The sequence below is a fragment of the Lactuca virosa genome, chromosome 3 (assembly GCF_052849685.1).
Source record: "Lactuca virosa cultivar CGN04683 chromosome 3, Lactuca_virosa_CGN04683_v6, whole genome shotgun sequence".
Taxonomy (NCBI): Eukaryota; Viridiplantae; Streptophyta; class Magnoliopsida; order Asterales; family Asteraceae; genus Lactuca; species Lactuca virosa.
In genome coordinates this window covers 376,635,498-376,707,586 of record NC_136428.1, presented here as the reverse complement: position 1 = coordinate 376,707,586, position 72,089 = coordinate 376,635,498, and positions in this window count along the sequence as shown.

Sequence of the window (72,089 nt, the reverse complement as noted above, 5' to 3'; positions counted from 1 at the left end):
GGGTTCCATATCATGGAGGTGTGCACCAGGTCTTGATGGAGGAGGCGCACAAATCTAGATTTTCTATTCATCCCGAGGCGATGAAGATGTACAGAGATCTTCGTCCTGATTACTGGTGGCCCTGCATGAAGCGGGATGTAGCATGGTTCATCGAGAGATGCTTGACCTACATGAAGGTCAAGGCCGACCACCAGAGGCCTCAAGGCAAGACGCAGCCGTTGGATATCCCTATGTGGAAATGGGAAGATATTACTATGGATTTCATCACAAAGCTTCCCAGGACCGCATGAGGGGTGGATTCGATTTGGGTCATCGTGGATCGATTGACCAAGAGTGCTTATTTCATACCGATATAGGAGCGCATCTCAGCCGAGAAGCTGGCCGATATCTAAATCCAAGAGGTGGTAGCTCAACACGGAGTGCCAGTTTCCGTGATTTATGATCGAGACGTGCGATTCACTTCCAGATTCTGGAAGAAATTCCATGACGAGTTGGGTACTCGTCTACATTTTAGCATAACTTTCCACCCTCAGACGGATGGTCAGAGTGAGCGAACTATCCATACCTTGGAGGATATGTTGTGAGCCTGCGTATTAAACTTCGGTGGTAGCTGGGATACCTACCTTCCCTTGGCAGAGTTTTCCTACAATAATAGCTATCACACGAGTATCGACTGTCCTCCCTTCGAGATGTTATATGGGAGGAAGTGTAGGACCCTGATATGCTGGGGAGAGGTTGGACAGAGGGTCATGGTGAGTACCGAAATGGTATTCAAGACGACGAAGAGGATCCAACAGGTTCGGAGCAGGCTTCAGACTGCTCAGAGTCGGCAGAAAAGTTATGCCGACAAGCGCCGTTCGGACCTGGAGTTCCAGGTCGGGGATATCGTTCTCCTGAAGGTTTCACCTTGGAAAGGTGTCATCTGGTTCAGGAAGCGGGATAAGTTGGGCCCCAGGTACATTGGAACTTTCAGGGTTGCAGCCCGGGTGGGCAAGGTGGCGTATAGGCAGGATCTGCCAGCCGAGCTTAGCCAGATTCACAGTACCTTTCACGTCTCCCAGTTACGGACTTGTCAGGTAGACGAATCTGCAGTGGTGCCTCTAGAGGATATTCAGGTGGATGACAACCTGAACTACATCGAGCGACCAGTAGCTATCCTCGACAGGAAGTCGAAGGATCTGAGGAACAAGAGGGCCGAGCTGGTGAAGGTGCAATGGCAGCACCACAAGGGCTCAGAATCGAATTGGGAGCCAGAGGACGAGATGAGGGAGCACTACCCCGACCCTTTTCCAGATGCAGCTGTAGACTTCAAGGGCGAAGTCTAAAATAAGTGGGGGAGATTTGTAACGCCCGGTTCCCGGTACGTATTTTAAATATGAATTTTTTTCATTTTTATATTGGGACTCAACGAGTTGAGGCCCTAAACTCGTCTAGTAGGGGCAAATCTTGGACGCGGGTGGAAGAGTCTACTTGATCAGTCAGAAGCCCCGACTCGACAGGTAGATCTGTCTGAATGAAACCCTAAATTTTAGGGTTTGCACCATATTTAAACACCTTATATGGCCTACACTCTAGCCTCCATCACCCTTAGAACCTATTCTCGAAACCCTAATCAATTTGTGAGTGTTCTTGAGCTATTTTGTGCCATTCTAGTGATTTGAAGCTTGGATATGGAAGGAAAGGCTTGGACGTCCAAGAAGAAGGTAGTAGATTCAGAGTTTTGGTTGCATTTCCAGTTTGTTTGGGGGTAAAAAGCATTAACCTTGGCTTTCCATCACTTAGATCTTCTTTACGGCTTGCATCTTGTCATTTTTGGGACATTTCTAAGTCACTCTCGGGATTTGAGTGTATATTAGAGTGATGACTTTAGATCTGGGAACTTTTGAGCTTAGGAAGCTTAAAGTTGCCACCTTTATTAAGCTATGGCCCTATCCCATGCATTAGAACTCCTTTATGGCTTAGTTTTGGTGTTTTAGCTTCATAACACCCATGCATGCATGTAAAGTTTGTAACTTTACGTGTTATATCGACCCTAGGAGGCCAGATCTATGCTTTGGATGCAATAAGTCCGACTGAAATCGACTTTATGGACTTGGACTTTGGGGGACTCGGCGAGTCGTTCATAGGACTCGGCGAGTCAGGTCATGGTTCCCCAACCTTTTCTGTTTCTGAGCAGTCTGGTTGAGTCTAGGAGAGGACTCAACAAGATAGACATGAATATGGACTTGAAGATCAAAGAACTCGACGAGTTCCAGGATGAACTAGGCGAGTTTAAGACAATGTCCCAACTGATATGAAGTAGGACTCGATGAGTTCAATGATGAACTCGGGGAGGGCGATCTGTATAAAGGAGAACTCGATGAGTCCTAGGAAGGACTCGACAAGTTCAAGTGGAAAGTCCCGATTCTGTTAAAAGGAGAAACTCGACGAGTTAGAGGGTAATTCGATGAGTCTGATCTCAAATTCGAGTTTCTCTAAATTATGGAACTCGACGAGTTGATGGATCAACTCGGAGAGTTGAGTCAACCAGGATATTGACTTCGACCAGGGCGTTAACTTTGACTTTGACTTTGACCTAAGTTGACCCTTGAAATGGTAATTAAGGAAGGTTGTTATGTGTAGGAGTTTGAGGAGAGTTGATCCCAGCACCATAGACAGTTCAGTTACTGCACGACATTGAGGTGAGTTACCTTCCAGTAGAAGTGGGTCTAAGGCCACAATGTCGGCCCACTAGTAGGAGATGTTTGTTAGATGATTGTCTTTGTGATAATTGTCTGGTGTGCCACTATTCTTTATGTGCTAGTATGTTATATCATAGTATAGTAGTAGTAGGGGTGAAATAGTCCCCAGTTACTGGTTGAATGATACCGAAGGGGAGGCCAGCACCCAGATATGCTAGGTAGTCTATGATAAATGTATGTATGCTAGGGTATTATGTAGTAGTATTAAGGGTGAAATAGTCCCCGTATCCAGTTGAAAGAGACCGAAGGGGTAGGCCAGCACCCATATATGCTAGGCAGTTACCGATTGAAAGAGATCGAAGGGGTAGGTCGGGCACCCAGATATGCCTGATAGTATGATGTTGTACGGTATGTGGTATGATGGGGGAACTCACTAAGCTTTTTGCTTACAGTTTTCAGTTTTGTTTTCTGGTACCTCTTCATCGAAGGGGAAGGAGCCGGCACGGTAGCAGTGGATCACACACACACGGGATTTCCGCATTATGAGATTCTTGGGATTGTACTATGACATTGTTACTATTTTATGATATGGTTTTGAGACATGTTACTATGGTTTTATGAAATGATATGACTCGATGATGTTTCCTATAAATGATTTTCTAAATCGTTATATAAAAATGAAATTTTTGGTCTTGAAAATTGGGATGTTACAGATATTGGGATGTCCTCTGTTTGGCTGTGACTTGGAGTGTTGCTACACGAGTGTTGCTTTCTTTGTGCTTTGGAGGACTCATGATGATGTGAGTTAACTATTAAGTGAATATGTTAAGTCACATGCGGCATAGGTTAAATAATATCAGAATGATGGATTTGACCCTACTACACAACTTTCGTTTGAGTCTAACCATTGTAGGGATGGGTATTTCAGTCGAAGGATTATCTAAGTTTTGATGCATGTGATTGTAGTCATAAAGTAGTTAACGAACATTATTGGGAATTGCTCAACAGCTATAGGCAGGGTGAGGTCGGGAACCTAGGAGAGCCTAGGATGTGTTGTAGTGGGTTCGCCTACGCTTTTTAGCGAAGGGTATTTATTGAGAACGAGTGTATAAGAATGGATAGGACGGATGCGGACACAAGTGGTTACTTAGAGGACCCGAGATGATTCTTGAGGAAACTATGGATATGTGTGGAAGGTAGTATTGAGTCTGTACTACTGGAAGCACAGGATCCATACTCGACTCGAGGAAAATTTGGGGGATTTTAACGAATTGGTTAAGGAAGATGGCGTGGTCCGGCACCATGATTCGTGGCAATGTATTTTCTGCCTTTATCGGTTTACCGGGTATGATCGTCCAGGTTGAGGATGAGTCAGATGATTGTTGGGACTCAGTGGTCATGCCTGTTGGGTTTCAATGGTGCAAAAACATGAAATGTAGTTGATTTCGAGGTAAGGAGGGCTTTGCTCAAGTAGTAACAGTTGAGTCGCGAGACTTAAGAAGGAAGCGATGGTGATGAATGGCTCGAGGATTGCAGTCAGAGATTAAGTGATTGAGAGATGGATTGTGGCGTCACTATCATCGACAGGGGTTATGTACTTCTACCTTTCCGCGATCGGAGGAAATAGGGAATAGGCATGATATTTTTATAGATGGGATGTAGTCCCGAAACGAGTCTAGAAGATTACGGTTTTCTTTGTCTGGGTATGGCACTGTTAGATGCACAAAAGGGTTTTTTTGGTACGGTCGCCTTGAGATGCGATCAGGGGTCTGCTTTCTTGAAATTAGTTAGGACGTGTGCTAGTTGATTGTTTCAGGAACCAAGGGAAGTGAATCGGTAAGAGTAACTTCTTGTTGTCTCTGATGTATCATGACTAAGAGAATGATGCCACTTATAATTATGAGTAATGCTCACGATGAATTGTTTGATAGGAATTAGGCGAGATGTGTGGTAGTTCGCACTCTAAGTGGGGGAGAACCGACTATGTCGGTTGAAGGACCAATGTTATGTTTGAGTTTATGATATCAAAGTAATGGGTCATAGGGATTGGCGTTTCGGGTATGCGGAACATCGGTTTAGGATTTGGTCAGGACGGTGGTGCAGAGCAAGTTATCATCAAATATATGTGTTCAGTGGTTCACAGGATGTCACTGAATAGATCAAGAGGCGTCTGGGACTCTCATGTTGAGCATCGAGTGCTAAGGGATTCCTCAACTCGTTATACAGATTACCATCCCTGCTCTAGGATGGGAAGTGTTGAGCATCGAGTGCTAAGGGATTCCTCAACTCATTCTCTCTCAACTAACATCCGAATTTTCCCTTAGATCTTCAAGATTGTAAGTGTTTCTTCACTTGATTTGTTGATATCCTTCAATATGAAATGAATACGCATGATTTCATCCATGAAATCTCTTCTTTTGACTAGATCATCAAGTGTTCTTCATTTCACCAAGAACACACACTAGTGTTTTTGGACCTTAATCACCATTTCAAGCTTCTATATCGTGAGTACTCTCTCCTAAGCTTGTTGTATACTTGTAATACTTGAAGAACACTTAGAAAACATTCATTTGTCAAGAACAAAGGGAGTTTACGGTTGAATCTCCTTAGACCGTGAACTTTAAGACCGTAAGGTCATTGGACCGTAAACACTAAGACCGTAAACACCTAGGACCGTGAACTCTATGACCGTAAGGTCATTGGACTGTAAACACTAAGACCGTAAACACCTAGAACCATGAACACTTGGACCGTGAACTCCAATGGTCATACCTCTTTGACCGTAAACTCTATAGGGTGGCCATATACCCTAGTTATGCAATCATATGTGATTGTATTCCTTGAATCTAAGAGTTTCCTAGTCTATTAGGGTGTTATCCCTTATAATTAGTTGTTTATACACTAATCAAATACACATACATGTCATTATATGTTTATTAGGATCTTTGTGTGCTCAAGGTTTCACCTGACACTCTACATACTATTTCCAAACATACTTCCGTATCATTCACTACAGGTGAGTTCATACCCCTGTATTTTAATAGTTTTTACTATTTTAAGGGGGGGGGGGAATACAAGTCTAACACAAATATATTGTGTTATAACAAATGATTTCAAATGGATAACAGTTATCAAAACAAATGGTTTCAAACATCTCATCAAAATGAATTTCAGTATCATCAACTGAAGTGATTTTAAATGATTGTTTCAAAAAGACGTCAAGTCATCAAAATGGATTTCAAAATATGAAACTTCTTTTAAATATTTTATAAACTTATATTTTCCCCAAAAATCATACTAGTATACATATATTTATATAAATAACATTTAAAAGATTTAGGACTAATAACTCGCCTTAATTCCCTTTCCTTGTTTGGATGTGGGATTACAAGTATAAGTTGTTTGTCTGAGTGTCATTTAAATTTTACTTATATATTAATATATGTATACAAGTATAAAAGTTTATTCATTTAGTTTCAATTACCCTTTGTAACATGTTGAGCAAAGGGTTACATTCATGAATACTCCATATCAAATCAGAAAGTACATATATATTATAATAGGTATAATTTATGATTCAAAGAACATTAATTCACGATTCAAGTATACTAGATTATACTATTTTTTAAGACCTAAGATTGATTCAAAACTATTCAAAGATATACATTCTTCAAATATATGTTAAGAGTACTAATTCAAGAACATACTATCAATCATTAACTTGAGAACAATTGGGTTTTCATAACTAATATACATGTAACGTTTATATGCTTTTATGAGACAAGTAGTACAGTTTGTTTAATTCATTTTAAAAAGTATAGTAAAGTCCTGATATTATAATCAGAGTCTCCAGCAGGGGATCGAAACAATGGGTGTATAGATCTATATTGGGATTGACAATCCCGCACTCGGACTGCTGGCTACAGTCAGGCATACACGCCTGTGAGTGACAATTGTTATCATCAACTTTTTGTGCATTCATAGCGTTGGATCAGGCCATCTAGTTAGTATGGTTATAATAACTCATTTAAAAGATATTAACAATACATTAGTGTATAATTAACTAAACTTAAGTACATTTTCAAAGTATTAGTTTACAAGATACAGTTTACAAGATACAGTTTACAAGATACAGTTTACAAGATACAGTTAACAAGATACAAGTTTACATAAATATTACAAATACAGATAAATGGTTTACAAATAGAACAGTTTTATACAAACACAACTACTTTTCATAAACAACAGAGAATATAGGATTTTCTGGAAATAGTTTATATATTCAAAAAACAGAAGATATTCTTACATACATAAATACTTATTCACTCAGTCAACTTTATGTTGATACTCTCTTTCCAAATTACTTGTATTCTTAGGGGACCAGTAGATAGGTACACCCCGAGCTTTTAAGAAGATGGAGCTATTTATGTCTTGTCTTCTTCTTTTGTACAACTTTATAGTTTCAGTATACAATGTGAAACACATGTAAGTATTTATAATTTTTAATACAATGGTTGTTTGTACTCTGATTACTATATTACATGTGTTGTGATACTACAAATGAAGTCCTCCACCCCTGGACGTTTCCGCCGTCTGGTTTGGGGGTGTGACATATTGGTATCAGAGCAATGTTTATAGTGAACTCAGTATATCAATCCATAAAAGATATACAAACTATAAAAACATTTGGGGCTAAGAGCTCTGACTACAATTATACTTTAAAAAAAAATTTAAGTATTTTTACAAGAAGTATACTAACACTTATACCTACAAGTACAGTATCACAGTCATAAGAACTTAAAAGTATTTGGATGTTAAACACTACAGTCAAACCTGGACAGTTGTGTAATCATATCTGGGATTAATATAGCCTGATCAACTATATTGATTTGAGATATTACCAACATGTGTTTGGGAGTGATAGTGGTGTTGTGGCATGTCTAAAACTTACCATACATACTCAGAAAGACTTTAGAACAGAACATAAAGATTAAAATACTATAGGGGTATTTTAGGCACTATATACTAATAACAAACATGTGAAAACAATAGAACAATTAAGGGTAGAACTATAAATATTAAGGGTATATTACAATTATATATAATTAAAGTTATATAGACTTAGAATATGTGATTTAGCTTCATTTCCTGTTCCTTGTTTGGTTGTGGATTTAGAGCCGGGTCATATAATCGAAAGTCGGTTATACCCAAGTTATATATAATTAGTATACACTATATAGTTATAGAAATACCTAAGAACAAGTCATACATAATACATTACTTGATAACTATAGGTCTCTTTTGTAGTCAATCGTTACTAACTATATTCTATATCTCTTATCCCTATTCTCGCTTAGATAACAGTGGCTGAGTTGAGGTTTCATCCAAATGATACCTGTCGCCATTAGGAAATACTCTACTCGTTTCCTATTTCACTCTTTCAGTTATAGTTAAGTCTATGGATAGGTTTTAGTGTTATTATTCAAGTTTTTCAGTAAGACCACGAAAAATTTATTTTCGATAGGTCTGTATGATGTCGATATTTTTCTCAGAATTTGGTGTATTGTAGACCTATCTAGGGTCAGGTTTTCCAGACTTATGTATTCAATATGCCAATGTAATCGACATGCCTTTTCTTAGTAATTGAAAAATAACCATTCACTTTCATATTATTCAGTTACAAGTTGTACTTGTCATAGACTTCTATTTCCAATTCATTCCAAAATTCATATCGAACTATATGTTTTAGTTCAGAGATATCAGAATTCATATTCACTCTTGATATCTTATCATCTTTGTATCTTTTGACTTTTCTAGAAAAAGATGCCTCCTCGTAGAAATCTGAGACGTCAAAATGTTATTGAACCACCGGTACCACCTCCACCACCACCTCCTCAGTTCGACCCCGCTATGTTCCAAGCGGCGGTCACGACGGCTGTAGCTGCTGCTATGGCTCAGATCAATACTTCTGGTGCTAGTGGGTCTGGAGCTAGTACAAATCCCCCTAACCAGGGTGAAGGTTATGGGCATTCGCGAGAATGCCCTTATAAAGATTTTACCAATGCCAAACCCAGGACCTTTAATGGAACTGGAGGAGTTATGGCATTAAGGTAGTGGATAGAGAAGACAGTAGCAATTTTCAAAATTTGCTCCTGTCCTGACAACAGCAAAGTCAAGTTCGCTTCTTGCACTTTTTCGGAAAGAGCTTTGACGTAGTGGAATTGTCACGTTAAGTCACTTACTCTGGTAGTGGCTAATTCGATCAGCTGGGAGAACTTCAAGGGTATGCTTATGCGGGAGTATTATCCGCGAGGAGAAGTTCAGAAACTTGAGGAGGAGCTCTGGGGTCTCTCAATGGTTGGTTCTGATATATCAACCTATACTAGTAGATTTTGTGATCTGGCAATTCTTTGCCCGGATATGGTTGCTCTAGAGAGCAAAAAGATTGAGAGATATATTTGGGGACTGTCTCCCCAAATTCAATCTAGTGTTTTAGCTTCAAGGCCTATTACTTTTGACAGTGTCAAAGAGTTGGCACAATATCTTATTGATCATTGAATCCATCAACACTCAGTGGTTGCTACACCAGAACAAACAAAGGGAAACAACAACAACAACAATAACAACAACAACAAGAAGGGTCGGAAAAAGAGGAAGGGAAAGTTTTCACAGGATTCCTCAAAGAAACAACAACTGGCTACAGTCAACGTTGCGACTGTACCTACTGTTGTTCCTGTTAATCCAACACCAGCTAAGCCATATGCTGGTAATCTCCCTAAGTGCAACAAGTGAAAATTTCACCATAACGGAAATTGCAGGGAAATGCAGTGTCGTAACCGCAACAAAAAAGGGCATACCGCCCGATTTTGTAGACCACCACCCCAACCACTTAACCAAGTACCTGCGGCTGGAGTTGGTCAAGCATGTTATCAGTGTGGTGAAGTGGGGCATTTCAAGAGAGATTGTCCTAAAGCTGGAAATGCAGGTGGAGTGGGGAGAATTTTAGCTTTGGGCCAGGAAGAGGTAGTGGCAAATTCCGTAGTAGTTACAGGTACGTTCCTTCTCTACAACACTTATGCATGCATTCTATTTGATTGTGGTGCTGAGAAGAACTTTGTGAGCCATAATTTCAAGCACTTGCTAAAACAAAACTCTCAACCATTAAAAGAAACATTCACGGTCGAAATGGCTAATGGGAAATCCGAATCCACCAACGAAATATACATAGGATGTACTCTTACCTTGAATAACTTTTCGTTCCCATTTGACCTTATGTCGGTCTCTATCAAGAGTTTCGACGTAATAATAGGTATGGATTGGTTGTGTCCTAACCGTGCTGACATCCTATGTTATGAAAAAGCCATTCGTTTGAACATGCCAACTAATGAATCTCTTGTTATTTATGGCGACAAACCTGAAACGAATCTCCATATCATTTCTTGCATTAAGGCACAGAAGTACCTTCGCAAAGAGTACTGTGCTTTCTTAGCTCACGTGGTAGACAAAAAGAAAGAAGTGAAAGGTATCGCGAAAATTTATGAAGTCTGTAACTTTCTCGACGTTTTTCCCGATGATCTTCCAGGAGTACCTCCCGAACGACAAGTCGAATTCAGAATTGATTTAATTCCAGGGGCTACCCCTGTCGCCAAATCTCCTTATCGTCTTGCACCTTCAGAAATGCAGGAATTGTCCAGCCAGCTTAACGAACTCCTTAACAAAGTTTTCATAAGACCAAGCTTCTCACCCTGGGGAGCACCGGTTTTGTTCGTGAAGAAGAAGGATGGATCGTTTCGTATGTGCATAGACTACCGTGAGCTGAATAAACTTACCATTAAGAATCGATACCCTCTGCCTCGCATAGACGATCTGTTCGACCAACTTCAAGGTGCGAGCTACTTCTTAAAAATAGACTTAAGATCCGGGTATCACCAGTTACGAATTTTAGAGGATGACATTCCCAAAACCGCGTTCAGAACTCGTTATGGTCATAATGAATTCGTAGTGATGCCATTCGGATTGACGATTGCACCTGCTGTGTTCATGGATTTAAGGAACAGAGTGTGTCGTCCATTCTTGGACAAATTTGTCATAGTCTTCATTGACGACATCCTTATCTACTCAAGAAGTGAAGAGGATCATAGCCAACATCTTCGTCAAGTTTTGCAAACTCTTAGAACAGAGAAACTTTATGCGAAGTTTTCAAAGTGTGAATTTTGGATCAGGAAGGTTGATTTCCTAGGTCACGTGCTCAGTTCAGAAGGAATACACATCGACCCTTCCAAAATAAAGGCAATTGAAAACTGGTCAGCACCCAAAACACCTACAAAAATTTGTCAATTCTTAGGTCTTGCTGGCTATTATCGCAGATTCATCCAGAATTTCTCTCGAATAGCTAAACCTCTTACCACTCTGATGCAAAAGGGTGTAACTTTTAGCTGGGGAGAAAAACAAGAAACAGCATTCCAAACGCTAAAACGAGCCTTGTGTAGTGCACCAATCCTGTCTCTCCCTGAAGGAACAGAGGATTTTGTAGTGTACTGTGATGCTTCAAATCAAGGGCTTGGATATGTTCTTATGCAAAGAGGAAAGGTGATATCCTATGCCTCAAGACAGCTAAAGACACATGAAGTCAACTATACAGCACATGATCTTGAGCTAGGAGCAGTGGTATTCGCTCTGAATATCTGGAGACATTACTTATATGGCACGAAATGCACAGTATTCACGGACCATAAAAGTCTCCAGCACATCTTCAATCAAAAAGAGTTGAACATGAGATAACGACGGTGGGTGGAGCTACTGAACGACTACGAATGTGAGATTCTTTATCACCCTGGTAAAGCTAACGTTGTAGCTGACGCCCTTAGCAGAAAAGAATACTCGGGACGCCGAGTAAAGTCGTTGACCATGACAATCCATTCACATCTGTCCACACAGATCAGAGAGGCTCAACTCGAGGCCTTAAAACCTGAAAAAGTGGCAGGTGAAACTTTGAGAGGATTGGATAAAAATTTCAAAGTCAGGGATGATGGAGTCTATTGTTTCATGAACCGGATCTGGACACCTAAGTTTGGTGGTTACAGAGAAGTAGTCATGAATGAAGCCCATAAAACCAGATACTCCATTCATCCAGGTTCATACAAGATGTACCTGGACCTCAAGAAACTATACTGGTGGCCTAACATGAAGGCTGAAATCGCTACCTTCGTAGGCAAGTGTCTTACTTGTGCCAAAGTAAAGGTAGAATACCAGAAACCTTTAGGTTTTTTGCAACAACCTGAAATACCAGAATGGAAGTGGGAGCGGATTAAAATGGATTTCATAACCAAGTTACCTAAGACAACGGGTGGTTATGATACTATTTGGGTAGTCGTCGATAGGTTAACCAAATCCGCGCACTTCTTACCGATCAGAGAAACTGACAAGATGGAGAAGCTAACAAAAACTTACTTCAAAGAAATCGTTAGACTGCATGGTGTTCGAATATCTATTATTTCCGACCGAGATAGTAGATTCACTTCTCGTTTCTAGCAGTCTTTACAAAAATCGTTGGGAACTAGGTTGGACATGAGTACAGCCTACCATCCTCAGACTGAGGGACAAAGTGAGAGGACAATTCAAACTTTAGAAGATATGTTGCGAGCTTGCGTGATAGAATTTGGTAAGGCATGGGATACTCATTTACCCCTTGTCGAATTCTCTTACAACAATAGTTATCACACTAGCATAAAGGTTGCTCCTTTCGAAGCTCTCTATGTCCGTAAGTGCAGATCCCCTCTGTGCTGGGCTGAAGTGGGTGACACACAGCTAGCTAGAAGCCAAGTTCCTGACAGTACCCTCACTGGTCCAGAAATCATTCGTGAAACCACAGAGAAAATCATACAAATCCAGGAGCGACTTAAAGCTTCCAGAGATAGACAGAAAAGCTACGCTGACAAAAGAAGAAAACCTTTGGAGTTCCAGGTTGGTGACCGCGTCATGTTGAAGGTCTCACCCTGGAAGGGCATGATACGCTTTGGAAAACATGACAAGTTAAATCCAAGGTATATAGGACCATTCGAGATTCTTGCTAGAATTGGTCCTGTAGCTTACAAACTTCGACTACCTCAAGAACTAAGTAACATACATCCTTATTCCACTCGACGAAATCGAGATCGATGAGAGCCTCAACTTCGTGGAAGAACCAGTAGAAATAATAGACCGAGAGGTCAAGCAAACGAAGCAAAGTCGTATCCCGATAGTGAAGGTTCGATGAAACGCCAAGCGAGGACCTGAATTCACTTGGGAGCACGAGGATCAAATGTAACTGAAATATCCTCATCTTTTTACTTAGTTATTTGTAATAACTTAGTTGCTTAAACTCTAATTTCAGGATGAAAGTCCGTCTAACGAGGGGGATGATGTGACAACCTGAAATTTCCAAGCTTGTTTAATCAATTAAACCTATCAGTGTTAGACTCATTTTGCTTCCGGTTATCACTGTTTGGAACCTGTTTCGAGTGTTCTAACCCTAGTACATCAAAGGAATAAGGGATTTGAAATAGCAGCTTAAGTTCTTAACTACCTGTAACCGTAAACCTCCTCAAAAAGGGAGTTTACGGTCAAGACCAATGAGTTTACGGTCATGGTGACCGTAAACTCCATGCTATATCTATGGTCCTTAGTCATTTTCAATCACTTTTCACAATTTCAAGCCAAAGAACTCATTCTCTCTCAAGTACCATCCGAATTTTCCCTTAGATCTTCAAGATTGTAAGTGTTTCTTCACTTGATTTGTTGATATCCTTCAATATCATATGAATACACATGATTTCATCCATGAAATCTCTTCTTTTGACTAGATCATCAAGTGTTCTTCATTTCACCAAGAACACACACTAGTGTTTTTGGTCCTTAATCACCCTTTCAAGCTTCTATATCGTGAGTACTCTCTCCTAAGCTTGTTGTATACTTGTAATACTTGAAGAGCACTTAGAAAACATTCATTTGTCAACAACAAAGGGAGTTTATGGTTGAATCTCCTTAGACTGTGAACTCTAAGACCGTAAGGTCATTGGACCGTAAACACTAAGACCGTAAACACCTAGGACCGTGAACACTTGGACCGTGAACTCTATGACCGTAAGGTCATTGGACCGTAAACACTAAGACCGTAAACACCTAGAACCATGAACACTTGGACCGTGAACTCCAATGGTCATACCTCTTTGACCGTAAACTCTATAGGGTGGCCATATACCCTAGTTATGCAATCATATGTGATTGTATTCCTTCAATCTAAGAGTTTCCTAGTCTATTAGGGTGTTATCCCTTATAATTAGTTGTTTATACACTAATCAAATACATATACATGTCATTATATGTTTATTAGGATCTTTGTGTGCTCAAGGTTTCACCTGACACTCTACATCCTATTTCCAAACATACTTCTGTATCACTCACTACAAGTGAGTTCATACCCCCGTATTTTCATAGTTTTTACTGTTTTAAGGGGGGGGGGGGGGAAATACAAGTCTAACACAAAGATTTTGTGTTATAACAAATGATTTCAAATGGATTACAGTTATCAAAACAAATGGTTTCAAACATCTCATCAAAATGAATTTCAGTATCATCAACTGAAGTGATTTTAAGTGATTGTTTCAAAAAGACATCAAGTCATCAAAATGGATTTCAAAATATGAAACTTCTTTTATATATTTTATAAACTTATATTTTCCCCAAAAATCATACTAGTATACATATATTTATATAAATAACATTTAAAAGATTTAGGACTAATAACTCGCCTTAATTCCTTTTCCTTGTTTGGATGTGGGATTACAAGTATAAGTTGTTTGTCCGAGATTCATTTAAATTTTACTTATATATTAATATATGTATACAAGTATAAAAGTTTATTCATTTAGTTTCAATTACCCTTTGTAACATGTTGAGCAAAGGGTTACATTCATGAATACTCCATATCAAATCACAAAGTACATATAAATTACAATAGGTATAATTTATGATTCAAAGAACATTAATTCACGATTCAAGTAACTAGATTATACTATTTTATAAGAACTAAGATTGATTCAAAACTATTCAAAGATATACATTCTTCAAATATATGTTAAGAGTACTAATTCAAGAACATACTATCAATCATTTACTTCAGGACAATTGGGTTTTCATAACTAATATACATGTAACGTTTATATGCTTTTATGAGACAAGTAGTACAGTTTGTTTTATTCATTTTAAAAAATATAGTAAAGTCCTGATATTATAACCAGGGTCTCCAGTCAGGCATACACGGGTGTATAGATCTATATTGGGATTGACAATCCCGCACTCGGACTGCTAGCTACAGTTAGGCATACACGCCTGTGAGTGACAATTGTTATCATCAACTTTCTGTGCATTCATAGCGTTGGATAAGGCCATCTAGTTAGTATTGTTATAATAACTCATTTAAAAGATATTAACAATACGTTAGTGTATAATTAACTAAAATTAAGTACATTTTCAAAGTATTAGTTTACAAGATACAGTTTACAAGATAAAGTTTACAAGATACAGTTTACAAGATACAGTTTACAAGATATAGTTAACAAGATACAAGTTTACATAAATATTACAAATACAGATAAATGGTTTATAAATAGAACAGTTTTATACAAACACAACTACTTTTCATGAACAACAGAGAATATAGGATTTTCTGGAAATAGTTTACATATTCAAGAAACAGAAGATATTCTTACGTACATAAATACTTATGCACTCACTCAACTTTATGTTGATACTCTATTTTCAAATTACTTGTATTCTCAGGGGACCAGCAGACAGGTACACCCCGAGCTTTTGAGAAGATGGAGCTATTTATGTCTTGTCTTCTTCTTTTGTACAACTTTATAGTTTCAGTATACAATGTGAAACACATGTAAATATTTATAATTTTTAATACAATGGTTTTTTGTACTCTGATTACTATATTACATGTGTTGTGATACTACAAATGAAGTCCTCCACCCCCGGACGTTTCCGCCGTCTGGTTTGGGGGTGTGACAGATTGGTATCAAAGCAATGTTTATAGTGAACTCAGTATATCAATCCATAAAAGATATACAAACTATAAATACATTTGGGGCTAAGAGCTCTGACTACAAGTATACTTAAAAAAAATTTAAGTATTTTTACAAGAAGTATACTAACACTTATACCTACAAGTAAAATATAGTAAAGTCCTGATATTATAACCAGAGTCTCCAACAAGGGATCGAAACAATGGGTGTATAGATCTATATTGGGATTGACAATCCCGCACTCGGACTGCTAGCTACAGTCAGGCATACACGCCTGTGAGTGACAATTCTTATCATCAACTTTCAGCGCATTCATAGCGTTAGATCAGGCCATCTAGTTAGTATTGTTATAATTGATGGGTTTTGAGCATTCTAACACTTCCTAAGTGTACATGCAACCCTAATAACCTTGGATCTATGTTTGTCTAATAATCATGCAAAGTGGAATTCCAAGGTTATATTCCTATCTAACATACATGGGGAACATTTTTAACTTGAATGAAAGATAGAATAACTTACCTTGTTGTTGATTATGATCCTTGAAACCTTGTGAGCCTAGCACCCCAAGTGTGATGCCTCAAATGCTTCACACAACACCAAATGCAAAGGAGTAAACTTTGAGAGAATCTTACACTTGCAAAATCGGCTCTAGCCCTCTTGTTTTTTAGTGTCGCCGATTTTGGTGGAGAACATGTTGCTTATATAGTGTGTCACATCTAGGGTTACACCATGTAATCCCTAATGTGGCATGACTCTTCATTTCCATGACCCATGTGTTTGTAACTCCCATGGAGCATCCTATGGGTGGAACCCAACTTGATAATCCATGGAGCCTCTTAGCCCACTATATAAGATATGGAAGATTTACATAATCTACCCATATATTTAATTAGTTATCTTTTGATCACTTAATTAATTCTAAATTAATTCTTGATCAAACTAATTAAATAATATTATTAATATATTAGAACTTATAATATATTAATAAACCATAAATGTTATTTCTCTCATTTTAGTTTATCCAATTGCATGGTGCCATGCAACCCAAATGGACCATGCCGGGTCGGGTCAAGTACATACCAGAAATAGTTATGGACTTAGACACCTTATCCAACAGTCTCCCACTTGGATAAGTCTAATAACTATAACTGCAATACTTCAGGAACCGATCGGTAATCGTAGCTCTTTCAAGGTCTCTCGGAACTGAGAAGATGATGATACACCATTTAAGATAAGTGATCATATAATCCTCTGTTCTAGATATCAGCCGGACAAATACATGGAACAATGTCTTACTTATTGTCCAGCAGTTTGTTTCCCGATTTCCGATTTGTTTGACAAAGAACTTAATTGAACACATAAACTTAGTTCTGACCGGGCCCGGTACATAGGTCAAAACAAAATCATCGAGGGACCCAGATATCAGCTTCTAATCCAAGAAGGAACATATAAACTTCGACTCATATGTTTGTTCTACCACTCATTGAATTATACACAAAAGCACGTTTTATAACATCGAGTTACCAATGCGTTAATGTACAATCAATGCATAACCAACTCATAAGTAACAAATCATATCTCTAGGTTTGAAGACTTATATGATATTACCGTCTCACGATCACTCGAGATAAATTCCATGAAGTGATTCCAGTGAGCGTGGGTTGAGTCCAATGCTCAGAACTTATGAGCAGTCATGAGTGTTGTAGCCATGTCCAACAACTTAGACCTCTACAACCAATCATGACAGTCTTGATTCATACCTACTTCCGACATATGACCGACTGTGGAGGTTCGAATAATATGATATACCAAACATAATTATTCTGGAAGTCAAAACATGCAAAAGAAATATAGTAAACGATAGACAAGAGATAGCAACACTTTACTCATAAATTAAACACCTTTTATTCATCATCTAATGTCAATTACACTTTACAAATTTCAAGGTTATCTAACTACTAAATCTAATATCATCCTTCAGCCCTATGCTCCGAGCATGCTGGAGATGCTTAACCCGAGTCAGTCCCTTCGTGAGGGGATCTGCTGGATTCTCATCCGATGATACCCTCTTTGCCACGAGGAGTCCTTCTTCTATTCGATGTCTGATGAAATGGTATTTTCTGTCGATGTGTCTGGATCTCCCGTGATCCCTTGGTTCCTTGGCTAAGGCAACTGCACTTTCACTATCATAGAAAATTTCCATTGGCTCTTTAATAGCTGGTACAACTCCAAGGTCTCCAATGAAGTTCTTCAGCCATATCACCTCCTTTACTGCCTCGCTAGCTGCTATATACTCTGATTCGCAAGTTGAATCAGCTACTGTCTCTTGCTTGGAACTCTTCCAAGAAATTGCTCCTCCATTTAAGGTAAAGACCCAGCCTGACTGAGAGCGGAAATTATCCCTATCAGTCTGAAAGCTAGCATCACTATACCCTACAACTCTCAAGTCTTCACTCCCACCGAGGGTAAGGACCCAATCCTTAGTCCTCCGTAGGTACTTGAGGATATTCTTTACCGCAGTCCAGTGTGCCTTGCCAGGGTTCCCCTGATACCTGCTAACCATGCTCAAAGCAAAGGCTACATCAGGTCGAGTACACGTCATAGCATACATGATCGATCCTACAGCCGAAGCATAAGGTATTCGACTCATTTCTGCTATCTCAGCCTCAGTACTAGGGCTTTGTGTCTTACTCAATCTGGCATTACTCTGGATGGGTAACTCTCCTTTCTTGGAGTCCTGCATGCCGAATCTCTTCAACACCTTATCCAAGTAAGTACTCTGACTATGTCCAATTAGTCTTTTACTCCGGTCTCTCAAGATCCTTATCCCTAGAATATAGGCAGCTTCTCCTAGGTCCTTCATAGAGAAACACTTCCCAAGCCAAGACTTAACTTCCTGCAGAGTTGAGATGTCATTTCCTATGAGTAGTATGTCATCCACATACAATACCAAAAAGCTAACTATACTCCCACTAGCCATGACATATACAGAAGATTCATCTTCACTCCTAGAAAAGCCAAATTCCTTGACTTTCTCATCAAAGCAAAGATTCCATCTGCGAGGTGCTTGCTTTAACCCATAAATGGATTTCTCAAGCTTACACACTCTATTAGGGTACTCTGTGTTGACAAAACCCTCTGGCTGACTCATGTAAACATCCTCAGCCAACTTTCCATTAAGGAAAGCGGTTTTGACATCCATTTGCCATATTTCATAGTCATGAAATGCGGCTATGGCTAACAGAACCCTAATAGACTTAATCTTGGCCACTGGAGAAAAGGTCTCATCATAATCAACTCCCGGAGTTTGTGAGAAACCATTTGCAACTAGTCGTGCCTTATAAGTGTGTACATTACCATCCATGTCGGTCTTCTTCTTGAAGATCCATTTGCACCCTACAGTCTTTCGACCTGGTACATTCTCAACCAAGTTCCAAACTTGATTGTCATACATGGACTGTATCTCGCTGTCCATTGCCTCTTTCCACTTGGCTGACGCAGGGCCTGCCATGGCTTCCGCGTAACTGTTAGGTTCATCCAGACCTATCAGTGTCTCATCACTGATAAGTGTATCACCTTCCGCAGTAATATGGAATCCATAGTAATGCTCAGGTGCATTCCTAACCCTTGTGGAACGCCTCAGAGGTACAGACTTGTCAATTGGCTCAACAAAAGTTTCCTCCTCAAGTTGAGTGCTAGGGTTTGAAGTTCCTTCACCACTTGACTCTTGAATTTCTTCAAGGTCAACTTGCCTCCCACTGTCTCCTTGGCTTATGAACTCTCTCTCTCGAAAGAAAGCCCTCCTAGCTACAAAGACCACATTCTCACTAGGTCTGTAGAAGAGGTAACCAAAGGATTTCTGTGGGTAGCCGATGAAAATACACCTCTCACTTCGAGGTTCGAGCTTATCATGAGTCTCACTTCTCACGAAAGCCTCGCAACCCCAAATCTTAATGTGGTCTAGTTTGGGTACTTTACCAGTCCACATCTCATGAGGAGTTTTGGCAACTTTCTTTGTGGGAACTAGATTAAGGATATGGGCGGCAGTCTCTAAGGCATACCCCCAAAATGAGATTGGTAGCGAAGCTCGAATCATCATGGAACGAACCATATCCAACAAGGTTCGATTACGCCTCTCAGCTACACCATTCAACTGCGGTGTCCTGGGAGGTGTCAATTGTGAGACAATCCCACATTCCCTAAGATAGTCGAGGAACTCTGAACTAAGATACTCACCACCTCGATCAGATCGAAGCATCTTAATGTTCCTGCCCAATTGATTCTCGACTTCCTGTTTAAACTCTTTAAACCTCTCAAAAGTCTCTGACTTATGCTTGATTAAGTAGACATATCCATATCTACTGTAATCATCAGTAAAAGTCAAATAATAACGATTAGCATCCCTTGTGGCATGTTTGAAGGGCCCACACACATCTGTGTGTATACGATCCAACAAACCTTCACCCCTATCACAAGAACCTGTGAAGGGTGACTTTGTCATTTTTCCAAGTAAGCATGATTCGCAACTATCATCTGACTTTAGGTCAAATGACTCCAATACTCCATCCTTTTGGAGTTGGCCTATGCGTTTCTTGCTTATATGTCCAAGACGACAATGCCATAATGATTCTTTATCCAAGTTATTATTATTAACAGAATCAATACACAATACATTATTTCCTAAGTTATCAACCACATATACAGTTTCATACACGCCATCAGAAGGTAATGCTTTAAAATAAAGAACATTATTAAAGAAAGCATTAATCGAACCAACTTCATTATCAAATGAAAAGGTGAAACCTTGTTTATACAATGCATGAAAGGAAATAATGTTTCTTGCCATTTCTGGCGAATAACAACACTTATTCAAATCTAAACTAAACCCACTACTTAGCAATAAAGTATAAACTCTAATCTTGGTGACAGGTAAAGCTTTCCTATTCCCCATGATTAAGTTTATTCTTCCATGCTCCACATTCTCACTTCTTCTTAGTCCCTGCAAATCAGAACAGATATAAATACCACAACCGGTATCAAGGACCTAAGAGTTAGAATGGGATGAGTTATTAGATAAGATAGTGTAAACACCTACATGGTTGGGTTTAACTTTCCCATCCTTCACATCTTGCTGGTATTTTGGGCAGTTCCGCTTCCAATGTGACTTTTCATGGCAATAGAAGCATTCAGCCTCTTTTGGGTCAGAAGAAGGAGTGACGAAACCTTTCTTGGTTCCACTTGAAGAAGAGCCATCAAGGGTCCTAGCCTTGGTACCCTTCGAAGAGCTCTTCCTCTTCTTCCCTCTACCTTTCCCGATTGCCAAAACCGGGGCGGAGTTTGGAGTAGGAGTGTTAACAACCGACTTACCCTTAAGACCTGTTTCTACGGTCTTGAGGGGTCCCTGAAGTTTGCTGAGTGTGACCTCTTCCTTATTCATGTGATATGTCATGCGGAATTGATCATAGCACGATGGTAAGGAGTGCAAAATGATATCTATTGCAAGCTCCTCAGGGAAGTTCACATTAAGCTTCAACAACCGATCCACATACCTTTGCATTTTCTGCATGTGGCTCATGACGGATTCCCCGTCCTTCATCATGGTTGTTATGATAGAGCATATGATTTCATACCTCTCTTGTCTTGCACTTTGATGGTATCTTTCCATCAGATCTTGGTGCATTTCAAAAGGGTAGAAGTCCTCATAGGACTTTTGGAGTTCCGCTGTCATGGTGGCCAACATGATGCATGCCACTTTTGTAGCATCCGTTTCATGTGCCCGGAAGTCAGCGATCTCCTGGGGAGTTGCAGTGGTCTCATCAATCTCCTTAAGCTCCTTGTCAAGGACATATTCTTTGTCCTCGTAGCGGGTAATCATCCTGATGTTTCTGATCCATTCATTGAAGTTGGATCCATCAAAAGTGACTTTCCCACACAAGTTCATAAGGGTAAATGAGCCATTAGGATTAGAGCCAGAAGCAGCATTGTTTGAAGACATCTGAAAGAAGAGAACAAGATTAGTTTAGATATTAAGAGAGTCCTTAATAAAACTCCCAAATGTAATATTAAGGCTAGAATCCAATCACAATATATTATAACTTAGAAGAGGTATGCCGTAATCCAAACTATAACATATTTGAAAGGTAGGTGAATGATGATTCACCAATTTCCACCATGAAAAACGAAATATAGATATTAGGTTTTTAATTGGTTCTTAGAAATTCCAAGATTCTTTTGAGATTCAATGAACTTTTCAAAGGCATGTTTCAATCTCGAGTGTGCCCTCCAAGTTTTGTGACTGGGATACCAAGGATCACAAAATGAGGTGTGAAGTAACCATGCAAATCACTTGGTACCCTCAAGGTTTATCACTCAATCGATGTGCTGGTAAACCACACACGCTCCACCGATGCTATGGTAAACCTTAAGTCACCCTTTACCTACCTTGTTAAGTCCAAGTTAGTGTGCCGGTTAACCACACACGCTCCACCAACGACTTAAACAAAGTGTAAAGTGTAATCTCATGGATTAGCACCTTATTCACATTTTCCTAAAGTAACTAAGATTGGGAATTTAATAAAAGCATTTAGTTACTTTATAATATTCATCATACTTTTAATGAGAATTTATAAGTCCTTGTCTTACCCGTTCGGCTAACGACCCTCCACCGATCAAGGAAGCGGTGGGTGAGAGTGGACACCCATTAAGTTGCCATTTTATAGGCAACAACCTTATACCCCCCTTATAGACTGGCTTCGTGAATGAGGCGTACTAGCGGTAAGACGACTTGACGTTATATATATATACATATATATATATATATATATATATATATATATATATATATATATATATATATATATATTAGTAACTTATAATATTATAAAGTATAAGGGTTGAATTTTAACTTTTAAAATTCAAAGGGTTGGAACTAAAGTTTTAATCAAGACTTTACATGTTCCAAAACTTGAGGGCAAGTTTTGTAAACTTCCAAAACTTTTCATTTCTTATAACTTATGAATTAATTGAGTAATAAAAATGAAGACTCTTCATTTTTATAACTCTTGTGTTCTTTTAATGGCTTTAATAAAAGTGAGACTTTTGGTTTTCCATAACTTGAGGACAAGTTATGGACTCCATTAAAACACATTATGATCATGAATTAAACTACCATGAAGGTTACAAACAATTCCTATGATCATCTAATCTTCATAAGTTCAAGAACATGAATATGAACACTTTCAAGAATCAAAAATTACACTTAAAAAAAACTTGTAATTTTAATAATTGTCATTGTAAATGGATTAGCATAAACATTACACCATCTAAAACAAGCTTTAAAACATCAAAACAGTTTAGGGTAATGTTTCTAGTCCATTTCCAGCAACAAATGTGCAAACTTTCATACGAGCAGAAAACAGAAAAAACGATTTTTTTTCAAGCTGTTTGCACACAAAAAAAAACAACAAACAAACCTCGCTCTGATACCACTGATGGGTTTTGAGCATTCTAACACTTCCTAAGTGTACATGCAACCCTAATAACCTTGGATCTATGTTTGTCTAATAATCATGCAAAGTTGAATTCCAAGGTTATATTCCTATCTAGCATACATGGGGAACATTTTTAACTTGAATGAAAGATAGAATAACTTACCTTGTTGTTGATTATGATCCTTGAAACCTTGTGAGCCTAGCACCCCAAGTGTGATTCCTCAAATGCTTCACACAACACCAAATGCAAAGGAGTAAACTTTGAGAGAATCTTACACTTGCAAAATCGGCTCTAGCCCTCTTGTTTTTTAGTGTCGCCGATTTTGGTGGAGAACATGTTGCTTATATAGTGTGTCACATCTAGGGTTACACCATGTAAACCCTAATGTGGCATGACTCTTCATTTCCATGACCCATGGGTTTGTAACTCCCGTGGAGCATCCATAGAGCATCCTATGGGTGGAACCCAACTTGATAATCCATGGAGCATCTTAGCCCACTATATAAGATATGGAAGATTTACATAATCTACCCATATATTTAATTAGTTATCTTTTGATCACTTAATTAATTCTAAATTAATTCTTGATCAAACTAATTAAATAATATTATTAATATATTAGAACTTATAATATATTAATAAACCATAAGTGTTATTTCTCTCATTTTAGTTTATCCAATTGCATGGTGCCATGCAACCCAAATGGACCATGCCGGGTCGGGTTAAGTACATACCAGAAATAGTTATTGACTTAGACACCTTATCCAACAATAATAACTAATTTAAAAGATATTAACAATACATTAGTGTATAATTAACTAAAGTTAAGTACATTTTCAAAGTATTAGTTTACAAGATACAGTTTACAAGCTACAGTTTACAAGATACAATTAACAAGATACAAGTTTACATAAATATTACAAATACAGATAAATGGTTTACAAATAGAACAGTTTTATACAAACACAACTACTTTTCATAAACAACAGAGAATATAGGATTTTCTGGAAATAGTTTACATATTCAAGAAACAGAAGATATTCTTACATACATAAATACTTATGCACTCACTCAAATTTATGTTGATACTCTCTTTTCAAGTTACTTGTATTTTCAGGGAACCAGTTGACAGGTACACCCCGAGCTTTTGACAAGATGGAGCTATTTATGTCTTGTCTTCTTCTTTTGTACAACTTTATAGTTTCAGTATACAATGTAAAACACATGTAAATATTTATAATTTTTAATACAATGGTTGTTTGTACTCTGATTACTATATTACATGTGTTGTGATACTACAAATGAAGTCCTCCACCCCCGAGCGTTTCTGCCGTCTGGTTTGGGGGTGTGACAGCTTCAGAGATTGGTATGTTTAATCTCAAATCGGTATTGTGCAATCAGTGTATTAGGTTATCGATCATTGGTCTTTTCGTTCATCATCAAAGTTGGAGGTTCTTCAAAAGCTTCAAGTTGTGTCAGTTGAAGTCCAACGAATGCTTCAATATATTGTCAAGTTCCGTATGTTTTATATTTTCTTTCATTTCTGAGTATGTTTACCCTCAATTGCGTTGTGGAATTTTGGTTCATAGCAGACTGAAGTTTGGCAGTTATCCTTGATTATTGGAAGTTCGGATGTTGGGGCAGCGTTGTTCAGCTTTCCTGTTTTGGTAGCATTTCTAGTTCACCTTGGAAGTATTATGGAGCAATTGCGAATTTGTGGAATCTGTTCAGTTTGAATCTATGTGTGGGATCTTGTATCGATCATTCATGAGGGTTGTCAGCTGGTTTGGTACATGAGTGTACTTTAGGTTGTTAGGAATGGTGTTTGTACACCAGTAGCCGCTGGCCGAGTGTTTGCAATATGAAATTTGGTTTCTTGAGGGTTGTCTATCAGGAGTTTGGTTACCAATTTTGGGCATCGGTTATGGAATCTCGAGCCATGAAATCCATTGTGAATTTTTCGGGCGATTCGTCAGGTCGAGGTACACCTGAGCTGCCATGGTTTTTGGTTGCAGCGTGAGGATTTTTTGGAAATCCTTATGCTTGTGATATTAGCAAGTTGGTGATGAATTTTTAAGAAGTCAAGTGCGAATTTGAGGTTGCAGGTGCAACCTCCAAATTGGGATTGGTGTATTTCGTTATTGGTTTATTTTGAGCATTCCTTCTGCATAGTTGAATGGTATCCCTAGTTATGGACTAGGGGTGGGTGCGATGAGTGAATAATCAGTTGTCCTAAGGAATAATATGTTGGGGTTTATACTGATGGGTTCATGTATTCATAAATTCCTGCTTTGAGTGTTTATCACGGTCTTATGAGGTCTTCCAGTTGGCCAAAGTAAGGTAGTTGTTTCAGTTCTTAGGTAGGGTTGTTGGGTTTTCTTCTTTTGGGCTGATGGCAGAGCGTTAAGGTTCATCCTTTTGGAGGTATAAGAAATTTCTGCCACGAAGGGGTTTGGATGGTAGGTTTGGGAGGTGGTCGTTGGTATGGAATGATTATTCGGTTTTAATCAGAGTTTCAAATGTTTGGGCAGGATCGACTATCGGTGGAGGAACCAGTAAGGAATGATTTCGAGGACGAAATCTAATTCAAGTGGGGGAGATTCGTAACACCCTGTTTCAAATTGTTTCATAATTCAGGGTCGTGACCCGAATATCAGTCCTCATAAGGCTTAGGGCCTTTGAGAAAGAGACTTAGTCCCCTTTGAGTGTGGATAATGTGGATTTGAAGATCAGGGAGTTCGGTTTGTGTTTTGGAGTCCAAGGGTATATTAGTAAAGTGGAAGTTCGGGCCTGTTAAATGTGACTCGAGCATTTCGATCATGTTCATGGAGAATTGGAGCACTTGTGGTTCATGGAGCATGTGACAAAGGAATGGATCATCTGAGAAAGAAATGGATCGTCTGATAAAGGAATGGGTCAAGTGCCAAAGGAACGGATCGTACAGAAGGGGGTTTGGAGCACCTGGAAGAGGTGTGGAGCACTTCGGAGTGATACGGAGAAACAAGGGAACCTTATTGCGCCATATGTTGAAGGGATGGGCCAAGAAGGATGTTGTTGCACCAAGGGCATTCCTTCTTACGCCATTATGCTCCCTCTTTCACCATGGTGAGTTCCAATTGCTCCATGAGGATCCCTCTTGCACCATAGGGTACTCCGGTTGAGCCATGGGGTATGCTTTTGTGTGATGTATGGCCTTGCTGTGCCATGTATGTTCCTGTTGCGCAAAGGTGTAGTTGTTGCTCCAATTTTGATGTTCTTGTGCCACACTTGAAGCATGTTGCGTCATCCACACACTTGTTGTGCCATCATGGTGCAAGTTGGACCATCTTGGTCCTTGATGAGCCAAGTATGCTATGAAGTCATCTATGATGCTCAAGAATGTTCCAGAAGATGTTGCAAGGCGGAATATGCTTTGTTGCCTCCATTCATGGGCCTATGGGTAAATGGTCTTGGTCCATTAGGGTTTAGATCTGATCCCTCAAGTATAAATAGGGATGCATGCTAGGTCATTTTGATCTTGAATTCTAGAGTGATAGGCGAATCTCTGTGTAATTGTATTTGTAACCTCTATTTCAGAGCTCCGAAATAAAAGAATACTCCCCTCCTGCCCGTGGATGTAGGTCACTTTGACCGAACCACGTAAATACTGTGTCTTCTGTACTTTTGGTTTTGCTAGTTATCTGCTTTACTTCCTAATAAGAGGTATCAGAGCTGCAGTTTGTATTCATGTGATTGGAGATGTCTACTCACAAGTTTGATTTGGAGAACTTCAATGGTTCAAATGACTTCACTTTCGCGAAGGTGAAGATAAGGGCTCTTCTGGTTCAACAAGGATGTGCGGCGACACTGGAAGGTGAGGAAAAACTGCCAAAGGACATGGAGGCTGAGAAGAAGGTGGACATTTGGATGAAGGCACATAGTGTCATTCTATTGAGCTTGACATATGAAGTACTGAGAGAGGTCGTAGATCAAAGAACTGCTTTTTGGCTTTAGGATAAAATTTGTGACAAGCACCAAAACAATTCAATTACGAACAGGTTGTATCAGAAGAAAAGGTTGTACACTCTCAGAATGTCTGAAACTACCCAAGTGAAAGATCATTTGGATAATATCATTCGCATCATCTTGGATCTCTAAGGTGTTGACGTGAAGATTGAAGATGAAGATCAGGCGCTCATTCTCTTATGTTCTCTTCCTAACTCATAGGAGAATTTCATTGATATCATGCTTTATAGTAGGACAACGATCACTGTGAATAATGTGAAGAACTCTCTGATGTCCAAGGAACTGAAAAGAAAAGTTTCAGCTGGAGAGGAGGTGTCCAGTTCCGGTTTGTTTGCAGGGAGAGGAAGGACAGAGGATAGAAAAGGAGTAAACAAAGGGATATCACGTTCTAAATCAAAGTCTAAAGGTTCATCGAATGCCAAGTGTTATAATTGTAAGGAGAAGAGGCACATCAAGAGAAATTATCCACAACTGAAGAATAGGAAGTCCAAGAGTGAATCGAGATGCAATAACACTGTTGTTGTGGTTCAGGAAAGTTCTGATGAAGGGGACTATGGTGATGTACTGACTATATGTACATCAAGTTATGTTGATGCTTGGGTCTTGGAATCCAAGAGCATCCTATCACATGAAGTTTAATCGTGACTGTTTGAATCCTTCAAAGATTGGGATGGCACAGTCAAGATGGGTGATGATTAGGTCAGAAATATCAAAGGTAGTGGGATAGTGAAGATCAAAATGCACGATGGAATGGTCATGAAGTTAGATTGATGGTATGTTCCATAACTTCGAAAGAATTTAATTTCTTTTGGAACATTGGCTAAGAATGGGATGAGGTACGTTGGTGAAGGTGATTGGGTCAAAGTGACCAAAGGCTCTCTGGTTATAATGAAAGGGAAGATGAATTATGGAGGGATCTATATCTTATAAGGCAGTACATTTATGGGAACTGTGGCTATCTCCCAATCCTTGAATGAAGGTGATGACAAGATAGAGTTGTGGCATCGTAGGTTGGGGCACATGAGTGATAAGGGCATGTCAGTTCTAAGTAAACAAGGACTTCTTGGTGGAGAGGCTGTTAGAAAGATAATGTTTAGTGAAGCTTGCGTTAAGGGAAAGCATTGCAAAGTGAATTTCGGTACCGGTCAACACACAAGCAAGGAAATCCTGGAGTACGTTCACTCAGATATGTGGGGCCCTGCACCAGTGAAGTCTCAAGGAGGATGCTCATACTTTGTTACGTTCATTGATGACTATTCAAGGAAGGTTTGGTTGTACTTTCCGAAGACCAAAGATGAGGTGTTTGAGAAGTTCAAGGAGTGGAAGACCATGGTTGAGAAAAGGACTGGAAAACAGGTCAAGACTCTGAGGACTGACAATGGGTTGGAGTTCTGCAATGCTCCATTTGATAAATTCTGCATGGCAGAAGGTATAGTGTGGTACCGCACTGTATAACACACACCACAGCAAAATGGAGTAGCATAACGGATGAACCAAACACTCATGCATCATGTTAGGTGCATGCAAATATTTTCTAACTTATTCAAGCAATTTTGGGCGGAATCAGTTAACACTGCTTGCTATCTGGTGAATAGATCACCATCAAATGCAATAGACTTGAAGACTCCTCAAGAGGTATGGTCCGGGAAACCCTATGACTATACTGGTTTACGTATATTTGGTTGCCCTACATATGCTCATGTGAATGATGGTAAACTTGACCCAAGGGAAATGAAGTGTATATTTCTAGGATATACGATAGGAGTAAAAGGTTATCGACTATGGTGTATAGAAGAAGTAATAACTCCTAAATTTATCATGAGCAGAGATGTGACCTTTGATGAATCTGTCATGGGTAACCAAGGAGGAGGTGAAACAAGTCAATCAGGGAACAAAGATCAGGGTGCCAGCCAGAAGGTGGAGTTTGCAACTCAAACTCCAGACATAGTTGTTATAAGTGACAAAGAGAAAGACGACAGTGAACAACCTGGACAAGATGAAATCCATGAGCAACCCATGGGATCTTCGTCCAATGGTGCAGAAGTCAGGAAGGATGATCAGTATGAATCTATAGCAAAGAGAAGATCAAGGAGAGTCATTCGACAACCTGATAGATATGTGAGATGTGTGAATTCAGGTGAACTAGACTCCATTTCTTTTGCTTTAGCAACTGGAAAAGATATTGACACATAGGAGCCTCAATCGTATAAAGAGGTTGTGCCGAGTAAAGAAGCAATGACTAGTTGATGGACATGTACAAAAAAATGCAATCTTTAGAGAAGAATGAAACATGAGATCTTGTTCCATTACCAAAGGGACCAAAGCCAATGGGATGCAAATCGATCTTTAAGAAGAAGGAAGGGATACCAGGAGTTGAACCCGCTAGGTTCAAGGCAAGGTTGGTGGTGAAATGGCTTTCTCTGAATGAAGGAATTAATTATCACGAGGTGTTCTCACCAGTCGTGAATCAAAAGACAATTTGGGTTTTTTTGGCCATGGTAAGTGCATTTGATCTGGAGCTTAAATATCTTGATGTGAAAACTACATTTCTTCATGGGAACCTAGAAGAGAAGATTTATGTCTACCAGCCAAAGGGTTCCTTGATTCTAAGAAGGGTCATGTATGTTTGTTGAAAAAATCCATGTATGGGTTGCAGCAGTCTCCAAGACAATGGTACAAGCGATTTGATTCATTCATGATCTCGAATGGCTACACTCGGAACCAGTTTGACAATTATGTTTACTTAAAGGAATTGTCACCAGATTCCCACATATATTTCTTGCTATATGTTGATGATATGATCATCGCAGCCAAAAACATGGCTAGAATAAATGAATTGAAGGCGACCCTGAAGAATGAGTTTTTGATGAAGGATTTGGGAGCAGCAAAGAATATACTAGGGCTGGAGATTCAAAGGGACATAAGTTCAGGGCGGTTATGTACTTTTCAACAAAAGTACATTGAGAAATTTATGCAGTCCTACAATTGTGATCAGTCCAAGCCAGTTGGAACTCCTTTGGCGGCTCACTTTAAACTTGGTCCAAGCACTATACCCAGTACAAATGAAGAAAGGAACTACATGAGCAAGGTTCCATAGTCAAGTGTTGTTGGAAATCTCATGTATGTTATGGTCTGTACCAGACCTGATTTGGCTCCTGCAGTTAGTGTGGTTAGCAGGTTTACAAGTAATCCAGGGAAGACTCATTGGGAAGTTGTAATGTGGAACTTGCGATACTTGAATGGAACGATTGATGTTTGCTTGGTGTATGGAGAAAATACGAAGAGTGACTTGGTAGGATATGTAGACTCTGATTATGGTGGTGACTTGTTGAAGCGCAGGTCATGGACATGCTACCTATTCACTTTATTTGGATGTGCCATTAGTTGGAAGTCAACGTTACAAGATACTGTTGCTTTGTCTACAACTGAATCCGAGTACATCTCCATGACAGAAGGAATAAATGAGGAGATATGGTTGCAAGGGGTTATTCAGAGTCTTGGTCTGAAGGTGGAGAAGCATGTCTTGTATTGTGACAGTCAAAGTGCATTGAGTCTTGCAAAGAACCCTATGTATCACGAGAAGACGAAGCACATTGATATCAGGCTCAATTTCATTCGGGATATTCTGGAAGGAGACAAGTTTTCAATACTGAATAATGATACCAAGTTCAACCCATCAGATATGTTGACAAAGTTGTTGCCCATAGAGAATTTCAAGCTTTCCTTGGACTTGGTTGATGCTCGCAGGAGGTAGGTCCTTTCGGGAACTAATGGCAGGAAGGCAGAGGATGTTCTTGTTCAAGGTGGAGTTTAGAGGATGCTCCGGTCAAGGTGGAGATTGTTGAATGTGACTCGATCATTTAGATCATGTTCATGGAGCATTTGGAGCACTTGGAACTTAATGGAGAACTTGGGGTTCATGGAGTATCTGAAAAAAGAACGGATCATCTGAGAAAGGAATGGATCGTCTAATAAAGGAACAGATCAAGTGTCAAAGGAACGGATCGTACAGAAGCGGATTTGGAGCATTAGGAGTGATATGGAGCAACAAGGGAACCTTGTTGCGCCATATGTTAAAGGGATGGGCCAAGAAGGATGTTGTTACACCAAGGGCATTCCTTCTCGCGCCATTATACTCCCTTTTGCGCCATGAGGAGTTCCTCTTGCGCTATAAGGATCCCTCTTGTGCCATGTATGGACTTGTTGTGCCATGTATGTTCCTGTTGCGCCAAGGTGGTGTTGTTGCTCCAGTATTGATGTTCTTGTGACACACTTGGAGCCTGTTGCGCCATCCATACACTTGATGCGCCACGATGGTGAAAGTTGGACCATCTTGCTCCTTGATGAGCCAAGTATTCTTTGAAGTCGTCTATGATGCTCAAGAATGTTCCAGAAGATGCTTCATGGCAGAATATGATTGGTTTCCCCCATTCATGGTCCTATGGGCCTATGGGCTTGGCGCATAAGGGTTTTAGGGATGATCCCTCAAGTATAAATATGGATGCATGCTAGGTCATTTTGATCTTGAATTCTAGAGTGATAGGTGAATCTCTGTGTAATTGTATTTGCAACCTCTGTTTGAGAGCTCTGAAATAAAAGAATACTCCCCTCCTGTCTGTGGAAGTAGGTGACCTTGATCGAACCACATAAATATTGTGTCTTGTGTGCTTTTGGTTTTGCTAGTTATCCGCTTTACTTCCTAACAGGGCCTTTTATGAATTTTGGATTTTAGTTCTGAGAGTTTTATGTCAAGGGGGAGCTGATAGGAGTGTAGAGCTTCTCCTTACCTTTCCACGGATATAAGGATCATCAGAATCATAATTAAAACGAAGAAGTTATGTCCATCTAAAGTTAGCAAGGAATTGGGGCAAAGTCGAGTACGTTGGGCGTATAGGGAGTACGCTTAGCATAATTGGCTCAAATGACCGTAGAGCATCACCCTTGTACGTTGAACGTACCATGTGTACATGGGTCTGATGCAAACCCAAAATTTTAGGGTTTGGACACTATTTAAGCCTCATTAACTCTTAGAACCTTTCCCATTTGCAGCCTCCATACCTCTCAACCTACAATCTTGAAACCATAGCCTCCATTGAGTGATATTTGTGTTCTTAGTGTAATTTAGGGCTTCTTGGTGCTCATTGAAGAAAAAATAGCTTTTTGAAGGAGTAGTGGTGGGCTTCGAGCTTGAAGATCCAAACTTTGCTCACCTTGATCTTTATTTTAGAGGTACAAAGCTTCAGAACTTGATGACTTTGTTCTTAGATCTTGTTCTGGCATGGTTTTATAAGCTTTTTAGTCCCAAAGATTGGATCTTGTGAGCATGGAGTACTCCAAGGCATAATGGTTGTCCTTTCTGATGTCTTAGAGTGTTGTAAGTGATAAAAATGTTTGCTTCATCATTTCCTTAGAACCATGCAAGAGTTGAGTGATTTTGAGTGTTGAGAAAGTAAGGATTTTGGAGATTTAGCCCTCTTTAGCGATGCAAATGCTTAAAGGTTTCGAATTTGTGGATTAAGATGTTATTTTGGTGTTGAACTGTAGTTTGGACATTAAGGTCTTAAGGATTAAGACCTTTAGTTGAAGAGTTAGGACTCTTGCCAGTACGCTGGGCGTACCATCGTGTACGCTGCACGTACTAGGATTAAGTCCCGTGTCTAGATGAAGCAGGGTTACACAACGCGTAGAGATCAGGTACGTTGGGTGTACGCTGATCAGTGGGCCAAATTGGGTTTTGGGCTTATTTGGACTTTGAATTTATTTGAGTTTGGGCCTCGGTTGTGAGTTCGATTAGGTAGGGGAAAAAATGGTCATTTTCCCCTTGGATGCAGGATTTCAGGGTTTAGACCCTCTCTTTGGTTAAGTCCTAATTATTAATTAGGATATTGTTGAGTTCTGCTCAGTATAAAGATTTCGATAGCAGCAGCGCGGGCATGTCTATTATCTCTGATCGAGGTGAGTCTTCCTTCGCAGTATCTAAGGGTTGAAGACACCAATGTCGACCCACTAGTTTATGATGTAGTGTAATGATTGTCGTTGTGAAAAGCGTCAGTTATGCATGTATTTCCTTGATGACTTTGTGAATCCTGTGATGATATTATGAGGTAGTAGTAGGCGGTTGAAATAGACCCGGTATCCGGTTGAAATAGACCGAAGGGGATTGCAAGCACCCAAATATGCTTAATAGTATCCAGTTGAAATAGACCGAAGGGGATTGCAAGCACTCATATATGCTTCATAGCATCCGGTTGAAATAGACCGAAGGGGTAAGCAAGCACCCATATATGCTTGATAGTATCCGGTTGAAATAGACTGAAGGGGTAGGCAAGCACCAAGATATGCTTGGCAGTATGTTTGTTTAGTATGTGGTATTTTGGGGAACTCAGTAAGCTTTGTGCTTATGGTTTTCAGTTTATGTTTCAAGTAGTTTTAGTTTCAATGGTAAGAGCTCGGAATGACTGCATTGCACACACCACATTGTTTCACATTTTATATGACTCTGATGTAATTGGATATTATTTGTCACACTCTAATTTTCATTATGGTTTTATGATATTGATTGGGTTTATGGTTTATTCAATATAAAAATCAAAAATTTTGCTTTTAAATTTTTGGAACGTTACATTCTTCTTCGACATGATCTTTGATAAAATGAAAACAAAGAGCAATATGTTTAGTCTTTGAATGTTAAACTTGATTTGACATGTTCGAAATGCTTTTTGAGAGTAGAAAAATACTGGTATGTGTTTCATGTTGATAATGTAACCTCCCAAAAACATGGATAAAAGTTTCATTTTTAATTTAATCAAAAACCATCAAGTATCCGTAATAAACCCAAACATCGTATGCCAAAAGAGTGTAATCATCATAGTACAAATCCAAATCATAAAGAAAATGCGGAACATGGGTGGATGCACTGCGATCATGTCGGCCCCTTACCTTTTGTTCTGGAAGTACCTGAAACCACAAACATAACTAGAAGCATAAAGCTTAGTGAGCTTCTTAAAATACCATATACAACAGACATATAATATAACCGCACGTGGTTGTGTCAGGTCCATATCAACCCTCGGGTCATTGTCAACCCCAAATAACAACAATTAGTTGTGTCGGGTCTGTATCAACCCCGAGTCCATGATAACTCCGAGACCAGATTAGCTCCATATATAAATCATGCAATCACATCATTTAAAATCATACAATAGCATACATTCTACTCATACAATATAGTGGGCCGACCTTGGTGCCTTCGACCCACTTAAGGTGGTAAGAAGACTCACCTCACACATAGATGAAAAGTTGAAACAAGAAGCTGCTCTGAAAACCACTCTACTGGTCACCTTTACAAATAACAGTGGCTAAAACTCAGATTACCACTCAAAATACTCACAATACCCCTAGGTCAAACTTCATCAAATCCTGGTCAAAGTCAAAAGTCAAAGTCAATGGTCAAACTGAACCTTCATGTTGTGGCTATCCATGGCCATGTCATGGCCTTAAAACGACAAAATAGACACGTTTCCCCCTGTCGCCACGCTGTGGCAGCCGAAGCCACACCGTGGGAAGTGGATCCATAACATCCTAATGAGTTAAGTCGAATCCTCCAATTCCAAAGGTTCCAAAGTCCATATCTGATCATTTCTAATGTCCAAAAAGGTAAAGTCCACCTTTACCCCTTGAGATCCACCAAGAGGTCTAGATGTCAAGTCATTGATCAAAAGAGGATAAAGAATGGCAAGGACTTATCAAGAAGCACTTAATTCCTTGAGTCTTAAGCTCATTTTCTCCATAAGTGCTTATAACACCAAAACCGTCCAAAAGATTAATGCTTTTTAGACTTTCATGACCAATGAAAGTCTTGGACTCAACTTAGGTCAAAATGGGATTTTATAACCAATAGCTTATGCATGGCACAAACCAACCATCAAACTTCATATCCACACCATGAACTACTCTAAATGATCCAGTGATTCATAAAGTTGCAACCTTTATGAAGTCTCTCCATCCCATCAAACAAGATCGAGAAGAAATGGGACAAAATACAAGATCTAGCACTCTATAATCAAAAACTTTGGAACTTTGGGACTTACAAGAGTCCAAAAGATGTACAATAAGATGGTGAGAAGAGTTGCTTGTTGAATCCAAGTCTAGAAGTCACCTCCTTCTTCTTCTAATATCCAAATATCAACAAAAAAGCTTAGAGAGCAACAATGGAGGTTAGGGTTTGCTTGGAGGCTGAGAGAGTGTGATGGAGGATGAGGGTGAGCAACCCTAGCCATCACATTCCCTTAAATAGAGCGTAAACCCCAGAAATTAAGGTTTCTCATTAAATAGTTTCAACACCGTGGCCATAGGCTGACACGCTGTGGCGGCCATTTAAAGTCCGTGACACATCAACCCTCATCACGTCGTGGGATGCCTTCACCACGACGTGATATCGCCTAAAATCCAAAATTAATTAATTTAAATACCTCCAAGGATCCGGATGTTACAACTCTCTTCCATTTGAATCAGACTTCATCCTCGAAGTCTGCTGCTGCAAATAACTCAACATAATGCTCCCATATCTCTGAATCGGGTTCCCACATCCATTCAGAATGCTTCTGATGTTGCCACTGATATTTAACCAAAGACACCACCTTGTTGTGCAAGGCCTTCATCCTCCGATCCGAAATCGCCGCTAGTCTCTCCGTATAATTCAAACGATCATCGAACTAAATATCGTCCAAAGAAATAACCGTAGACTCATCGACCACACACTTCCAAAGCTAAGAAACATGGAAGGTGTTATCAAATTGGATGAGCTCATCAGGAAAATCCAGTCAGTATGCAACCTTGCCCACTCGGCCGGTAATCCTGAAAGGACTGGTGAATCGGGGGCCCAACTTGCCCTGCTTACGAAGATGACACCTTTCCAAGATGACACCTTCAGAAGCGCCAAGTCCTCGTCCTGAAACTCAAGGTCTGAACGCTTCATAACACTTCTGTGGGATTTGTGCGACTCGTAACCAGTCGCGCACCAGCTGAATCAACTCAGTAGTCTTTAGTACCACCACGGTACTCCCCATGACCCGATGCTCGACCTTCCCCTATACAACGTCTCAAATGTTGGTCGGTCAATGCTAGGATGATAAATGTTGTTGTAGGAGAACTCGGCCAGTGGAAGGTAAGTATCCCAACTCCCTCCAAAATCTAATACACACGCTCGAAGCATATCTTCGAGCATCTGAATCGTCCACTCGCTCTGTCTGTCGGTCTAGGGGTGGTATGTTGTACTTAAATGCAATTGAGTACCCAAATCCTCATGAAACTTCCTCCAAAACCTGGAGGTGAAACGAACGTCCCGATTCGAAATTACCGAAACTGGCACCTCGTGCCGAACCACCACCTCCCGAATGTAAATGTCAGCTAACCTCTTAGTAGATATGCTCTTAGTAATCGGTATGAAATGTGAACTCTTGGTGAATCTATCAACAATGATCCAAATAGAATCAATTCCACATGTCGTATGTGGCAGTTTTGTGATGATATCCATAGTAATTTCTTCCCATTTCCACATGGGAATGGGTAACGGCTGCATCTTGTTGTGGGGTCTCTGGTGTTCATCCTTGACTTTCCTGCAAGTCAAGCATCGCTCAACAAACGATTTTATCTCCCTATTCATACAGGGCCACCAATAACTCAACTGTAGGTCTCGATACATTTTCGTGGCCCCTGGATGAATCGAAAATTTTGACTTGTGAGCCTCTTCTAGAACTGTCTGTCTCACTCCACCAATAGTCGGAACCCAAACTCTGCCACACTGAGTCAACAACCCTCGATTGTCTCTGACAAATAAAGGAATTTGTCCCATGATCTGCTCAGCCTTCCAATTCTTCTTTTTCAATCCCTCCACATGAGCCTTTTTTATCATACCTAACAAAGGCGAAGTAATGACCATCCTCAAACAAATATCCCTGATAAGAGGATTCCCTGACTTGCGGCTCAAAGCATCGACCACCACATTGGCCTTACCAGGGTGGTATAGGATCTCGCAATCATAATCCTTTACCACATCTAACCATATCCATTTCTGCATATCCAGATTCGGCTGATCCATCAGGTATCTCAAACTCTTGTGGTCAGTGTAGATAGTACACCTAACCCCATACAAGTAGTACCTCTAAATCTTGATGGAAAAAACCACAACCCCCAATTCCAACATGCGTAGGACAATTCGCTTCATGAGGCTTTAGCTGCCTCGAAGCGTGAGCAATCACATGCCCCCTCTGGATAAGGATAACTCCCAAACCTGATATAGAAGCGTAACAAAAAACCATAAATCACATTTGCAGAACTTGGCATACATCCTCTCCATCCTCAGTGTCTCTAACACCTCTCGCAAGTGCTCCTCATGCTGCTCCTTGGTCATGGAGTAGACCAGGATATCATCTATGAATACTATCACTGACTAATCCAGCATCGGCCTACAAACCTGGTTCATGAGATCCATGAACGCTTCCGGTGCATCGGTGAGCCCAAATGGTATCACGACAAACTCGTAATGACCATAACGAGTTCTGAAGGCTATCTTATGTATATCATCATCCATGTCCCTCATCTGATGGTACCCTGATCTCAAATCAATCTGGGAAAACCAAGATACACCCTGAAGCTGGTCAAATAAGTCGCCAATCCTCGAGAGCGAGTAACGGTTCTTCACCGTTAACTTATTCAACTACCGATAGTCAATGTACATCATGTGTGAGTCGTCCTTCTTCTTCACAAACAATATCAGTGATCCCCGTGTTGAGATACTCAGCCGATGTCTAGCAGCTCCTGAAGCTGCATAGACAACTCTTGCATCGCTGGTGGTGCCAAGCGATACAATGCTTTAGTTATTCGATCCGCTCCAGGAATCAGATCAATCCGAAACTCGACTTGCCTCTTAGGAGGCACTCTTGGTAACTCCTCCGGAAACACATCGGGGAAATCCCGCACAATGGGCACCTCACTCAACATCGTCATGTCCTCAACTCTAGTATCTGCTACATATATAAGAAACCTAAACAACCCTACTGCAGATATCTCTTGACCCTCGCAGCTGAACAAAGAGCTAGCCCATGCAAAGCTCCCTCACCAGGAATAACCAGTTCTCCCCCACATGGGGTTCGAACTCTCACTAGCTAGCGCTCACAGTCAATCATGTCCCCATTAGGACCCAACCACTCCATCTCGATGATAACCTTCCATCCTCGCAGAGGAATCGACACGAAAAGAATAACTCTCGTTGAACAGGTTTAGGGCACACCCATGATGAACCCTCGAAGCACTCACAGAACAATCATCAACAATCTAAACCTCTAATGGGTAATCCAAAATCCTGGGAACATTGTGGACTTTCTTTCCAAGCGCAAGAGATACAAAGGATCGGGTAGCTCCCGAATCAAACAATACTTGAGCGGTAAAACTATTGACCAAGAAGGTCCCTATATAAGATCAGATATAATCATGAGTTTAAATAAAGAAAGCAATAAAAGATATGAATAAGACACATAATAGTAACCACATCTGGTGCTGTACGGGCCTCATCGATGGTCAGCTGAAATGCCCTGCTCTTCACCACAGGTGCCTCTGCCGTGTTCTGGCGACCATCAGTAATCCTAAAAGTGGCTGGTGCGGGCGCCGCCACTGTCCTTTCTGACAACCTCGGACAATCGGCCTTCTTATGGCATATCCGGTTGCAGTGAAAACATATCGATACACTCCTGGGTCAATCCCTACCTATATGACAAGTCTGCCCACATCTATAACAACCCGAACCCGTTGATCGACAAGCCCCACTATGTTGTTTGTCGCACTTGCTACAACGGCCTTGACCCTGTTGGCCCCTAGAGTGCGAATCAGAAACCTTGGGCTTCTTAGCCTGGCCCACGACAGTCTGCACCTACTCCAGCTTATGCTTCGACCGAAGCTCCAGTTCAATCTCCCGCTCACGGGCCCTCTCAATCATATCATTTAGGGTGTTGCACCCTGAGAAGCTCACAAACTCCCTGATCTCATCCCTCATCATGTCATGATATCTTTTCTTCTTCATCTCCTCAATCGCAGCGTACTTCGAAACCAAAAGATTCCTCTTCCAGAACATGGCAGTGATCTCCGCCACAGTCTCAGTAGTCTGGCGAAGGTCCTGAAACTCCCTCGCCAGCTGTTGCACCTCGATCGCAAGTGCAAAATCACTCTGAAATCTCGTAACGAACTCCTATCAAGTCATGACTGCCACAACCACAGTCCCCACAGCTCGACCAACCTCATCCACTAGTCATGAGCCCGGTCCCTCAATAAGCATCATGAAAATCCTACTTTCCCCCCTCAGGGCAAAAGCCCATCCACTGAGCATTCTCCATGTCAGCGATCCAATGTCGGCTAGCGATGGGGTCCTTAGCCCCAAAGAACTCAGGAGATCTACAAGCTTTGAACACCTGAAATAAGGGAGTTTGTTCCCCTATCTGACCTGTATCAATCTCGGCTCAAAAGGCTCTGAGCCGCTCTTCTATGAGCTCCATAATCCCCTCCTTGATGGCACCAAACATCACAGGGGTACCATCCAAAATTCCACGAGTAACCTCGGCCGCAATAAGCTCACACAGCTTCTCATCAATGAGTTCTAATCTTGGGCCAGAACTAGAACCTCCTCCTCAGTGACCACCATAGTCAAACTGCAATACAAACGTAGAAACCATTACCATAAACTCGAGGGAATTACCAATACACAAGTCTCCTTAGAATCCCCAGATCTGTCCTTGTCTCGGGTACATATCATGTGCTTTCCAGTATTACGGGCCCAATACTACGTTTCACACTTATCAGTACCTTCCTCAAGAACCGTCCTGATTCCTCTAAGACACCAAACTAGCACTATAATCCAATCATATGCTAAACAACATCCATATCCCAGACTTTCCTAGGAATCCTCATCTTCCACTGCTCAAAATACTGAGAACCTCAATCAACAATGTTGGTTTTCTTATGTATGCAAGTTATACATAAAATGGGATCACATGGACTGTCAAATGATGATTCTACCCTAAGTCCACAACCAAACAAAGAACATGAAATGAGGCTAAATAGATCATTCTAAGGCTATATAATCCTAATCGTATACAACTTTGAAAGAATACACTTAGAAATTAACTGACCCGATATCAATTCCAAGTAATATATATGTAACATCCCGAAAATCATGACATAAATTTTATGTTTTTAGGTTGAAAACTTTATAATACATATCTTTCCCATAAAACAAAGGTAACCAAGTTTTAGCAAAACATCATCAAATTAGAGTAATTCACAGAATGCGGAAATATGTAGTGTGTGCTCTGCAATCATCTCGAGCTCTTCCATTTGAATACCGGAGAACCTGAAACAAAAACTGAAAATCGTAAGCACGAAGCTTAGGCAGTTTCCCAAAATACCACATACAAACAACCACTGAATATCATGCGACATACATAAAGGTGCCATCGGCTCCTCCCATGGTCTTTACCTGGAATGACATGGGCTCCCACCATGGTCTGATATCTAAGTGTCATGGGCTCCCCCATGGTCTTTAGCTGGAATGCCATGGGTTCCCCCTCATGGTCTGATATGCAAGTGCCATGGGCTCCCCCATGGTCTTTCATGCAAGTATCATAGAGACAAATAGCATTCCACATAAGTCATTACATACCAACTAACAAAACTGTTTCATATCAACTATTACGACCACATATCGAGTAATGGGCCATCATTGGTGCCTTCGACCCATGGATATAGTGAGAAGAATCACCTTGACAGCTGAACCCACGAATAAGTCTCTGACCGCCGATCCGCTAGAAACCTCACGCTATCAAACAAATAACACCCAATCAACAACTGGGTACCAAACCAAATCCAATAATCCATACATGTGGTAAAAAGACCATTTTTCCCCTCACCTAGTTGGGTCCTAGATTAAGGCCCAAACTCACCACCACAAAGGCCCACAAACGAATAATCATCCAAAGCCCACTAATGGCGCAAGTTTCCAAATTGGGCTCAAACCCTTACATGGGCCTTACCCTAAAGCCCATTAAATTTTCCTAATCTAAAAGACATATTCTCAGCTGGTCCTACAAAGCCCCAAGCAACCAAACCCAAAAGATATCCCAAACCGAAGCCCAAATACACCAAGCCCATTCAGACCGAGTACGCATGGCGTACAGGCACGTATGCACAACATACTCACTTGGAGGCTTGTATGTTGCGCGTACCTTGCTTGTATGCCCAGTGTACTCCCCTTATTCAGCCCAAACCTAGTTTTCACTTAATCCATTAGGACAAAGCTTCCCAAACCACAAATCTGACCTTCTTGCACTGGAATACCACGTAAAGTTGCCAACTTTATGTTCATACATGACTAAAAGTAGCTCTTAAGCTTAAAAGGGACTTATTTTTTGACTTAATGCATGCCTGACTCAATAAGACCCATAAAGCTTGCACCTTTACGCTCAGGGATACCAAAACAAACTCGGATCTGAAAGGATGAACCCTTGAACAATCTAACTCATCCATAATCTTAAAAAGAAGACCAAAACCATAATAAACTAGCCATGAAGGGATTTAATCATACATAAGCCAAGTTGGAAACTTGTCAACTCAAAAACTTCCCTACAAGGTGATGATTCTAGATCCAAAGATTTCCTACCAAGAAAAACAACTTCAAACTTCACTTCTTTCCTTTCCAAGGGAAAAAATAAGCATCCAAGCCTCCCAATAGCTCAAGAACACCTCCAAGAGTTTCTAAGGTCGATTTTGTTGGATTAGGTGTCTAAGTTCATAACTATTTCTGGAATGTACTTGACCCGATTAGCATGGTCCATTTGGGTTGCATGGCATCATGCATTTGGATAGACCAAAATGAGAGAAATAAAACTTAAGGTTTATTAATATATTATAAGTTCTAATATATTAATAATATTATTTAATTAGTATTGATCAAGAATTAGTTTGGAATTAAGTAAGTGATCAAGACTAATTAAATATATGGGTTGATTGTATAAATCACCCATATTTTTATAGTGGGCTAATGCTCCATGGATTATCAAGTTGGGCTAAAACCCATAGGATGCTCCATGGATGCTCCATGGTGTCTTTGAACCCATGGATCATGGAAATGAAGAGCCATGTCAAGTTAGGGTTTACATGGTGTAACCCTACTTATGACACACTATAAAAGGAATATGTGAGCAACCAAAATCGGCACTAGTGTCAGAACAAGAGGGCATAGCCGATTTTAGAAGTGTTCTATTTCTCTCAAGGTTATTCCAAGTGTATTTGGTGTTGTGTGAGACATTTGACGCATCACACTTGAGGTGCTAGGCTCACAAGGTTCTCAAGGAATCCAAGCATCTAAAGGTATGTATTTCTTACTATCTTTTATGTTTGAAAGTTCCCCATGTATGCTAGATAGGTTAAGAACCTTGGAAAATCAATTTTTCATGTATCATAGTAAAACATAGATCCAAGGTTTCTAGGGTTGCATATACACCTTAGGAGTGTTAGAATGCTCAAAATCCTTCAGTGGTATCAGAGCCTAGGCTTGTTTGTTTGATACTTGATGCAAAATTGTGAAAAAAACTCAGTTTTTATGCACTCCAAAGCATAAACTCGACGAGTACATGAGTAAACTCATCCTACTCGCCGAGTAGGTTCTTGCACTCGACGAGTAGGAGCCCCTGAGTGCAGATTTTCGATTTTTGCTGCTGGAAATGGACTAGAAACATTACCCTAAACTGTTTTGATGTTATTAAACTTGTTTTAGTTGGTGTAATGGTTATGCTAATCCATTTTCAATAGCTATTATCAAAATTTCAAGTTTTATATGGTTAATTTTATGATTCTTGAAATTGTTGACATGCATGTTCATGATGAGTTTAGAAGATCATAGGAATTATTTGTAACTTGCTTGTTAGTTTAATTCTTGATCATTATGTGTTTTAATGGAATCCATAATTTGTCCTCAAGTTATGGATTACCAAAAGTCATTCTTTTAAAGTCCATTAAAGAAACACAAAGGTTACATAAAATGAAAAGTCTCCCATTTTATTAATCCATTAACTCATAAGTTATGAAAGATGAAAAGTTTTGAAAGTTACAAAACTTGCCCTCAAGTTTTGGAACATGTAAAGTCTCTTTAAAAACTTTAGTTCCAATCCCTAGATTTTCAAAAAGTTTAAATTCAACCCTTATACTTTATAATATTCTAAGTTAATAATAATTATATATGTATAAGAACAAGTCAGTCTTACCGTTAGTAGGCCTCATTCACGAAGCCGGTCTATAAGGGGGGTATAAGGTTGTTGCCTATAAAATGAAAGCTTAATGGGTGTCGACTCTCACCCACTGCTTCCTTAACTAGTCGTGGGTCGTTAGCCGAACGGGTAAGACAAGGACTTTAAATTCTCATTAAAAGTATTAATGAAAAATAAAGTAACTAAATGTTTTATAAAATTCCCAATCTTAGTTACTTTAGGAAAAATGTGAATAAGGTGCTAACCCATGAAATTACACTTTGCACTTTGCTTAAGTCGGTTAGTGGAGAGCGTGTGGTTAACCGGCACACTAGCTGGACTTAACAAGGTAGGCAAAGGGTAACTTAAGGTTTATCATAGTATCGATGGAGCGTGTGTGGTTAACCGTCACATCGATTTAGGGTAAAACATTAAAGGTACCAAGTAATTTGCATGGTTACTTCACACCTTGTTTTGTGATCATCGGCATCCCAGTCACAAAACCTGAAGGGCACACTCAAGATTAAAACATGCCATTGAAAGTTCAATGAATATCAAAAGATCTAGGAGTTTCAAACCCAATTAAAACCAAATAATTTATTTCTTTTTTCATGGTGGAAATTGGTGAATCGTCATTCGCCTACCTTCAAATATTTTATAGCTTGGATTACGACATCCCTCTTCCAAGTTATATAATATTGTGTTGGGTCCTACCCTTAATATTTCATATTGGGTGTTATATTAAGGATTTAAATCAACTATCTTGAATATCTCCCAAAAGATGTCTGGTTCAGACAATTATGATCTTCCCAAAAACTCTTGAAGATGATGTCCCGAAAATTATTCTTCACTCCCTCCACTTCCTCCAATTATTCTCCCTAACCCACAAGTGTTGGGTTTTGAGCTTTCTAACACTCCTAAGTGTACATGAAACCCTAAATACCTTGGATCTATGTTTTCTCTATTATACATGCAAATATGAATATCCAAGGTATTATCCTAACTAGCATACAAAAACATTGATATTAGAGTAATAAAATAGATAGAATACATACCTTGTTGTTGTTGCTTGACTCCATGAAGCTTGAGAGCCTAGTGCCCAAGTGTGACACCTCAAATGGTTCACACAACATCATGAACACTTGGAATAACCATGAGAAGAAGACACTCCAAGCTCAAATTGACTAGCCCTCACATATGTATCACTTGTGTCAATTTCTTGAGCTAAAGGGGTCCTTATATAGTGTGCACATTAGGGTTACTCCATGTAACCCATGACTTTACCCATTCCTTATGCTCCATGGGTTTTAACCTCCATGGAGTATCCATGGGTCACCACATGGGTTAAACCCAACATAAGGAATCATGGATCATAAGCCCACATATATAAGAATGAATGATTTACACAATCAATCCCCATATATTTAAATAGTCTCTTTTTTATCACTAAATTAAGTCCAAATTAATTCTTGATCAATAGTAATTAAATAACATGATTTCATATTAATATATTAGAACTTAGAATATATTAATATGTCACAAAATGTCTTCTCCTAACAAACGGTCTATCCAAATGTTCTGATGCCATGCAACCCAAATGGATCATTTCGAGTCGGGTCAAGTACATACCAATTATAGTTATGGACTTAGACACTAATCCAACAACAATTTCTTGAATAGTTTAAGGTCACTCAAGCCCTATTGGCAAGCAAGGTCTATATGTGCTCACATCTTGGAGATAAAGTCACATATTAAGAAGCCGGGAGAGTTGGGTGTCAAAGTCTTGAGGAAGTTGGTTGTTCAATCACTTTCTAGGTCACATAGTGAGTTCCTTGGGACTACTATGTAACAGACTATGACATGACCCTAATGATCTTATCTATTTGCTTGGTGCTATGGAATCAACAATGATTTAGAGCTCTGGTAATGCAAATTTGATTAGTAGATCAACTTCCCAAACTACCATGGACATTGATAATTGGTAACATTGGATATCTAGAAAAGCCTTTTCTTCCCAATGGAAAAGGATCGGCCATACTCAACTCGGTTGACCAAATGGTAAAGAGAAAGGCTAAGTCTGAGATAATCTTGTGTGTCATTCCTAAAGGGTCCATATGTTCTTGTTGCCAAAGGAAGGGGCATTAGCTGCGAAGCTGCCTTAACTACCTGAAAGATCTGAGAGAAGGTCAAGTCAAAAGTTTGACTCTGCTTCAGGTAGGTCCACTATCTAACTCTATTAAGTTCCTATTTGGAGATTCTTATTACATGATGTGACTGGGTCACATGTTGAAGTTTTAAGAATCAGAGAAAAGAGAGGAAGCTTAAAGAAGAGTAAGCTGATTCTAATCGTAAAGATGGATTTCGATCATGTGGTTCAGTGATTAGAACTATGGAGTTGCTGCTTAAGAGTTGTGGTAGATTGCTTAGGAATGGAGAACAACATAGTTTTCATATACATTTGCATTGTAAGGATAAGTTTTTCCGCAAGTTTTAAAAATAAAAGAAAATGTTTGATTTTATTTATTTTAAGTATCCGTACAATGACATTTGTGAAAAATTGTTGTTTATATGATTCCATTGATAGCAACATTGGAAAATGGATTTGATTCTGTCGTTTGTGGTAGTGTCATAATTTACCAAACAAGGAAAGATTCTCATTGACCAAGTTTTAGTTGGAAATAAACTTGGAGTCATGCAAGTTGTATGATGAATGAGAATTTTCATCTTTGGAAAATTAAGACTAGTTCCTTGTTCACATGTATATGTGAGTCAAGTGAAGGACTAAGGGATCGAGTACACATTCTTGTGCACTGGTCAAGTCCACCACAAAAGATCGATAAGACTATTCGTCATGATTTACTAAAGTTGAGTAAATATGGTTATACTTACCTGTTTAAGTATAATTCTGAAACATTGGAAAAGTTTTGATGTATTGTAGGATGAATGAGAAGAATCAAATTAGGCAGAAAGATAAAAGTTTCTCAAATCTGAAAAGATGGGAGAGTACTTTAGTATCATGTTTTGTGATCATCTTAATGATTAAGAAACCATATCACAATTGGTTCTCTAAGGACATCTTAGTGCATTCCTATGGCTAAGAAGAGGAATCATGAATTGTTGAAATGGTTAAATCAAGAAGATGAGTCATACTTCGTTCCAAAACAAGTCTTAGATTCATACTCCAAGAATGCAAGTTAAGTGGCATATCTTAAAGAAATGGTTAAATCAAGAAGATGAGTCATACTTCGTTCCAAAACAAGTCTTAGAGTTATACTCCAAGACTGTAAGTTGAGTGACATATCTTAAAGAAAGGTTTATAACACTTGTCAAATGTAAGAGTAAAATGAGTCCTACTCTTGTACCTTTGAATTTGGTAAGTTGTGATGTTTTGGATAAAACAAAGACCAACTAAGGCCAATTGTGTGAAGTGTTTTTCTTGATATAGAATCCGCACTATCTCTTGAATATTTGGCAAGTGAGTCTTATATGTCAAGAGGACAGTGGGAGTCTTAAAGATCTTGGAAAAGCTTCAAAGATTCATTCAAGAATAAAAACCTGTAGTTTATCACTAGCACACGACGTGAGGTTTATAACCTATCGTGTTGACATATTACTGGTTCTATGCCCATTCCGGTTAAAGTTGGCTTTGCATATGAGTTCTGAGAGTTCTCAATTGGTTGCATAACAACTTGGAAGCAACAGCAGGCCCTTGTGCTGCCAGGTGGCAAGACGTTGAGACGGCACAAGTTCAATCCATATGAGTTTGGATTTGTCACTAACATTGTCTTATGATTATGGTTTTGACAAATTAACATGGATAGGAACACATACACCATAATCTAAGTGTCATAAGGTTTCTCTCCGATTCATGAAAATGATGGTGAGGAAATGCTTTCACTAAGTATATTTTAAGTAGATAGCAGTTGTGATATTTGCATTCTCAAAGTCGTTAGTGGAGCGTGTGTGGTTAACTCACATACTAACATGGACTTGTGAGAAATGGCAAAGGTCTAAACAATTGAGACTATGATTACGGCATCCCTTTTCATAGTTCTGAAATTGTTTAGACACACATGTGTGCTATCTAAGGAAAGGTGTATGATTTTGATAAAGTTTTATCAAAGCATCTCGTATAAGAAATATGAACTTTTTTAAGACGGTCAATAAAGTATTGATTTCTAGAAGTCCAGCTGATTTCTGAGAACATGTCAAAGCTAGTGGGAGCATAAGCTTCAAACTAATAATCATCATGCTAGTGGGAGCGTGATAATTATAATAAGTGTTGCAAGTTGGCAATGTTAATTATAGAAAACAAAAAGTGTCAATTGGGAAAAATTTGTTTTTCTATAATTAAGGGAGAGAAAATTATACTTCACTTCAATTCTAAAAGCTTAGATTGAGGTTTTAATCATATTTAGTCAAGGATATATATATATATATATATATATATATATATATATATATATATATATATATATATATATATATATATATATATGAATTTTATGGTGGAATGGCTCAACATAAGGAAATTCTATATATGGGTCCATTATTTGCGTTCTAAAATTCGATTATGATTACGACATCCCTTTTCATAATCTGAATTATGAGAACTTGGCAAATAGAAATAGAAATATTATAGCAAAAGACTAGTCTAGTATCATGTCTTTATGAATCGTGTCCCATATGTTTCGGATATAGGATCGATTGCATGTGATATAATATTCATCTATTCTAAAATTTTCAAAAATCCCCAGTGCATTAAGAGGAAAAAGTACTAGAACTAGATATGACTAATTTGATTAAGCAATTGTTGAGGACAATCTAAGGTTTACCAAATATTGGTTACTCAGGGACAGTTGGAAGTATAGTGTTAATTTGGAAGGACCATATTGACATATTCTGAAAAGAGGCAACTCTTGTTCAGGAGTAATAGTCAAAAGGGGAATATGGAAATGCTCCCATAAGTTGAAGTTATTCATTAAATCTGTGTAATATTAGGAAACTTAATGCAAGAAGAATGTTCAAAGGCAATGAACTTTGAATATGAGACTTCGTTTCCATGGAGTTAATCTCCAGTGGAATACTCTGTAATGTCTGTTGACAAGTCTTTGTAACTCTGTGCATAATCATTACAAGTGGACCAATGCATATAAGTTTAGAATCTAACAGATTTAGGTAAATGGCAGGAATTTGGAATTCTTGCATTTGCGGTAACGATTTGGGATTGTGAAATGAGTATCATTGGAATTATGTTCAATCGATCTATTTCACATAATAAAGATCATAGACAAACTTAGTGTGCATAGTTGGTTTATCGCATAACTAATGTTTGGAAAAACATAATGTGCATACTTGGTGTGTGGCATGACTAGTGTTTAGAAAAACATAGTGTACATGCTTGGAGCATGGGACAACTATTGTTTTAATTCAAGTATAAAGTTGATAGTTTGAAACAGTATACAATGAATAATGTGTAATCAATATGGTGATAAATAATTTTTTTTTTATTTATATTCATAAGTTCTGAGACCATAGTTGATTCGATTATTCTTGTGTTTCACTTTGCATGTTTTGACTTCCAGAATAACTAGGTCATTCTTCCCGAATGACTAAGTTATTCAAACCATCCACAGTCGTTTATATGTTGGAAGTAGATATGAATCAAGACTGTCATGAGTTGGTTGTAGAGGTCTAAGATGTTGGACATGGCTACAACACTCATGAGTGCTCATAAGTTCTGAGTATTGGATTCAACCCATGCTCACTGGTATCACTTCATGGAATTTATCTTGAGTGATCGTGAGACGGTAATATCATATAAGTCATCAAACCTAGAGATATGACTTGTTGCCTATAAATTGGTTATACATTAATTGTACGTAAACGCATTGGTAACTCGATGTTATAAAACGTGCCTGTATGGATGATTCAACTAGTAGTAGAACAAGCATATGAGTCGAAGTTTATATGTTCCTTCTTGGATTAGAAGAGATATCTGGGCCCCTCGATGATTTTGTGTTGACCCATGTACCGGGCCCGGTCAGAACTCAGTTGATGTGTTCAAATAAGTTCTATGTCAAACAAATCGGAAACCGGGAAACAAATTGCTGGACAATAAGTAAGACATTGTTCCATGTATTTGTTCAGCTGATATGTAGAACAGAGGATTATGTGATCGCTTATCTTAAATGGAGTATCATTGTCATTTCAGTTGCGCGAGACCTTGAAAGAGCTACGATTGCTGATTGGTTCATGAAGTTATTCTTGCAGATATAGTCATTAGACTTATCCAAGTGGGAGACTGTTGGATTAGGTGTCTAAGTTCATAACTATTTCTGGAATGTACTTGACCCGATTAGCATGGTCCATTTGGGTTGCATGGCATCATGCATTTGGATAGAACAAAATGAGAGAAATAACACTTAAGGTTTATTAATATATTATAAGTTCTAATATATTAATAATATTATTTAATTAGTATTGATCAAGACTGAGTTTGGAATTAATTAAGTGATCAAAGGAAGACTAATTAAATATATGGGTTGATTGTATAAATCACCCATATTTGTATAGTGGGCTAATGCTCCATGGATTATCAAGTTGGGCTAAAACCCATAGGATGCTCCATGGTGTCTTTGAACCCATGGATCATGGAAATGAAGAGCCATGTCAAGTTAGGGTTTACATGGTGTAACCCTACTTATGACACACTATAAAAGGAATATGTGAGCAACCAAAATCGGCACTAGTGTCAGAACAAGAGGGCATAGCCGATTTTAGAAGTGTTCTATTTCTCTCAAGGTTATTCCAAGTGTATTTGGTGTTGTGTGAGACATTTGAGGCATCACACTTGAGGTGCTAGGCTTACAAGGTTCTCAAGGAATCCAAGCATCTAAAGGTATGTATTTCTTACTATTTTTTATGTTTAAAATTTCCCCATGTATGCTAGACAGGTTAAGAACCTTGGAAAATCAATTTTGCATGTATTATAGTAAAACATAGATCCAAGGTTTCTAGGGTTGCATGTACACCTTAGGAGTGTTAGAATGCTCAAAAACCTACAGACTTAGGGTTTTTTGAGGGTGGAGGCTGAATTAGAATTGAGGAAAAAGGGTTAACATTAAGCTTATATAGGGTACAAATGCGAAAATTAGGGTTTTCTCACCGACCCTCGTACGCCCAGCATACTCCTCATATACCCAGCGTACGTGGTCTCGCACCCCGATCCCAACTCTGAAGTACGCTAAGCGTACATTCCACTATGCATGGCGTAACCCTCTTCGCCTCGGTACGCCCCGCGTACTTCCTAGGTACGCCCCATGTACTAGGGTTTTCCCCAAACCGTAATTCCTTCTGAATGCCATAACTTCTTCGATATAACTCTGATTTCGGCCAACCTTATATCCATGAAAAGTTATCGATAAGCTCTACACTATTATCGACTCATACTTGACTTAAAGTTCCCTGAACATATAATCCAATTTCCATAAAGGCCCGCTGCCAATTTACCTAAATGACCCTTGGCACCAACACCAATACCGAATGCCCGAACCATCTATATTCATCACCCCCACCTAAAAGGGTAACCATCTAAAATAGGGTGTTACAACTTTTCCCCACTTAAATTAGATTTTGTCCTCGAAATCATTCCTTACCTTTCCTAACACGCCGAACAACCTAAGCAACACAACCACAAACCCGAGAATACCACAGCCTTACCAAGACAACCGAAACCGACCCTAGCAGAACTCACCAAACCTAAAGAAGAACGAACTTTAGAACCTTTAGAGAACCACCTCTACCTTTCCTGAAACCCGGAATCTCAAATTATTCTGACTCCCGACTGACCGCCCACATTGAACCACTACCATACCAACTCCACCATGAATTCCAGAGAAAACAAAAACACTTCCTACTTGACAGAAGGCTCAGATAATGCTTCGAGTAGAAGAGTCCTCCGTGCAACGGTTAGACTCATACGATAGTTGCGCAACATGGTCCAATCAACCACTCTGAGATTATTTAATGCAACTGCTAGGGACTTAGCATATGACCCGAAAAACAAGCGACTCCACACACGAATCCCAGATCACTGAAACCACTCGGACTCATCTTGCTGCCACCTAGCTGCTTTCGAAAAGCAGCCGAGACGTCTCTGGTCCCAACTTGTCTGCAAACTATTTGAAACACCGGAATCCTACCCGATTGTTGAGCCAAAAGACACACACACACACAGTAGCCCCACGCGACTCTCCGAAAGAAAATCTCGTCTGGAAATAATTTCCCAAACCACCTTGCCACCAAATCCACTGCTAAAATGAATGCTACAGAGCCCACTATAGTCTCATATCATACCCGGTCTCCAAAGACCTACCATTTCCTGACTCCAAACATGTTGTGGCCCTCCCACAATCTTACAAACATACTCATCATGGTCCAATCCATCTGACGAACCTGCGGCCCATCAAGGTTTTTCCACACCCCCTGCTGCACAGAGGCCAGTGAATGCTACGGGCCACCCCACAATCTTAAAACACTCCCACACTAACTGCCAGCTAGTGAATACTAAAAGCCACCCCGCAGTCTTACAACACTCTGCTCTAACCGCCAACTAGTGAATGCTACGTGCCACCCCGCAGTGTTACAACACTTCCGCACTAACTGCCATTACCACCGCCGACGACCTTACCGCTCATCTAACAATCCAAACACATCCAAATTTGAACACGCACTTAACCAAGCACCCCAACCGAACTCGAATCATGACTGGAATCCCCAACCTGGCTATATCAAAACCCTGCTAACCATCACCAAGAAGGTGCTAACTAACTGTTGGAAAGTTTCCCGAACTCCCAACTCGCACAATCCTCAATCCAGACAGCTACTTGGGTCGTCTTCCTTCCTGATGGGGATGTGAAACTCATCATAGTTTCACGCCTGCTTCTGCTCCAGGATACTTAAATGGTTCTCCCTACTTCAATTTAGCTAAGCTCTTACCATACACAAGATTTGATGGATTCCCGATCCATCTTACCCTCCAATGATCGAACTGCTGACAACCCGAGCTTACCAATGCTAGCGTTCCATTGCTAGCCAAACTCAATGATCGCCCAACTCCTGAAGCCTTGAAGTATACTCATGAAATCTTAGCCACTCTGATAATCCAAATAACCACAAAATACCCCTTGATACCAACCCAATTCCTTGAGTTCTTATGCTGATGACCAAAAACCAAAACCCTTGCCCTGAACTGACGAATCTTCATCCCAACTCCTACTTTCGAAGAATCATTGAATCCTAATCGACTGCAACCTAAGTGAATATAAAACTCCTTTGACATTTCCAATGAACAAACAACTCATGCAACTGACACCACCATCTACCTGCTAACGCTCCTCACCTACCAACGGTAGTGTTTGAACCTAACCGTTCTTCCTTAGGCAAGTGCCGCTCCTACTGGAACAAATACTAAAATCACTGAACCCTGACGATACTAAAGAACTAACCCGCTGAATCCCGACCATAGATGTAACACCGTAATTTTTCAAATAAAATTTTCATTTTAAAATCGCATACTTTTCGTAACATATTGTATAGAAATCTCGTTTATTCAAATTACAAAACACAACTCCATTAATAAGCCATCATCCTCAAAACGTGACTCTTTCTCTGGTGTGTACAATCAAGTCGGTGCCTTCCCGCGATACTCTGAGATACCTGAAACACATAACACATAACACGGTAAGCACGAAGCTTAGTGAGTTCCCCAAAAACCACATATAACACATATTAGCCACTCGAGGCAATAACTCTGTGGGCCCATTGGCCCTAACTCTGTGGACCCTCTGGTCCTAACTCTTTGGATCCTCTGGTCCTAACTATGTGGACCTTCCGGTCCTAACTCTGTAAACTCTGGAATACACACATCATAAATCACATAGAAATAATGCAGTGCAACACATCACATACATAGCATACAAGATACTCTGTCACATAACTCTACTTACCACTCAAGGTAAAGTATAGTGAGAAGACTCACCTGACCAGCAGCAAGTAAAGACCCCGCTCCCGGATCTCGAACTAGCCTCCACCTAACACAAGGGATGAATATCTCTAAGTGATACTCTAATCACAACTCTAATGACCGAAGGCTCTCTAATGACCGAAGGCTATTCTTCCTCTCTTTAACTCTTTGAAGTGGATAAAAGACCATTTTACCCCTCCATGGTCTCTACTACTTATGTTGATCAAAGCCCCAAAGTCAACAGAAGTAAAACTCGAGTCAACAGTCCATGTTTGACCCGACTCGCCGAGTGCACCCTTGCGACTCGTCGAGTCCACTTACTTTCCTCAGAAATCTCGTGAAAGTCCAGCTCAGCTCGTCGAGTTGACCCCCAACTCGTCGAGCTATCGCGTGCTCAAGCTCATCGGGACAAACCCTCACTGACTCGTCGAGTCAACTCATGGACTCGACGAGTCCCCTCGGTCAGATTCCTCATTCAGACGTCCAAAGTCAGATCTCTCATTCCAAACCCTAGATCTAGCCCTTTAAGACACCAGAGACAAATAAAGTCTCGACCTTTACGTTCATGCATGACATAAATGCCTCAAAATGCCAAAACAAGCCCTTCTTAAGGTGTTAAGCACAACAACCCTCATTTGGATGAATAAAGTTGGGACCTTTGGACTCTAGGGACCTCACAAGGTCCAGATCTGAGGACTAGGCTTCTAGCTAATCCATTTTAATCAAAGTCCCAAACCAAAGGTGGTAAAAGCCCTAGAACTCCAAACACATGAGATCTAACCAAAATAATGAGAAAGGTGCAGACTTTTACCTTCCTCAGAAGCTCTGGACGATCTATCACTGGATCCAACTTTCCCCCTCTTGATCCTTGCTTGATCTCCTTCTCTTCTTCTCAAATGATGCACTAAAAATCCCAAGATAGCTTCTCTCTCAGTTTCTAGCTCAAATGACCTTTAGGGTTTGCTTCCAGGGAAAGGGTGGCCGCAAATGAGGCTATAAGTGCCTTTAAATAGGTCCCAAACCCCGAAAATTAGGGTTTCTCTAATCAGCGCCTACTCGGCGAGTCCCTCCTCCGACTCGTCGAGTCCACTCATTAAGTCCACGGGAAAAACCCGGCTCGACTCGGCGAGTTGGACCCTCAACTCGTCGAGTCTCTTCTTTAATCATAAGATCAAACTACACGATAATATCCCTGAAAATCCGGATGTTACAATTCTCCCCCACTTGAATTAGATTTCGCCCTCGAAATCACTCCTTAACCACTCACATAATGAAATCATCAACCCAAAAGGCACCACCGAAAGGATCTCATACTACACCGATATCTTTCTCTATGGACACCTGAAACCACCCAAAACTCCCAAGACCAGAACTGAACCAACTCTTCCGTCGTTAATATACTCCTTCCCTCTATTCGGAAGCTCTAGTGGCCTGACCCGCCGCCAGACCGCCTACTCAAGCGATCACCATGATATTCGCTCCTCGAATATCAAACCCTAATAACTCACTGATCATTTGATTCTCACAAGACCAAATCCAACAATCGGCTACCGCTCACTCATATCAACATGCTTATGATCCAAATCACGCCCCAAGGAATGGAAGGGTCCACACCCCACCAGGGATCATACACTAAACTGCTATCAGAACCCATCCGAACAAAGAATCCTCAACACTCTGCCCTTTAGACACAAGAGAATAACCAGGCTCGCTCAGAAGTGTCCTCAGACATCACAATTACAAGTCCCAGCTTCGTTCCTCATACCCCATTTTAATACTGAGCACTAGGTCAACTTCTGACTCCACAGTTGAACCTCCAAACATCACCCATAACATATCCCGAAATGTCTTACTGACTTCCTTCTCATAACAACTATCTCGGCCCAGTGACACACAAGTCACGAAGTTCTCTTTACCCCAACGGATTCCACAATCCTACAAAATTGTTTCACCCTCGACCCCAGTCGAACACTACTCCCTAGATAGGAGCGCCTCACGGTACCTCCCGCACCAACGAACTGACCCACTCTGGTCCAAAACATCTGATGACAAACAATATTCCTCAAAATGGAACCCATCTCAGAATCCGGAGTCTCATTTTGCCTACTCAATGCACCACTAGAGTCAAACTCAATATCGAGAGTCTGGTCCGATCTAGAATTGGAACCACTCATCCCAATGAAGCACTCAACTCATGACTCATGACCCGCAACTCATGTGTTCCTCACTTATCCACTTCCCTTTCGTTGCGACAACCATTACTCAATTTCAGAATATAACGACTCCCGACAAATATGGAGACCCGAGTTTCGCCCCTGGTTCGACCACCAGGCTCCCAAAAAATCAAATATTAGGGCTACCCAAGCCCAAACTCTTCTGCGCCACGCTCTGATCAGAGAGCACTTCGTCACAACATTCTCTTGCTGACTAGCGGGTACCACGGCTCCCCGCAGTATCACAACGACCTCTCACTGAACAGTGAGTACTACGGCTCCCCGCAGCATCACCACAACCCCTCACTGAATAGTGAGTACTACGGCTCCCCGTAGCATCACCGCAACCTCTCACTAAATAGTGAGTACTACAGCTCCCCGTAGCATCACCGCAACCTCTCATTGAATAGTGAGTACTATGGCTCCCCGTAGCATCACCGCAACCTCTCACTGAATAGTGAGTACTACGGCTCCTCGCAGTATCACAACACCCTCTCGCTGACTGGCAATTACTGCGGCTTCCCGCAGTATCACCGCACTCTCTCGCACTAACTCATGGATGCTACAGCTCTCTGTAGTCTTACTGTGCTTTCTCTTACCACTCCACGATCTCATCCTCAAGTCGACGCCATCCTGCGTTCACTCACTCATGCTCCGCGGCCAAGCGTAGATAGGTACACACACCCATCCCGGCTGTGCATCACTAACTCGGACGACCACCGCCGTGACAAAACTTCTTTTTCTCGCTGCCATTCACATTCTCAGATAATCCCGTTTGGTGACAATTAGCTGAAGGGCCCCCACCGGAACCACAGACACTTATACACCACTCGACATCTCATAACTCAAGTCTTGAAATAATCCGAAACTTATAACATTAAACTCGGATACCTCGGAATACTCCATCTCCCAAACTGAAACACGGAGAAATCGCCAACGGCTCAGAACACGAAAATGACCCTCCGAAACTCTTTCCTCTATTGCTCAAAACCAAGCGAGATTACGCATGCCGTCCCGGAAATTGGCTGCCTGATCATCTCTTACCCTTTCCAAAGAGCATAGAATAGTCCATTCATCGAACCAAAATCTCCCAACTACCGAAGTATCCCTATGAACCAACCACCCCGAAAAATTCTTATCTGCCACAAGGCCTCTGACCAACGGCCACTTGACGCGCAGACACTCATCCTTTCTTGAACGCGGACAACATGCATTAACTCCCTCTGCAACTCACCTCAACCACCGATAACCCTGGTCTCGGGAATACGGACCGCATGTCTCTATATCCAGTTCTCTAACCACTCTTGAACAAGCCTCTGATCTCCTCAAAAAGTACCCGGTTCTCCCCCACTCAGGATTCGAACCATCACTAATTGGTTCACCAACAATCTATCCCGCAGATTGTTTTTACCAGTAACATGGCACCTACTCTTGGAAGGTGATACACTATGGTCAATGATCTCCCCGATGGAGATCAAACAACTCCAAATACCCCGAATCTCAGATGGAATCCTCAGAAGCTTCTCATCATTACTGCCTCTAGTCATTCAGAATCTCGCACCATCCCACTACCGGACATCTCCACTGTCCAGTAGTAACCCTGACTCTCTGTCTGAAAATAATGAACTAACATACTCCTCATCCGCAACTCCTCAAATGAGGTCCCATCACGTGAGTTATCATAAGAGAGCAGAGACCTCATTTCCATACTCGATACCCGTCATAGACACTAAGAGCCATTGCTCCGATATACTCCTCTTGATCGTCCGCTGCTATAGCTAACACATGCCCTACTATGCTCAAATAGGGTGTATTCTGGTCCTTAACCATCTCAGTCCCCGCTGACGACCTGCTCGTGCTCTAACATTACCTCTCGGCAGACATACTGCCCAAATACTCTGATGGAAGGTCGCCATCAATGCTAACCCGCATGGTTCTTCCCCCAAGCTCGGAAACCGAATTCTCAACACCTCTTATGTTTCCCACAGGAAACGGAAATAATACCATCCATGTCACAGAAGGTGACATCTCCACTATCGGCTGATTTCTCAACTCATGCCGCAATCCTCCATAACTGCCATCTCTACTCATCCTTGAGCCTTGCGACTTCATCTGCCATCTTACCAAAAATTCCTCGAAGCTAACTTGATTTCCCTCTCAAGGGATGCTCCACTAAAACTCGTTCATCATGGCCCTCTGGCCCCATACTCTTTCATATCTCATCACAGTCTAACCAATTTCAACGGAATAACTGGTAGAACCAGTAACACTAACCGCCACGGGTCATGGTACTCGAACCATGTGGCCACCACTCGATCTGCTATGAATCACGGTACCCGAACCATGCTATCTATTCTCAATCCGCTACGAGTCATGGTACTCGACCCATGACATCACCTCTCGATCTGCTACAAATCATGGTACTCGAACCATGAAATCACCTCTCGATCTGCTACAAATCATGGTACTCGAACCATGAAAACACCTCTCGATCTGCTACAAATCATGGTACTCGAACCATGAAACCACCTCTCGATCTGCTACAAATAATGGTACTCGAACCATGAAACCACCTCTCGATCTGCTACAAATCATGGTACTCGAACCATGAAATCACCTCTCGATCTGCTACTTAAAACCTCCGGAATGTTCCCTGTATCGAGTATGGGTCCTCTGCTTTCAGTAGTACGGGCCCATACTACCTGCCACATCTACCCATACTTTCGACACGGACCATCCCCGAGTTCCTAAGTAGCTGCTCGACCTTCTCAATCACCAACCCCGTCATGCATGTTCGCTCCTCTTGCGAAATATCCAACTCTGTCAGCGTACTCATCTGACTAGGGTCACCCTTTCCCAGCTACTGAAGAACTCCTTATGATGCCAGCCATCTACCTCCTGAATATCGTCATATTCACTTAGTAGCTGACTCTCATCATCAAGAGTTCCACGAAGCACGAAGCAAGCAGCATTCGGGCATCGAATAATCTCTACCAACATGTAAAACCACTCTAGGTTATTACCCACTTGCTCTCCTCATACTCAAAGGATACCAACGAACTCAAGCAACTTTACCCAACGCGGGCGTCTGACTACTCTCTCAGTAGACTCCTCAAATGCTCATCTAGGTATCTCTCCTAGATTACTCCTCTACTCAAATCCCTCTCTAGAGGATTCCTGCTGGATACTCTTACTTAACACATGCTCGAAAGCACATCACAGATAACAATAACTCCTAGGCTAAGGCATCACAAATCAGGCCACTATAGTCCAAACATATGAAATACCTAGCCTATATGTAGCATGCATAATATCTCATAGCATATCTCATAAATATTTCATAATACAAACATAAGGGTATTTTGGGAAATCACCGTTCGGGCTCTGGCTGATTGTACACACTGCTCCAACTCGTATTCTTTGAGAAACTCTTGCTCGTTTTAGAAAAATCATTTCCTTGAAATTTTTTCTCAAATCCTCAGTTTGAGTCCAGATCTACCCGAAGGTGCATCCGAATCCCTCAATCCAAGGCTCTGATACCAACTTGTAACACCGTAATTTTTCAAACAAAATTTTCATTTTAAAATCGCATACTTTTCGTAACATATTGTATAGAAATCTCGTTTATTCAAATTACAAAACACAACTCCATTAATAAGCCAGGATCCTCAAAACGTGACTCTTTCTCTGGTGTGTACAATCAAGCCGGTGCCTTCCCGCGATCCTCTGAGATACCTGAAACACATAACACATAACACGGTAAGCACGAAGCTTAGTGAGTTCCCCAAAATACCACATATAACACATATTAGCCACTCAAGGCTATAACTCTGTGGGCCCACTAGCCCTAACTCTGTGTACCCTCTGGTCCTAACTCTGTGGACCCTCCGGTCCTAACTCTCTAAACTCTGGAATTCACACAGCATAAATCACAGAGAAATAATGCAGCGCAACACATCACATACATAGCACACAAGATACTTTGTCACATAACTCTACTTACCGCTCAAGGTAAAGTATAGTGAGAAGACTCACCTGACCAGCAGCAAGTAAAGACCCCACTCCCGGATCTCGAACTAGCCTCCACCTAACACAAGGGATAAATATCTCTAAGTGATACTCTAATCACAACTCTAATGACTGAAGGCTATTCTTCCTCTCTTTAACTCTTTGAAGTGGATAAAAGACCATTTTACCCCTCCATGGTCTCTACTACTTATGTTGATCAAAGCCCCAAAGTCAACAGAAGTCAAACTTGAGTCAACAGTCCATGTTTGACCCGACTCGCCGAGTGCACCCTTGCGACTCGTCGAGTCCATTTACTTTCCTCAGAAATCTCGTGACAGTCCAGCTCAGCTCGTCGAGTTGACCCCCAACTCGTCGAGCTATCGCATGCTCAAGCTCATCGGGACAAACCCTCACTGACTCGTCGAGTCAACTCATGGACTCGACGAGTCCCCTCGGTCTGATTCCTCATTCAGACGTCCAAAGTCAGATCTTTCATTCCAAACCCTATATCTAGCCCTTTAAGACACCAGAGACAAATAAAGTCTCGACCTTTACGTTCATGCATGACATAAATGCCTCAAAATGCCAAAACAAGCCCTTTTTAAGGTGTTAAGCACAACAACCCTCATTTGGATGAATAAAGTTGGGACCTTTGAACTCTAGGGACCTCACAAGGTCCAGATCTGAGGACTAGGCTTCTAGCTAATCCATTTTAATCAAAGTCCCAAACCAAAGGTGGTAAAAGCCCTAGAACTCCAAACACATGAGATCTAACCAAAATAATGAGAAAGGTGCAGACTTTTACCTTCCTCAGAAGCTCTGGACGATCTATCACTGGATCCAACTTTCCCCCTCTTGATCCTTGCTTGATCTCCTTCTCTTCTTCTCAAATGATGCACTAAAAGTCCCAAGATAGCTTCTCTCTCACTTTCTAGCTCAAATGACCTTTAGGGTTTGCTTCCAGGGAAAGGGTGGCCGCAAATAAGGCTATAAGTGCCTTTAAATAGGTCCCAAACCCCGGAAATTAGGGTTTCTCTAATCAGCGCCTACTCGGCGAGTCCCTCCTCTGACTCGTCGAGTCCACTCATTAAGTCCATGGGAAAAACCCGGCTTGACTCGGCGAGATGGACCCTCAACTCGTCGAGTCTCTTCATTAATCATAAGATCAAACTACACGATAATATCCCTGAAAATCCGGATGTTACAATAGACCTTCCATACAATACCCTGAACCGATCTCCACTAGAAACCATAATAACAACCGAACATGTTGGAATCCACTACACGCAATACAACCCATCATTAATCCACTAATGATTCATGGCATGCAAAAGGCATATAACCATTCTCGAAGATATAACCCAACAATAACAAGGAATTAGACCAAATATAATGCTTACCCAACCATTACAACACTCCAAACAACATAAATACTCATAAAAACCGAAAAGAAGAAAAATATAGCAAACCCGTAATATCGCATGTTGGATTCCTGACTGACACTTCAATGCCCGGCTCCTCACTGTTGGGCTCCATCCCTACCTTCACGACCATCAGTGATCCTTAAGGTAGCTGGAGCAGGTGCACTCACTGCTCCTCCCCTCGACAACGGACATTCGGCCTTCTTGTGGCCCACCTGGTTGCAGAGAAAACACAACGGCTTGCCCCCCAAGGACAATCTGTGACATCCCCAAATTCACGGTCATTTTAAAAATTTTATTCATGCTCTGATACCAACTATGACACCCAAATTCTCGGCCATTTTAAAAATTTTATTTATGCTTACATGAAAATCAGAGTATTCATTTTAAAGAATAATATTGCGGAATTTGCTCCAAGAAAACATGATAAATATTTTATCAAAACATTTCCGAAGAAATGTATTTTGTTTATATTAAAACTTTGGGATGCCATCGTCAATACAGAAACATAAGCATAAATAGACATTACATTCATTTACACTAGTGATTTACATCTCCTTTAATCTCTCAGTGTAATGTAGCTTCGTATCAATACCTGTGATACAAATAAACTGAGTGAGTTAGGTTGGGAAACCTGGTGAGTACATAGGGTTTTCAACCCACAATAATATAATTATTATGTTTAATTATCAAACAATTAACCCAACTTCCCATCCCCATTATCTTTTTTATTCTTAAGGATCTACCCTAAGAATCATCTATTCTTTATTCGTTTGTTCCTAAGGATTTTCCTAAGGAATAAACACGAAGTCCAACACTGCCAGGGTTTATCCAATAGGCCCTAAGTCCATAGCTGTCGAGGTTATTTATTAGGCACTAAGTCCATAGTTGTCAATATTCATCTACAGGGCATTAAGTCCATAGCTGCCAATGTTTATCTATTAGGCACTAAGTCCATAGCTTTCAATGTTTATATATTAGGCACTAAGTCCATATCTGCCAATGTTTATCTATTAGGACCTAAGTCCATAGCTGCCAACGTTCATTTATAAGGCACTAAGTCCATATCTGCCAATGTTCATTTGTAAGGCACTAAGTCCATATCTATTGGGGTTTGTCTATTTGGCACTAAGTCCATAGCTACCAGGGTTTATCTATTTGGCACTAAGTCCATAGTTCCCAGGGTTTATCTATCAGGCACTAAGTCCATAGTTTCCAATGTTCATCTGTATCATCTTTCATTTCTCATCATTCATCTACCCATCTTTACCCAATATTTTTATAGATATAAAATACATATACAGTTTAAATCAAATAAAACATGTATATTTTGTTCATCCATCATAGATATCAAGAACAAAGATAATATGCACACATGGCACGTAATTTATATTAAATACTTCATATCTATGTGTAATATGAAAGTAACTATTCACTAACTTGTTAAAGTGATGATTCCAAACTCGGACAGCGCTTTACTTCTAACAATTCTATTTCCCTTCGACGAAACCTAGTATAATTACCGCTAGATTTTAGTCTAATATTTATTACGACTATTTACGAACGACATTGTTTTATAAGTGTTAAATAATACTTTTCAACCACTATGTACAGACAGGGGCCAGACATGAAACACCAAAGGGCAGGACCATTTTGGCATTATAGCACTTCTGAAATCCAGCAACCCTATGCGGCCATTCAAACCAGATTCCCCGTACCGCGGGTAGTTAAAAGATATTATAATAACACTTTTTATATTATATATATATATATATATATATATATATATATATATATATATATATATATATATATATATATATATCACTTACCGGGGGTTTGGCTAGGAACTGGGCTCTACGGGGGCAGAACTTTCGAGATGAAAGATCTTCTTCTCGGAGCCTTCTGGCGCTCCGGGACTCACCTCTAGTACTCGGGAAGTGCTAAAGGTTGGGATGGGTTTAGAGAGATGTTTGAGAGAGAAAGAATAGGAAAGGCGTGAGTTTTTGGGGTGATTTGTGCCTCTAATTATAGGATGAGTCCAGTTCGAACGCGGCGAGTTCCCTTGATGAACGCAGGGCGTTCGTGGCCAGGTGTCACCATCTGGTGCCAAGCCGTGGTGAGGAAGCAGTGGCTCAGATCGCACCACGTGTCGCCTCCTGGTTATTCCAAAATCTAATTATCTTCTAAAATCCATAACTTTTGCATACGAGCTCCGTTTTTGACGTTTTAATATCCACGCGTAGGTATTGACAAGATCTACAACTCTCCTTTTGTCTCCATCGGATAATTCTCGATCGATTTTAAATTTAACTGTACGAGAAGATTATATTGTTAGCGACCGTGTAAAATTCATAACTTCTACACACGGACTCCGTTTTCGATTGTCTTTTTATCGTTGAACTCCTATTAATGAGATCTTCAATTCTCACTTAGGTTGTGTTAGCTAAAAATCGACCGATCTAACTTCCTCATACGAAGTCAGGTTTGGACGTTCTTTTTATGTACGTTCTCGGTTTAACGTATAGTAAGACTTTCGGTTTGATTGCTAAACCTAAAAAGTAATTTAACAAAAATTCACTTTTTATGTTACGCGGTTTCGTGCCGGTTTAACCGTAAAACTTCGACGGGTCAAAACTTCTTCGTTTAAGTTGGATTTCAGCGTTCTTTATATGTACGGAACCCTTATGACATATACTATAACTTGGTTAAGATTATTTATTCTAAATAATCTTCTACCAAAAAGTCATTTTTAACGCTCATTGTCTCTAAATTGACTAGCCCAAATCTGCGGGATTTACACAATCCCTGCTGACATGAACAACCCTGCCACACTTGTAACAACCCAAACCCCTGGAACGAAAAACCCCATTGTGTAGTATCCCGCACATGATGTACTGACTCCGGCCCTGTTGGCCTCTCAAACTCTGATCAGAAATTTTGGGTCTCTTCCCGGGACCCCTTACTAGATGCACCTGATTGTCCCCCCTCTTCTGTAGGTGCTTCAAATCGATCTCCCGTTTTCGAGCTCTAGAAATCATATCATTCAGGTTCTTGCACCCTGAAATACTCACAAACTCCCTGATATCATCCCACAGCATATCATGATACCTTACCTTCTTGATTTCCTCATCTGCTGCATACTGCGAAACCAATAAAGCCCTCTCCCGAAACTTGGCAGTGATCTCTGCCACAGTCTCAGTAGTTTGGCGTAGATCCTGAAACTCCGGCACCAACTGCTGCATCTGAATCATCGGTGCCAACTCAACTCGAAACCTGGTCGAAAAATCACCCCAAGACATGGCATCAACTACACCATCACCGACCTCACCACCAACCTCTTCCCATCAATCTCGTGCCCTGACCTTCAATAGGCAGGAAGCATATCTGACCTTCGCCTCCTCAGGGCAGAAACTCGACCCAAACGCGTTAGCCACAACCGCTAACCACCTCCTACTAGGAATGGGGTCCCTCTCCCCATAGAACACATGATCTCTGCATGGACTAAACTCATAGAAAGAAAGAATACGAGCTTCGATGATAGCCATAACCTCAGCACGGAATGCACCCAACCACTCATCCTCGATCTCCATCATCCCCTTCTTGACTGAACCAAATATCATAGGAGTCTGCTCCAAAATACCGTGAGTAATCTCCGATGAGATGAACTCGCGCATCTGATCGCTAATCGGCTCAGTACCTGCACCTAAGCTGGAACCGGAACCTGAGTCTCCTCCCTGAGTGCTCATCACTTAACTGAAATAAAACATGCCAATGATCAAAATATACCCAAAAATCCTCCTCCCATAAGCTTCTTTGATTCTCCAAGACTCTCCCTGATTCGAGCATGGATCCTGTGCTTTCTGTAGTACGGGCCCAATACTACCTTCCACACCTATCCATACTTTCCTCAAGAATCCTCCTAAATCCTCTAAGTCACGTTCTCAAATCCATATACCAAGCCCTCACTACCCATCGTAACAAAACCCACTGAAGTAATCCCTAGGCCTTCCTAGGTTCCCGACCTCATTCTGCCATCAACTACTGAAGAACTCCCCATAATGTCAGTCACCCACCTCATGAATACCATCATATTCACTTAGTAGCTGACTCCCATCATCTAAGAGTTCCACAAAGCACAAAGCAATCGGTATCCGTACAGTAACACTCCAAACCATGAAACATTCAACCCACACACCACAACTCATGCTAGAAGTTTCCATTCTTACTGTCGGTTGCCTTATTCAAGCAAATTATACACAGAATAAGATCAAGTAGGCTGTCGAATAACAGACTCTACCCTAGAACCACAACCAGACAAGGAACAGGAAATATGGCTAAATCAATTATTCTAGGGCTATAAGATCCTAACCGTATACAACTTTTAAAGCATGCACTTAGCAATTACTGATACCAATAGATATTCCCATTCTAGCATAGCATCCAATACTCCCAAGGCTACAAGGCATTACATATCAGGCCAAACTATCGCTGACTGATTAGCACTAACTGTTGGATATAGTGTCTAAGTCCATAACTTTATTTGGTATGTACTTGACCCGACCCGGCATGGTCCATTTGGGTTGCATGGCATTGCAATACTTGGATAGACTAAATGAGAGAATAAGGCACTTATGATTATTAATATATTATAAGTTCTAATATATTAATAATAGTATTATTTAATTAGTATTGATCAAGTATTAATCTAGTATTAATTTGGTGATCAAAGTGAGACTAATTAAATATATAGGGTTGATTATGACAATCATCAATTCTTTTATGGTGGATTAATGATCCATGGTTTATGGGTTTGGTTATAACCATATAGAGCTCCATGGATAGTCCATGGGAGATACAAACCCATGGGTCATGAGAAATCAAGAGTCATGACAATTAAGGGCATTCATGTGTAAACCCTAATTGTGACAACACTATAAAAGAAACCCTATGGCTAGCAAAATCATGACCTAGTGTTACTAGAGAGGGCATAACCGATTTTGAGTGCTAGAAGTATCCTCTCAAGATATTCCAAGTTTTGTGGTGTTGTGTGAAGCATTTGAGGCACAACATTTGGGGTGCTAGGCTCAAAAAGTCTTGAAGGAATCCAAGCAACAACAAGGTATGTATTTCTACTAGTTTTTATGTTTTATGTAATCCCCATGCCATGCTAGTTAGGAAATAACCTTGAAAAAGAAATTTGTATGTATATAGAGAAAACATAGATTCAAGGTTATTAGGGTTGCATGTACACTTAGGAAGTGGTAGAATGCTCAAAACCCATCAGTGGTATCAGAGCCTAGGATTGTTTTATGTATACTTGATGCAAAACTGCTTAAAAATCGAAAATTCTGCATTCTGACGACTGGACTCGCCGAGTCCATGGGGAGGACTCGCCGAGTCCATGGGGAGGACTCGCCGAGTCCATGAACAAATTCATCCTACTCGACGAGTAGAATAGTGCACTCGGCGAGTAGGAGCGTGATGGGCAGTTTTTTCGAGTTTTGTTGCTGGAAATGGATTAAGATCATTATCCCAATCTGTTTTGGACTTGTAAAATCTGTTATTCAAAATGATAATGATTATGTTAACCCATTTTACATGACTTTTATCAATTTTCAAGTATTGTATATGTTTATATGATTCTCTTGAAATTGCTTGACATGAATTTGTGTTCTTATGAGTTTTTAGAAGATCATAGGAATTATATGTAACCTCCATGTATGTTTAATTCATGATCTTAATGGAAATGATGGTGTCCATAACTTGTCCTCAAGTTATGGATAACCAAAAGTCACTTCTTTAAATTGTGATTAAAGAACTAAAGAAGTTTCATAAAATGAAGAGTCTTCATTTTTATGAACCATTAAAACTCATAAGTTACAAATTGAAGAGACTTGGAATAGTTTCAAATCTTGCCCTCAAGTTTTGGAATTTGAAAAGTCTTACACTTTAGTACTTTAATTCCAAATTAAACCTTAGATTTTTAAAAAGTTTAAAAATCAACACTTATACTATTATTATAATTTTATTATATAGATATGTATAAGAATATGCCATTCTTACCGTTAGTAGGCCTCATTCACGAAGCCGGTCTATAAGGGGGGTATAAGGTTGTTGCCTATAAAATGGTGACTTAATGGGTGTCCACTCTCACCCACCGCTTCCTTGATCGGTGGAGGGTCGTTAGCCGAACGGGTAGGATACGACTTTAAATACTTGTTAAAAGTATAATGAATTATAAAGTAACTATACATTATAATTCCCAATCTTAGTTACTTTAGGAAAATGTGAAATTGGTGCTAGCCCATAAAATTACACTTTGTACCTTACCAAGTCGTTAGTGGAGCGTATGTGGTTAACCGGCACACTAACATGGACTAGTAAGAGTGGCAAAGGGTAACTTGACCTTATTATAGATCGATGGAGCGTGTGTGGTTAACCGGCACATCGATTAGGTAATATTGTTGAGGGTACCAAGTCAATTTGTATGGTTATTCACACCTTGTTTGTGATCCTCGGCATCCCAGTCACAAACTTGAGAGGGCACAATCGAGATTCAAACATGCCATTGAAAAAGTTCAATGTATCTCAAAAGATCTAGGAGTTTCAAAACCAATAAAACCTAATAATAAAATATTTCGTTCTTATGGTGGAAATTGGTAAATCGTCATTTACCTACCTTCAAATATTTTATAGTATGGATTACGGCATCCCTCTTCCAACTATAAATAGTTTGTTGGATCCTAGCCTTAATATTTCAATTGGGTGAATTATTAAGGATTCCTAATCTAATGAAACTTGTCTTTCTTTCCTTTCAGATGTCTTCCAACAATGCTTCTGGCTCAAACCCAACAGGCTCCTTTTCCCTTATGAACTTGTGTGGTAAGGTCATCTTTGATGGATCCAATTTCAATGAGTGGATAAGAAACATCAGAATGATTACCCGCTATGAGGACAAAGAATATGTCCTCGATAGGGAGCTTAAGGTTGTGAGTGAAGCCACTGCTACTCCTGAAGAGTTTGCGGAGTTTGTTGCACATGAAAAGGATGCTACTAAAGTAGCATGCATCATGATGGCCACCATGACTCCTGAACTTCAAAAATCCTATGAAGATTTCTACCCCTATGAGATGCACCTGGATCTGATGGAAAGGTACCATCAGAGCGCGCGTCAAGAGAGGTATGAAATCATCTCCTCCATGATAACCGCAAGGATGAAGGATAGTGAACCCATCACCGGTCACTTGCAGAAGATGCAAAGGTTCGTTGACCGGTTGCTGAAGCTAAATGTTGACTTTCCTGAGGAAATGGCGATTGACATCATTCTCCATTCCTTACCTCCAAGTTATGATCAGTTTCGTATGACTTATCATATGAACAAGGAGGAAGTCACACTTAGCAAACTTCAAGGACTCTTAAGGACAGCTGAAATGGCCTTAAGGATAAAGCGGTTGCTACTTCTACTCCTTCAACAGCCCCTGTTCTGGCTATTGGGCAGGGAAAGGGTAAGAAGAGGAAAAGCCCTTCAAAGGGTACCAAGGGTAAGACTCTTGATGGTTCCTCTTCAAGTGGGACAAAGAAAGGTCTCGTTACTCCTTCGTCAAACCCAAAGGAAGCACAGTGCTTCTATTGCCAGGTTAAGGGACACTTCAAGCGAAGCTGCCCTAAATATCTACAAGATGTAAAGGATGGGAAGGTTAAACCCACCCATGCAGGTATTTACACAATATTGTCTAATAACTCATCTAATGCTAATTCTTGGGTGCTTGATACAGGTTATGGTATTCACATCTGTACTGATTTGCAGGCACTAAGAAGAAGTGAGCAAGTGGAGCACGAGAAGATAAACTTAGTCATGGGCAACAGGAAAGCATCACCTGTTACCAAGATAGGAGTTTATTCTTTATTGCTTAACAATGGGTTAATGTTAGATTTGAATAAGTGTTGTTACTCGCCCGAAATGGCGAGAAATATTATTTCTTTTCATGGCTTGTACAAACAAGGTTTTTCATTTTCATTTGATAATAAAAATGGTGCTATTAATGTTTATTACAATGATGTATTTTACTTTAAAGCATTACCTTGTGATGGTGTATATGAAGCCGTGAATGTTGTAGACAATCTAGGAAATAATGTGTTGTATATTGATTCTTCATATAGCTTGGATAAAGCATCCTTGTGGCATTGTCGTCTTGGACATGTTAACAAGAAGCGCATAGGCCAACTCCAAAAGGCTGGAGTCTTGGAATCATTTGACCTCAAGTCAGATGATAGTTGCGAGTCTTGTTTACTTGGAAAAATGACAAAGTCACCCTTCACAGGTACTTGTGATAGGGGTGAAGGTTTGTTGGACCTTGTACACACGGATGTGTGTGGGCCCTTCAGAGTTGCTACAAGGGATGCTAATCGCTATTATGTGACTTTTACTGATGATTACAGTAGATATGGATATATTTACTTAATCAAGCATAAGTCAGAAACCTTTGAAAAGTTCAAAGAGTTTAAGCAGGAAGTGGAGAATCAATTGGGCAGGAACATCAAGATGCTCCGATCCGATCGGGGAGGAGAGTATCTTAGCATTGAGTTCCTTGACTATCTTAAGGAATGTGGGATTGTCTCACAATTGACACCTCCCAGAACACCACAGTTGAATGGTGTAGCTGAGAGGCGCAATCGAACCTTCTTGGATATGGTTCGTTCCATGCTGAGTCGAGCTTCGTTACCAATCTCTTTCTAGGGGTATGCCTTAGAGACTGCCGCCCATATCCTTAATCTAGTCCCTACTAAAAATGTTGCCAAAACACCTCACGAGATGTGGACTGGGAAAGTTCCCAATTTGGACCACATCAAGATTTGGGGTTGTGAAGCTTTCGTGAGGCGTGAGACTCATGATAAGCTTGAACCTCGAAGTGAGAGGTGTATTTTCATCGGCTACCCACAGAGATCCTTTGGTTACCTCTTCTACAGACCCAGTGATAATGTGGTCTTTGTAGCAAGAAGAGGAGTCTTTCGTGAGAGAGAATTCATAAGCCAAGGGGACAGTGGGAGGCAAATTGACCTTGAAGAGCTTCAAGAGTCAAGTGGTGAAGGAACCTCAAATGCTATCGACCAACCTGAGGAGGAAACTCCTGTTGATCCGATAGATGAGTCCGTACCTCCAAGACGTTCCACTAGGGTGAGGAACACACCTGATTTTTATTATGGTTATCACATCACCACTGAAGGTGAACATTTATTAGTGATAGTACACTAATAGATTTAGATGAACCTACTAATTACAGGGAAGCCATGGCAGGCCCTGAGTCTGCTAAATGGAAGGAGGCTATGGACAGCAAGATTCAGTCCATGTATGACAATCAAGTTTGGAACTTGGTTGACAATGTACCAGGTCGTAAGACAGTTGGGTGCAAATGGATCTTCAAGAAGAAGACCGACATGGATGGGAAGGTACATACTTACAAAGCGCGACTGGTTGCGAAGGGCTTTACTCAAACTCCGGGAGTTGACTATGATGAGACCTTCTCACCAGTAGCTAAGATTAAGTCTATTAGAGTATTGTTAGCCATAGCTGCATTTCATGATTATGAAATATGGCAAATGGATGTCAAAACCGCTTTCCTTAATGGAAAGTTGGCTGAGGATGTTTACATGGCTCAACCAGAGGGTTTTGTCGATACAAGATACCCTAATAGAGTGTGTAAGCTTGATAAATCCATTTATGGATTGAAACAAGCATCTCGCAGATGGAATCTTTGCTTTGATGAGAAAGTCAAAGAGTTTGGCTTTTCTAGGAGTGAGGATGAGTCTTGTGTGTATGTCAGGGCTAGTGGGAGCATAGTTAGCTTCTTGGTGTTGTATGTGGATGACATACTTCTCATAGGAAACGACGTCCCAACCTTGCAGGAGGTTAAGTCCTGGCTTGGGAAGTGTTTCGCTATGAAGGACCTTGGGGAAGCTGCTTATATCCTAGGGATAAGGATATTGAGAGATAGGAGTAAGAGACTAATTGGACTTAGTCAAAGTACTTACTTGGATAAGGTGCTGAAGAGGTTCAGTATGCAAGAATCAAGAAAGGAGAATTACCAATCCAGAGTAATGCCAAGCTGAGTAAGACTCAGAGTCCGAGTACAAAGGCTGAGATAGTTGAGATGAGTCATATACCATATGCTTCCGCTGTGGGCTCGATCATGTATGCTATGACTTGTACTCGCCCTGATGTGGCCTTTGCTTTGAGCATGGTCAGTAGATATCAAGGGAACCCTGGCAAGGCACACTGGACAACGGTAAAGAACATTCTCAAGTATCTGCGGAGGACTAAGGATTGGGTCCTTACCCTCGGAGGCAGTGATGACTTGAGAGTGGAAGGATATAGCGATGCTAGCTTCCAGACTGATAGGGATAATTTCCGCTCTCAGTCAGGCTGGGTCTTTATCCTAAATGGAGGGGCAATTACTTGGAAAAGTTCCAAGCAGGAGACAGTAGCTGATTCTACTTGTGAATCAGAGTACATAGCAGCAAGTGAAGCAGCTAAGGAGGCGATATGGCTAAAGAACTTCATCGGAGACCTTGGAGTTGTACCAGCTATAAAAGAGCCAATGGAAATTTTCTGTGACAGCGAAAGTGCGGTTGCTTTGGCTAAGGAACCAAGAGATCACGAGAGATCTAGGCACATTGACAGAAAATACCATTTCATCAGACATTGAATAGAAGAAGGACTCCTCGTGGCTAAGAGGGTATCATCAGATGAGAACCCGGCAGATCCCCTCACGAAGGGACTGAGCAGGGTTAAGCATTTACAGCATGCGAGGCGCATTGGGCTGAAGGATGATATTAGTTTCAATAATTAGATTCCTGAAACTTGTAAAATGTAATTGAAATTTG